Here is a 72,089-nt window from a genome sequence, read left to right as displayed (position 1 = left end):
AGGAAAGTCGAGAGGAGCTTCCGGAATTTGGGGAGGAAAGGGGAGGCTGTTCCATAAGACCATAAGATGGTGCCTGCTAAAGACAGAGATCGCCCACTGGCCCTCTGTTTAGCGAAACGCTGGACACACAGAGAGTTGGTACCACAGGAACATAGAGGTCTCAGCGAGAGTATTTAATAAGAGCAAGCTTCAGACAGCATGATCCCGGCCACAGACAGCCTTATAGATGATGCAGAGGGATTTGAACTTGATCCTTACAGCAACCGGGAGCCAGTGTAGAGTGTTTAGGGCAGGAGAGATGCGGTCCCTGGGTTTGAGGCCAAGGAAAAGTCTTGCTACCCTATTCTGGATTAGCTGGAGGGATCGTAGAGAGCAAGAGGGTAGATTCAAGAGAAGGCTTTTGCGGTAGTCTAGCCTAGAGAGAGAAACAGAGCTTTAGTAACATTGAACTGAAAAGGGAGAATTCCTTTGAAAAGGAAGAGTTGAAAGTTGGACTTCTTGACAATGTCCTGAATGTGAGGGTGGAAGGAAAGAGAGGGGCCAAAGATGACTCCAAGGTTTCTGGCTTCAGATAGAGAAGGGGGAGAGCCCATAGAGGATGGCCAGAGTGAGGGGAAGAAAGAATGGGCAGGGGTCCATATAGGAAGGATCTCATTCTTGCTGGCATTGAGGCGGAGATCGTTGGAGGTGCACCTGGGCAGACAGACAGTCACGGATGATGGAAGAAGCAAGTGGGTCAGCAGGAAGTTTGAAGAAGAGTTGTATCATCTGCTTAGCACTGGAAGTTGGTGGAGAAGGAGGAAATTATGAGAACCAGTGGAGCAAGGTAATTGTTAAATAGCCAGTGGAGAGGTTGGAGCTCTGGGGGGCACCACAGGTGGAGAACGAAGTATGTGAGGAGAAGGTACCCAGAATAACCTGTGACAGACTGTCACTTAGGAAGGAGGTCAGCCAGTCCAGTGCCTGCTCCGAGATACCCAGGGTATCATGGAGCCGTTTTATGAGGATGAAGTGGTTGACCGTGTAGAGTCCAGAGATGCAAGCAGTTCTACACAGGTGTTTGTTCAGAAGAGCAGTGCAGTTTCCCTGCCTCTGGATGCTCGGAATACAGATTGATGGTTGTGACGACCGCCAACAAGTTAGGTTTGTGAGGTAACCTGGGGGAAGGCCAGCTTCTCCAGAATTATTTTTCAGAGGAAGGGGCTGATAGAAATAGGGTGGTAGTTGGCTGGACAGGTAGGGTCTGTATAAGTTGTTTTCAGGAAGGAGCGCATAAGGAAGTGCTTGATAGAGGAGGGGAAAGATCCAGTAGTAAGAGAGTGGTCGCAAAAATCGGCAAGTGCAGGGGCAAGAGAGCCAATGGTGTCCTTGATGGTTCTGGAGGAGCAAGGGGATACCTGTTTGGAGGAAACCTTCATGGAGTGGACAACTCTAGTGACCTCGTCCGGTGTGATAGGAGAAAAGGAGGAAAAAGTGGATGGAGGAGGAGCGGCCAAAGGCGGCAGGTGATGGAGGACGGGATTGGGAAGGGGAAGATGAGAGAGAACTCTGGATGTCCTGAATTTTAGCAGTGAAGTAGGTGGCCAGTGAGTGCAGAGGGCCTGGGAAGGAAGATGCGAGGTAGAGACTGCAGATGGGTTGGCTAGTTCCTTGCATATTTTAAAGAGTTCAGCCATGTTGTTAGAAGCTCCAGAGACGTGGGCCTGGATGTGAGCCCTCTTCTTGCAGCGAATGGCAGACAAACAATCAATGTGCACTGCCACCACCCACATGTAGAAGCACCATCAGAGCAAACCGACCAACCAAACAGCATGACATTAGCAGGACACACACAATGTAGCATCAGTGTAATGCAAGACGACAGATGTGACTCGCTGAAGACTAACTGCATTCTCATCTCACCCCAACAGGCACATCCTCCGACAGCGGGAAGGCCACACCACCACCTACAGCCCAGTAAACACCTGTGGCCCAGCCAACAACTGCAGCCCAACCAACACCTGCAGCCCAGTCAACACCTGCGGCCCAGTCAACACCAGCAGCCCAATCAACACCTCTGGCCCAGCAAACACCTGTGACCCAACCACTTCCACTTGTGTTGACGGCTGCACAACCGCAACCATCACGGCCAGACATGTGACACACATCTCCAGTGGCCCCACCATCCCGCCCAATGCGCTTCCACCAGCCACTGCCCTATCCTGGCAGGTACGGTGAGGAGGAGGCGGCTTAGGAGTATCAGGATGATTTGGAGGAGCGCACCACCTACTCAACACCATCATCCAGCCTGGCCACCCTGCACAGCTCCCTTCTGGCACCCATGCCCAACATCTGGAACATGGATGTACCAATCTGTGGAATGGAGGAACGGCATGAGGCAATTGCCGAGATGGTTCAGCAGCAGCTGAACAAGTCTTGCATCATGGGTGAGTGCATGCAAGCCAGCAGCTGCAGGTGTGCACAGGCCCTGGGACGCATCACTGCTGCCTCGCCAACCTTGCCCAAAGAGTCTGGGAGGGGAATGAGTGGGTGTCAGCAATGGCATAGTCCCTCTCCCACACCCTGCAGGTCACCCTGGAGCACTTGGGGGCCCAGGGTTCTGTCCCACCCTCACCTGTGACCACCTCAGTGAGTTTGCAGCATGGCAGCCCAGCCTAGGGCCCCGTTGCCAAGAAGCCTAAAAAGTGACACCATTGGTTTTGACATTGTGAACTTTGGGTGTTTGGGGTGTGAGTTGACAGGGTGTGTGGGGAGTGGGAGGGTGTGTGTGCACAGGACATGGGAAGAGGGAGGGATGTGTGGAAAGAGAGGGGACATGGGGTTTTGTAGTTTGAATTTTTTGATCAATACGTTCTAGTTTTCATTTGAAGCAATGAGTGGATATTCCTTCTTTTGGTGAAAGTATTTATTGTGTGTGCTCATCATATGCAATAAGGTGCAAGGGAAGTACAGCGTGAAAGGGGTACTCAGAAGAAGTGCTCAATAAGTTCTTGACGGGCCATGTGCCCATCCCTGGTCTCCATGTGCACGTGCCTGGGCTTGGCTGGCGCTGCATCATCATCCTCTGGCGTAGGAATGTCCAGGTTTAGGGACAGGGGTATTTTGCATCTGACACAGATGTTATGCAACATTGCACAGGCCAGGACTATCTGCACCACCTTCTGTGGCCTGCATATGAGTGCACCCCAGACCGGTGTAGGCATCTGAAACGTGTCCTCAATAGGCCAAAGGGCTGCTCGACGGTCCCCCTGATTCTCACATGCGCCCTATTGTATGCCATTCCCTTCTGCATCTGGGGATCCCTCAGAGGGATCATCAGCCACTGAAGCAGCAGGTATCCAGAATCACCTGCAAGGGGTAAGGACACAAGGTTAGCCTTATCTTGTATGTGGCAGAACTGTTAATTTGCCATGTCTTACACTTAGCCTGTCTGTGTCGGTAAGCCACATCATACATCTGGTCTAATGGTATGGATGTGCCTTAAGCTCCTTGCTGCCCCCCCGAGACAGGAACTGTGTGTCATTTGTATCGTGCTGGGTTCTGCTCCCTGGGAGGGTTTGCTGGGGGTAGGAAATGTATTGCCACTAACTGACGATAGTGAGGACTCACAAGTCTGCATACAGACCTTCATAGTCTGAACTGAACATGAACATGCCTCTATCACACCACCGACTGCACGCACTTCATGACACCCACAATGAGGACAAAGCATACACATTCATGCATCAACACCATATGACGGCTACCAAGCACAGGAAGGCCCCAACGCTCAGTGACCGGTTCAGCGTCATTGAAGCTGCCAATAGCACATTAAAGCCCTCCACTCTTCTCCCTCTCAATCCCACTAACAGTCCCAACACTACTTCCATTGTAGAACCACCAGAGAGCAAAGAGTCTACACAAGTGGCAACAGTGCTCGGTACAAGACATATTGATATTCACATTGACATTTACACATGTGAGTAATGATGCTCGGCAGTGGTGTTGCCTGTGACAGCAGAATCTCAACGGTCAGTCTGTGCATGCATGCCCCAGGTCTCACCAGGACATACGTCTCATGGCCCTAGGTGGCACAGTCTACTGATACACTTGCTTTGGAGGGGTGGCAGTGTTGTATTCTGGTACCTGTAGTGCATTGCATGTGGATGTCCTTTGGGGTTTGAAATGGCCTGGTCAGTGACTGGTACTTCTCCAATCATGGTCTACTCCTATGTGTTGTGGCCTGTCCATTGAAGCATGCGCTGGTTGGACCTGCATGTGCAAGGGCGATTGATAGCCATGCATTTGTGGCATAGCCTGCAACCCCCCTCTCTTTGCCTGTCACCCATGCTGCAGTGTGGGTGTATATGTACATGTACTCACCCAACATCCAGGTCCTTTGTCCTCTGTGACATGCCATGTATGCCGTCAGGGTGCTGTTTCACATCACCATGGAGTTGTGGGTTTATCCTGGGAACCGGGCATAGCAGTGCGTGATGGTCAGGTCGGCGTCACATGTCACCTGGACATTGAGGGAGTGGTACTGCTTCTGGTTCCTGTAGACCTCCTATGAGGCATGGGGGCCACCAGCTCTACGTGTGTGCAATACAATGCTGGCCAACACATTGGGCATGCCCATAGTCGCAAAGAAGCGGGCCTTGGTGGTGTTTACTTGTGCCTAGGTGGTTGGGAGGGTGATGTGCTGGTCCCCATGGCATAGGAGGGTCTCCAGTACCTGCACCAGCACTCTGGAGAAAGCAGGCTGTGGTATGCCATGCAGCTGATCACAGAGTACTGGAACATGCCAGTGGCCTGGAAGTGCAGGACCGACACCAGCTTCAACAGCGATGGTATGGCTGTCCTAATACCGATCCTGCTCCCAATGTCATCTTGGATATGGGGCAGGAAATCAAGAATCATATCCCTGTTTAGGTGGTACAGGGTGTGTATCTGGCTCTATGAGCACCCAGGATGTGGCCATTGTGTGGGAAATCACAGCACGCCTCTGCCTCACCACATGCATCCCCATCATCATCCTCCTCCTCCTGTCCCTGGCCTCCTGTCGCCACTGCTGCTGCTCCGGCTCCATCAGCTGCCCATCAGTATGCAGCGCCTCCAAGTCCATGGCAGCAACAATGGGTGGCAGCATGGTTGTGTTGGAAAGTGTCCTTGGGGTAGGTGTCGCCCTTTAGTACTGTTCCTGTGTGTATTGGGTGCACCTGTGCGGATTGGGTGACCTGTGGCCTTATTTCCCCCATCTGGGTCGATTTACCGGCAGCTCCGAGGTGGTGGTGTCTCCAACATGAATTTGCTAGAAATACTTGTATATTTCTGCCTGTATTACCGGCAATTCCATGCTCATAATATGCCGGTCATACAATTGGGCCAGTAGTACCGGCTAATTTTTCTGGCATTGCCGGTATTACCAGCGCCATAATTCCGTGAGAGGTGTTACCAGCATCAGTGATTCCAGTGCGTGGGTTCTGTGTCACTCATGATTTGCCAGACTGATAATAGTGCCAGCATATGTCATTACTGGCACTTTATTACTGGACCTGCAAACTTAATCCAGCCAAATCGAAGCAAGCCACGCAGAGCAGACTTTGCCGTTACAGTTGAGAGCCAACGCAGCCTGGAGGCAGGACCACAACAACTGCATAGTGAGCTTAGACCCCACACAACTCTACCGAGCCCAGGTGGGTCAGGGAACTGCAGTTCTAAGGTCTCTGCCAGCAAGAGACCAAACCACCACCAATGCCAGAGAACAGCGTGCTGGAGAGAAGGCAGTCGCAGAGAAGGCAGCTGCAATGAAGATTCCGGAACCAGCATCCCCCTCAGGATGGGTCCACTGCAGATGGAGCGACCGTCTCCCCGTAGAAGGAGACCACAGAACTGCATGTACACAGTGTACAATAAAAGTAGGGAGGAGGGCTGTTGAGCTTTGCAGCACTAAGTGAGAGAATGAGTAACAAAGCCTTTCAAGTAACTCAAGGGCCCTGGGGGCCTAACGAAGAAGAGAACATAAACTCCAATGAAGAGGTTCAAGAATCACAATCCAAAAAGGAGATTAGAAACCACGATATAAATAAATCTCCAAAAGGGGTGAACAAGAAACCTATGCCTTAGAAAGGGAAAGCGTGAAGATGTAAAAGAGTCCTGATATGGGTTTGTGTGAAAGACATAGTTTTCCTGAAGAAGACACATGCCCGAGAGGCAAAGGCCTAGATTGGCCAGAGGGTGAAAGCCACAGACGGTTACTAGAGAACTAGAATCTTGTTACCTGAAGTTGAATCCACAGGTCTACTTGGGATCGCCAGAGGTTATACCGTTCAGGGAACAGAACAGACCCAAAGTGGTGAGCCAAAACAGGTCTTTGAACAAATAAAGTATACTTCAAACCAAGTTCTACACACAGGGAGGAAACGTGTAAAATGTGCACACGCTTGTGTGGAGGGGCAACAGAGTTTTCCCTTTTTGCTAAAGGCAATCTTGAGGAACATTATGGTTTATTAAGACTGTAACAGGAAGTGAGGTCTGAGAAAGACAAGATGAACATTTCTATTATTGTTTGCATAGGAGCAGTTGTGACACATTGGAACTGTGAAAGCAACAGAAAAACCTGAGAAACCTAGAGGGGCATTTCCAGATATATTGTTTTTGAGGAGGTCAGGCACCAGCCAACACTAAGCAGAAAACTTGGTTGATATTCTTTTTTCTTTGATAGTGGTAGGGTCCGGTAGACAGCTTGGGTTTGGACAAAATTGATTTATGTATGGTGTCCTGATGAGCACCTTTATTTTGATGTATTAGATAGGGAAGCTCTCTGTTAGGAAGAAGGCTAGGTGAGGGATTTTCTCAACCATTGGTACTCTGTGGAGAAGGATGGTATGGTGTTACGCTCACCTGGTCTCTGCGGAGGCGTCGGGGCACGGTTGCGGCCCACGGTTGCGGCCCTCCCGGGGGTGAGGTCGCTCAGGTCTGACTTCGCACTCTGCACTTATGTGGTGACTGGTGGTAATAGGTGATGGTTCTTGGGACTGATCCTGCGTGGAGAATAGGGGCATGAGTATGCCAGCTTGTGCGCCTGATCCCCTTCCAGACCCCTTCTCCCAAACCGTGGTACCTGTGGGATGCGCTGTCCCTGGAAAGCTCACCTATTGATTAGTTCTGGCAAGCACTCCGTCCTGCTGCTTCTGGCAGGGGGGCTTGTATGATCTGGACCGAGTTCCTTCACTGGTCCCTTGCACGTGGTAGTCCAGTCCTACTGCGACTAAGCCACTATACCTCAGGTAAGTGTTCCTGTTTGCCTTTGGCTTTCCTCGTCTGTTTTTGTTGTATTGTAAGGTTTGTTGTCTTGTATTGCTGTCCGTTCCACTTTTGATGTTTGCTCTTTTGCTTTCTTCCCTTGCAGGTGATGTTGCTTGCCGGGCAGAAGCTGCGGAGCTTGTGGCGACAGCTGGAGGGAATGAGGAACGAAGCTGCAGCGGTACAGTAGCTGGTAAATTGTGATCTAGGGGGCGCGCAGTGTTCAAATGCGGTACGGCCCTCGGACAGATGTTCTAACCTTGTCTTCCTTCTTCACAGGGTCCGAGTTCGTGGATGCGGAGTGCGGTGCTGCGGCGTCGGGATCAGGATCACTGGATGTCAGGAGATGAGTCTGCAGATGAAGCGATGAAGCACCGGTTTCCTGGAGGTGAGTATGCAGGAGAACGCCTGGTTTCAAAGGTAAGTAATCTGGTCCAAGCGGCGTGAGCATCACGTTGCACGCGAGTGCACAGTAATGCAAAGCACCAGCCTTAAGGATGGAGCAGCTTATATAGCTGAGCTTCTAAAGCCACGCCCACCAGGTTCAGCCTGCCTTCCACACCCTGTCAGCACATGAAGACCAGGCCTAGGGAGCCACACCCGATGAGTCAGCACATGAGGATGTTCTCTGGAATAAAGGCTTTCAGCTCCTGGAAAGTTCTTATAAAATAAAAGCACTCCTGCACTGAAATAAAGTAAAAGCACTCTTGCACTGAAATAAACTGTTCCTGCTCACATCTCCATATGAGCCTGGCGCCAAAGGCACCAGGCTGAGTCCAGTCAGGGCCCCTGTGTTTATAGGTCCCAAAGGGACATAATTGAGTCAAGTGACCCATTGCCCCATCACTAGATGGTGCGGTATTTGTATTCTGGGGCCAGTGGCCATGACAGCACTCCCCCTCATGGTCCCTCTCATGGGTGGTTCCCCCCCTGGCCCTGGTTTAGTGGGGTTATTGCGGTGGAACTGCCTGATTAATCGTGGAGCATGGACATGCTCACTGGGTTCCCAGGTCCGATCTTGGGATCTATAACCTTTCCAGTCTATAAGGTAGTATAACTTGGACCGAACCATTTTAGAGTCTAGGATCCTTTTAACTTCGTATTCTAGTTCTCCTTCAACTATTTCGGGATCCGTTGGAGTATCGATCCGCGTACCTGGTCTCAATGGTTTTAGGAGGGAGACATGAAAAACCGGGTGGATCCGCATGTGGGCCGGTAATTCTAATTTCATGGCCACAGGATTTCATGGCCGCAGGGTTGATCACAGCCATGATAGTGTTGGGTCCCAGATATCTGGGACGGAACGCCAGTGGACCTTTCAGGGGGATGTTTTTGGATGCCAACCAAACCTTGGGCCTCATTCCAAGTTGGGTGGTAAGGGATACCAGGCACCGGTAAGGAGACTGGTGCCGGTAATCCCTTACCGGCCAATTCCAAGGTCCCTTAGCGGGAACCGTAAGGAACGTGTGGTCTGACCAAACGCCCCTTACGGGTCCCTATAAGGGACCAAGGCGCTAATAACGGGCTTGCTAGTCGCGAGCCCATTATTAGTGCCATTCCCATTGAGCCCTATGGGGGCTCAAATGGGAATTGGGAATGGTTTGTTCAATGGGGACTTACCAGTCCCTCCAGGGTCGGAATGCACCAGTAAGTCCCCATTGAACAAGACCGGACTCGGACACGGTATGGGAGGCAGCCATGGTGCTTATAGCACCATGGCTACCGCCCATCTCGTAATGACCCACCTTGTCTCCGACTTGGTAGTTGGAAGCTTTGTTTCGGTGTCGATCCGCAAACTGCTTCTGTTTCTCTTTGGCTCTGGCAAGATGTTCTGCTGCTTCCTTAAAAACCTGGGTGATGGTTTTGTATAAGGTCGTTACAGCGGGCATTTCTAATTCGAGTGGGTCAAAAATGGATGTCCGTGGATGTCGACCGTACACTATGTAGAATGGGCTTAGTCCCATACTGGTGTGAATGGAGTTGTTATATGCATATTCTGCTAACCAAAGTATGTCCTTCCAGGTATCCTTGGATTGTTGCAGCATACTCCTTATGTATTGATCGAGGGTCTGGTTATTCCGTTCGATCTGACCGTCGGTTTGGGGTGATGGCTTGTAGATAACCGGAGGTCGATTTTGGCAATTTTACAACACCTTTTCCACAATGCAGATACAACCTGAGTTCCTCGGTCTGATATCAATATTGATGGGAACCCGTGCAGCCAGACAATCTGTTCCAAAAACACAGTAGCCAGAGTAGAAGCAGTTGGGAGACCTTTCAGGGGAATAAAGTGGGCTATTTTGGAAAGCAGATCTACGACGACTAAGATGGTACTGTATCCGTTACAGAAGGGAAGGTCTGTAATAAAATCCATTGATAGCGTATGCCAAGGTGCTGAGGGTACTTCTAAAGGACGTAGCAGACCTGCAGGACTTTGTTTTTAGGACTTGTGTTGTGCACAGGTGCCACAGGTTGCAATGAACTGGACAATGTCCTTTTGTCAAGTTGGCCACCAGTAATTTTTCTTTATTTTAGCTTGGGTTTTGGCAATTCCCGGATGCCCTTCTACTAATGAATCGTGATAGTTTGTGATGATTTGATTCTGTAATTTCTTATCCGGGATGTACACTCGTCCTTGGTAGTTTGGTAGGTCGTCCGGTTGTATACGAATTGTTCGTATTACAACTGTTCGAATGACGATTGACCTTTTCACAATTGACCGAATTGTGAAGGTCAATTGTAACATATATGCGGGGGGAAACTCCCCGCCCAACCCAAACACGTCCAAAACCCCATATATATATATATATATATATATATATATATAAACAAAGCGACCCCCTAGGGATATGATCATCTAAGCGATCATTACTGCAAAGAGTGATTATGACAACCTGACAGAGTAACTTATTATAAAAATACAGAATCTAATTGTAGCATTATATGTTATAGGTGATTGAGGAAAAAGATAAAGAAAGTGTGAAAGTGGGTGAACAACCCCTGAAGAAGGGGATCATCCTAAACCCCGAAACGTGTCGAGTAAATGCTATGAACATTGTTTACCCATGAGGACCGAGAGGTTCAAGAACGGAAATTGTATAAAATTTCACAAACTGCATTTGTTCTAGTATGCCTTTAATACGGAAGTAAATGTTTTGAAGAATTGATGTGAATTAAACATTTGGTGGATTACAACAACAATCAATTAGAAATACACAATATTTACTAAAAACTGATTTTCTAAATGTTTTTGTTTCTAATAATCATGATAAATGTTAAAAATATTGATTGTATTTACAATTGAAGGGGTGTGCAGGGGACGGGGGTGTTCCATAAGTGTATGGACACCTGTTGGTCGGTCTCCCTTCCCTAGCCATTCCTGTTGCCCTGGTGGACTCATCAAGTGTTGCAGGTCAGATTTTAAGTTATCTATTGTGGTGGTTGCGGCAATCAGCCCTGAGACATACTTGTTCGGGTTATTTTTTGTCCTGGAACACAACGTACCAATTGGGACCATGACCACTTTAATATTTTTCATGTGTTTATCACATATTGTAGTATTTTTGAAACTTCCTTGTTTACTTCCATGTAGCACCCACAATCTAGATTTATGCAGCATGCAGCACCTACAATTTAGATGTGCTCATTGACTGATACAGACATCAGTTCATCATATCCCCAACCCGTTGTATCTAGGACCAACAGGAGCCATCCGCATCATTTACCCAATCACGCGTTTGTATTGCACCTTAGTATCATGAGCCTATATGCGTGCACGTGACTTTGTCACGTGACGCGTTACTAGGTGCTTTTCTTCAAATATGCGGAAGAGGCGAGTTGCGTTTGCCCAAGCAGCCAACGCCGGGACACAGCATTTCACAGGGGATCTAACCCCAGTATCTGTAAGTACGGGTTTAATTGATACTTGTGCACGGAGCGTCATGTATTCTATCTGGTTGAGATACACATTTGTTCGCCCTAAGCGTTATTTCAGTCCATCTTTGTGCTAATCCGCAGGGTTCGCTCTGAGACTGCGCCAGGGATCGACCCATGTTTCTTATTTACAGCATCCAGATTCGAGCAGGTCAATTGTCCTGATACAGTATCCCACCTACTACTGTTCACCCGCTCCAGTGCACACTTGCCGTGATATAATTGAATTGTTTTTTGTTCACAGATTGTGTTTTGGAACAACAGTATCATGTTGTTATTGCCGATAAGGCCACCTATTAAGTTGCGTACAACTGCATTGCCATACAGGCAGCGCTATTTGTTCTTCCTACAATTTGCTCCGTTGCAACATTACGGTAATTCCCTAACCATTTAACTTTTAAGTGTAACTTGAGTCATATGATACCTAACCACTTTGAGACCGTTGCATGAGACCACTAGGGCAAATAAGGGATGGACAATTAGAATTTTGACACTGCACATGGGTTTTAGTCCTATCCTGGCACTTACTCTCTGTCAACGCCTAAATTAGCATGTCATTGTAGTTGACATATTATATTTGGGGAATAACATTTTCTGGTGTTGGCATTAGTAATCTTAAAAGGACAGCACATGTATTAGGGACTTATGCCAGGTGATAAGTTTTCACAAAGAATGATATCAGGATGCATATGTTCATTGTTTGTTCTATATCTTTTGTTCCTTCTTTATGTATGCACTATTGGATGCCCTATCTCTGGACCTTGGCCGTTGAATGCCTGTTTTTTCAAGGGTAATATCTCATTTTGATAACATGGAATCACATCATGTGTTTTTAATGCTTATGATCCATATATATATCATGGTGTTTTTCCAGATGGGTTATGGCCCCTATCAACTTTTTCAATCATGCTTTGGGCAAATTATTCTCTTTTGATTTCCACTTTTTTGGTTTGCTTGAATGTTGTGATATTACACCATTTGATTTGTGTTTCATATCACTTACAGTTTTGCCTTGAAAAGGACCCGTTGCTCAGGGTCGAAACACGTGTCGGCAGTTCTGATTTTATATGCGATCATAAACCTTTGCACAAAGTACCCACGCTGATGACTTTATTGTTCAGTTTGATTTGATCTATTGCTCTATAGTACCAACATTGATTTGGTATATTTCTCTATACATTAATTTGTGTTTGGGTTGCGCAACTAAACAGAGGTGACACTTTCTCTTTTGTTACTGTTGCAGCAATCATGCCTTGAATTCGTCCTTGAGGATGATGGCCACGGGGTCTGGTGTAGTGAATGCCTCTTCTCCCTCATCCGCTTTTCCATTGCATACTCCGGGTCTATAGGTGATGACAAAGTCGTATTCCGCAAAGAAGAGAGCCCAGCAGAGTTGGCGTGATGATTGCGCTTTAGCGGTCTTCAGATATTGTAGATTGCGATGATCCGTGACGACGGTGACTGTATGTCTAACTCCAAGAAGATAATGTCTCCAGGCTTTGAACGCTACCTTAATTGCTAGCAGTTCTTTATCAATGATTGCATAATTCAATTTAGGGGCTAAAAACACGCGAGACCAGAATGCCACGAGATGCAACTGACCTGTTTCAGGGTCTGTGTGACAGGACTGCTCCCATTGCTATGTTGGACGCATTAGTTTCGACCACGTATGGTAGTTCTGGTCGAGAATGCCGTAGAATTGGTGCTGTGGTAAATGCGTGTTTTAGTTCCTGGTAGGCTTTCTCTGCCTTTGCGGACCAATTAAATTGTTTATTTTTCCGTAGTAAAGAGGTGATTGGGTGGACGATCTGGGAGAACACTGGAATTAACCAGCGATAAAAGTTGGCGAACCCGAGTACACTCTGTACTCCCTTTATGGATGTCGGTGAGGGCCAGTTAAGGATAGCTTCTACCTTAAGCGTGTCCATGCGTACGCCCCGTGGTGTGAGAATAAAGCCAAGGAAATTCTATCTCTGTCACATGAAAGAAGCATTTCTCCAATTTGGCATATAGCCGGTGTTGCCGCAGTTTCTCCAAAACTGCCCGGACATGGTTGATATGGTCCTCCTTGGTGGTCCAATAGATAAGAATGTCATCAATATAGACAAGAGTGCAGATGTCCAACAGTTGGCGGAGCACGTCATTCATGAAAAATTGGAACGCCGCCGGGGCATTACATAGTCCAAAGGGCATAACCTGATATTCATAAAGGCCATATTTCGTGCGAAAGGCCTTCTTCCACTCATCTCCTTTTTTGACTCTTACTAGATGGTAGACCCCTCGTAAGTCTGGTTTTGTATATATCTGAGTGTTTTTGACTTGATCCAAGAGCTTGGGGATAAGCGGTAACGGGTACTGTTTTTTTACCGTCATCTGGTTAAGTGCTCTGTAGTCAATGCAAGTTCTCAGGTCTCCCTCCTTTTTAGGCACAAAAAAGAGGGGCGAGGATGCAGAGGACTTGGACGGACTAATGAAGCCATTTGCCAGATACTGATTGAGGTAGGTTTTTAGATGCTGGTTTTCCTGTTCTGTTCGGCATAAATCCAGCTGCAGGGAACTTGAGCTCCAGGTGCCAGATCAATTTGGCAGTCATACAGTCTGTGCGGAGGTAGGGTGTTAGCTTACTCTTTTTGAAAGACATCTTGGTAATCCAGGTATTCAGGTGGTAGTGAATGGGTGAGGCCCAGTATGGTTTCTTTCTTCGACGAACATGGGTTGGTAAGACAGGTGTCGGCACAGTCTTGGGGAAAGGTCAGAACTCGTTTACGCCAGTCAATCCTGGAATTGTGGGTCTCCAGCCAGATCATTCCCAATATCATCTGGAACTGAGGAGCACCGATGAGATCGAAGGTGATGTCCTCTTGGTGACCGTCCTGACACAGAAGCGTGACCTTCTCGATGTAATGCGTCACTAGGCTGGATGATAGCTGAGATCCATCAACTGCTGTGACGTTTTCCGAAACATGCTTCTGTCAGAGAGGAAGGCCTATCCGGGTAGCCAGATCTTGGTCCATGCAATTTCCCACAGCCCCACTGTCAATGTATGCCTCTAAGGCATGTATTTTTCGACGGTTGCTTGTGGTTTACCAGGAGCACAGGGATGACTAGATGTGAGGTCTGTATAGGTTCCTTTTCACCGCTCGACAAGTGGCCCCTTACGCTTGCCGGGCGTTCGAGTTTCCCGAGTCCTGTCCTTCTTCACCCTTGTCAGTTGCTCCAACTGCTTTCCTGTGTTGTTTCACCGGGCATTCTCGAAGATAGTGACCTGCCTTACCACAGTACAAACAAAGCTGCAGCTGTCTCCTTTTCTCCCTTTCTGCATTGGTGAGTAGGCTCCACAAGCCTCTGATTTGCATTGTCTCAGACTGATCGTGTGATTTTGTTTGATTCTCACGGGGTTGCACGTAGACCGACCGCCCCACGGCCTTGACCCGATCCATCTTCCGATCCTGCAATCTGTGATCGAGCTGCACTGTCAGGCCGATGTATTCAGCACATCTTTCCGGGGGATTTACTACTTGGGCTAATACGTCCTTAAGTTCCCCTCGCAAGCCTTGGTACAAGAGCGTAGTTCTTTTCTCCTCTGGCCAGTTAGTTTGTTCCATCAGACGATTGAAGGAAGCGATATATGTTAGTAGGTCTTGATTACCCTGCCGTAGTGATAACAGTTAATTGTCCAGAGCCCGCCCTTGAGTATGCTGTGCAAATAGTTTCTCCATTTCACACTGGAAACCTCCAAAGTCTTGAAGCAAAGGATCATCCTGGTTTACCAAAAGTATTGACCAGACTGCTGCACTACCTCCAAAATATCAGAGTACAAATGCCACTCTCGCTTGATCGTTGGGGAATGCCCCAGGTCTGCACAAGAAATGTAGGCAACATTGATTCATAAAGATAGCGTACTTATTCGGATCACCTGTGAAGCGTCTGGTGGGGCCAGGGGAACCACCTGTAGTGGCGTGGGCTGTGGAGGAGCGGCAGGGGGGCATACCCTGGCAGTGGGACCTGGCCTGCCTGTGCCTGGAGCATTTGCTTTGCTAGTTCATCTGTCCGCTCCAGGTTCACAATTAGATCCCTCCTTAGGGCATTGGTTTCCTGTCTTGAGGCATGAACTTCAGCCTGTAACTCTCCCAGTAATCGGGCTAACTGGTCCGTTTCATAAGTTTCCATAATGCCCAGGCAGAGATTCAAAGAAGCTTCGCGTTCTGTTACGCTCACCTGGTCTCTGTGGAGGCGTTGGGGCACTGTTGCAGTCCTCCCGGGGTTGAGGTCGCTCGGGTCTGACTTCACCCTCTGCGCTTATGTTGTGACTGGTGGTAATAGGTGATGCTTCTCACGACTGCTCCTGCGTGGAGAATAGGGGGCATGAGTATGCCAGCTTGTGCGCCTGATCCCCTTCCAGACCCCTTCTCCGAAACCGTGGTACCTGTGGGATGCACTGTCCCTGGAAAGCTCACCTGTTGATGAGCACTCCATCCTGCTGCTTCTGGCAGGGGCGCTTGTATGATCTGGACCGAGTTCCTTCACTGGTCCCTTGCACGTGGTAGTCCAGTCCTGCTGCGACTAAGCCACTATACCTCAGGTAAGTGTTCCTGTTTGCCTTTGTCTTTCCTCATCTGTTTTTGTTGTATTGTAAAGTTTGTTGCCTTGTATTGCTGTCCGTTCCACTTTCAATGTTTTCTCTTTTGCTTTCTACCCTTGCAAGTGATGTTGCCGGCCCGGCAGAAGCTGCAGAGCTCGAGGCGACAGCTGGAGGGAATGAAGAACGAAGCTGCAGCGGTACAGTAGCTGGTAAATTGTTAACTAGGGGTGCGCAGGGTTCAAATGCGGTACGGCCCTATGACGCATGTTCCAACCTTGTCTTTCTTCTTCTTCACAGGGTCCGAGTTCCTGGATACGGAGTGCGGTGCTGCGGCGTCGGGATCAAGATCACTGGATATCAGGAGATGAGTCTGCAGATGAAGCGATGAAGCACCGGTTTCCTGGAGGTGAGTATGCAGGAGAACGCCTGGATTCAAAGGTAAGTAAACTGGTCCAATCGGCGGTGAGCGTCACATTGCACGCGAGTGCACAGTAATGCGAAGCACCGGCCTTAAGGATGGAGCAGCTTATATAGCTGAGCTTCTGAAGCCACGCCCATCAGGTTCAGCCTGCCTGCCACACCCGATGAGTCAGCACATGAAGACCAGGCCTAGGGAGCCAAACCCAATGAGTCAGAACATGAGGATGTTCTCTGGGATAAAGGCTTACAACTCCTGGAAAGTTCTTATAAAATAAAAGCACTCCTGCACTGAAATAAAGTGTTCCTGCTCACACCTCTATATGAGCATGGCGCCAAAGACACCAGGACTGAGTCCAGCCAGGGCCCCTGTGTTTATAGGTCCCAAAGGGACATAAGTGAGTCAGGTGACCCATTGCCCCCATCACAAGGTGTGGTTTTTGTGTTCTGAGGCCTTTGGCCATGATATATGGTATAATCATCGACAGAGCCAACACAGTACTGGAGGTTGGACTAGGGCAAGGAGACTTGGCGACTTTGCCTGCCATTTATGCAGTACCTCATTGACAGATGCATTGCTCATGTGATGTGCCATTTATGATCACTGGTTTTTCAAAGTGGGTCAGATGGTTTTGGGGTGTTTTGAGGATGCATGTGGGCAGAAGGGGTTTCAATGGACTGCATGGCCATGGGCTGCCCTGATAGATACATCTTGAGATGGCATGAGGCAACATGTCCAATGATGCAAAGGTATTATAATATCTTCAAAGTCATGTGGACATGGTGTCACTCTGTGGATGGATGAGCCCCATGATTCATTGCCTACTTAATAGTGCATTCCCTGCACCTCAGGAAGAACTTAATTGTCCCTCTATAGTGGTGAAGCTGTCTCAATGGTGTGCCGCCTATCTAAAAGGGATAGGAAAGGAGATTGCCCTCTGCTCTTATTCCAAAATATACTGATATGGGGTTTGTGAGGTACAGTTTAACTGAATAAAAAAAAGAATTTCCTCCAGAAAGGAAGGAGTTGGTGTATACTCCTCTACGACAGAGTAAAACCCTGCTAGATTAAGATGAAAGGGCAGTGGGTATAGTTAAGAAAACTGTAAGTTAAAATGCTACATTTGAGTATTGATTCAGTGTTTATTCAACCCTTCCAAGATTGTTTAGCTGAATTGCAAAACATCAAAGCATTGGATGATATATATATATATACATATATATATATATATATAGATATAGATATAGATATATATATAGATATATATAGATATAGATATATAGATATATATATAGATATATAGATATATATATAATTACTCTCTTCATTCTTGGGTCTTGCTGCAGCAGTCGAGTGAAGAGGCTCTCAGAAAAGGATTCTTTGGGGATCTGTGATTTTGGTGCCTTTTCGAAAGCACCAGTGAAGAATGGTTACCGCTCTGTCAATTCGTCTCGCTTTCTCGGTCCAGCACTTTTGTGAGGGGCCTTCAAGGAATGAAATCTTACCTCTAGAGGTCCAGAAGGAGTCCATTAACGTTTCAGGAGCATTCCATTTTTGGAAGACAATGCACTAGACAGTGGACACAGGTCCCAGGGTATTGCCGGTTTGCAGCCCATGAAGGCCACAGCTCGCACGAAATGCATGTTGTCTCAAGACTGATTGGTTCCACCAGTCTAAGGGAAAGAGTCGTCCTCTTCAGAGTTCTCCTGACGCTTGGAGGTAGGGGTTGCACTGCAGCAGTTACACAGAAGGCAGCGCCGGTCATCTGGAAGTGGCTGCGGGACTCTCTGCACTTCTTCCTTGTTGTGTCTTATGTTCTAGAAGTCAGCTTGCTTTCAGCCTCAGGATCCACACCTATCATGAAGGAACCCAGCTAAGCAGCACCCATGCACCACTCAATTCAAACTCTGGATATTGGCTGTCCTTTGAGGACAGCTAGCCCCCCCCACCTGTCCCAGTTGGAACTGGTTCCAGGCAGGCATCATAGAAGACAAAGAACAGCAGGGTTTCAGAGTCCTCCCCCATTTCCTGTCTTCACAGACAAGCTGGAGCCTTGTCGGCTTCACAAAGGGATCCCTCCGAAGGCAAAAGTCAAACCATGACCCACCCCCCGGGCCACACCCTGCAGGGCCGAAGAAAGATCAAGAAGAGACAAGCAAACAAGAAATGGCAAAAAAAGCAAACAGTCACCATTTTGGGTCAATGGTGATCCTTCTGTGCACTACCGTGGCTGTAAGTACAACCTGGGAGTAAAAACTGCACAAAATTAGGTAGGATACAACCACTGCCATCAACCATTCAAATTTGCCTGTCACTGTAACAAAAAAGTTACAGGAGCAGTAAAATAAAGGGATACTGTGTAACCCCTTGGCACTCCATATAAGGTGAGGTGTGCTGATCTCACAATGTAAAAGTTAGGAAGTATGCTAAATATCCCTTTGCCCTTGAGAACATAAGTTCTCACAAGGAAAATAATAGAAAATAAAAAGGGAGTCCATAGGGCTCCCAGCAGCACTGCACAGGTCAAAGACAGTTGCCATAAAGTTTGGAGGAAAACATAACTCCAAGAAAAAGGTATAAATGGAAATAGAAAAAGATCCCAAGAAAAGTGTAAAAGAATGAGTGAATGTGGAAAAAGGTTCCCACCCATTCAGCGGAACAGACCAACAATCCTGTAGTCCAGCAAAAAGTGCTGAGGGCTCACATTTGGAGGAGATTACGCATAAAATGAAAATCTACCTAAAACTGACCACCTCGTCCAGAAAGACCTGTAGCTCTGCCTCACTGAAGTTGGGTTTTCAAACCTACATTTCAGGCACCTTCCCTTTACCTTTGTCACCTAGCATGTTTGGCACTGCTTCTAGGAAATGGGTGATTCAGAATGGATTTAGTTTTTAAATTTAAAGACGGATGCCGATGAGTTTCCCTTTTGTGGCATGATTCTCTTCCCGCTTGGTGGAATTACCTACCGATGGTTGATCCCCCGCTCTTTCAGCAGTAATTCTAAGCTTAAAAGTGGGGGATTTACTGAACGGTACTGCTTTTATTGGGGCCTGCAAAGGTGTACTCATATTTTGTTTTTAACTCTGCCAGACTACATTGCGGTTAATGGTGACTCAGTGCAGCCGATTTAGCGCAGTATTTACAGCCTAACTCTTAGTGAGGCCTATTGTTAGCAGAAAATAAAGTAAGTCAGTCACTTCTATGTTTAAATTAAAGGTAACGTTATTTCTCTCTCTGTAAGAATACCATTTACATGAGCATTGGCTAAAAGCAGAAGAGTAAACAGAAACTCTGCCTGGGGAATGAGGAGCTAGTGCATAAAGTGCTAATCTAACTTCCCACATGAGATGCAATCTATACGTTGTTGTGCTTCAGATATGTTCTGCTTTGCTTTAAACATCGTCATCATGTAAAATTAATATGTGCCTTTGAATTAAGATTTTTAACTTCCAGAGTGCTGGTATAAAATGCAAAAATGTATGAAACTATCGTCAAAGGAAAGCACACATTTTAAGGATAGTATCACCCATGTGACCAACAGTGACTAATCAGACTTACCTTCATTCCTGCCTCTCAGGAGACATTTTGCAATAAAGCATGGAGTAATAGACTGTCCTGGCACCAGGGATAATTCAGTTGGAGCCACAATAAAGACTGCTCTGGCTGATCTTATTAGATCTATTAAAGTCAGTGAGAGAGGGATACAGCACAAATGTAACGTCCTTACAAATACTGTGCTCAGTGGTTAAGAGAAGGGATCAGATTTTTACTTAAAGTGACGTTTAACAAGATTGTCTGACAGTGTGTAACAGAAATCGAATGATCTGCCTCCACCTCCTACAAACTGACAAGTAACAAAGGGACTCAACACCAGTTTCAAAGAACCTAGCATTGAAGTTAGCTAAGGCAAAAAAGAATTGCTACTTTATGGGTATCGCACTGTTTTAGGGGGTCAAAGGAACTCGCAGGTGAGGGTGATGCTGGAAATGTGTCTGTGTTGTTTGATATCTAGGAATGTAAAGGATGAAGTGCTGTTTTGTTACACTGTTAGACTGAGTTGTTTTTGTAATGGTTTTATTATGTTGAATTTATACGCCGGTTGGTGGTTGATGGGGGTGTTAATATAGTCCGGGTGCCGTGACATGTGTCATGATACTGGGTCCAGATGAGGTACAAAGGGATCCCCTGGACCATACCACATCTCCACGGGGTCTTAGCATATACAAATCAGATGTGTGCCCCTTTAAGAGGTGCCCATGTCATTGCAGGGAATCAGAGCCCTATTGTTGGTCAACATGCACAATCAAATTAAGGCACCCCGAGCAGATGAAACCAGCATAGTTCTTACCGCACTTCCAACGTGTGCAGGGCTGCTCCACCAGCCTTCCACGTGGTGCCGATTCTGCAGCAGTTCAACAAAGAATGGTTACTCAAGGGGGGTTCACGTGGCAGGTGTTTAGGTCTGAAAACCTAGACAATGAAAAAGCTTAAAGAAGGTACAGTCTGCTAAGGCACACAGGGCTGCATCTCCAAAGTACAAACAGGAGAATTGAAACTCTGATTCCCACTGCACCACTCTTCACCTCTTCACACTGAGTCTATTTTTACAAAGACATGCAAGCACTCATACAAAAGACGGACTTGGGGGCGGGGCAAGGGCACCAATCAAAGCAGCAGATGTTCATGGAGTAGTGTGGGTAAAAGGAATTGGAGATTGAGCGGTGGTGGATATTAGAGGCAAAAATAGATAGAAGCATGGAGGAGAAGTGGAAAGGAGACTGGCGGAGGGGGTGAAGGAAGTGTAAAGGAGAAGAGAGGAGTGTGAGGTGGATCAGAAGGCTGAGAATGGAGCCAGAAGGAAAGAGGAAAGAGAATCCGAATGCAATATGAGTGCAACTACCAGCAGTGGGTATTTCATATCTGGAATGGGACAATTTGCGATTTTTGCTAACTATTGTTTTGCAAAATGTACATAACATTCATTTCCACAGTACATTGTGAACTTTTTTCACATCAAACAGGCATTATTATCAGCTTTAAAAAGTTGATTTAAGAGTAAATACGATTGAGGAGAAAATGAGGGCTTTGAAATGCATATCACTTATCCCTGGGCAAATTAGCTAATTATATACAAATAAGAGGACTAAAGACATATCAGAGGTAACCATCTGCATATGTACACTTTGCAGTGTCTGCTGCAATAAAACAACTGCATTTTAGAAACCTACAAGCAACTTGTCAGAGGAGAACTTGATTACTAATTTATCTAATTGAGTACTTGATATGCTTGCAGAGTTTCTGTAATCCTGGCTATCATTCTCTCCCGCCTGGACTATGCCAACTCCCTCTAGCTGGGCGCCTCCGCCTACCAGCTCAGAAAACACCAGTGGATACAAAACTCAGCAGCCAGACTCCTCCTTGCCCTCTCACCCAGAGAACACATCTCTCCTGCACTTAGAGTGCTACACTGGCTTCCTGTCACTCGAAGGGCAGCTTTTAAAGCTATGTCCATTACACACTGTGTCCTTCATAAGGCAGACCCTTCATTCCTACAAGACAAACCTATTGTTTTTTAACCCTCCAGGAACATTAGATCAGGCATTGCACATCTGCTGCTTATCGATCCTTTCAATTCCACAAGAGTTGGAGGATCCTCTTTTTCTGTCCACGCTCCCAATCTATGGAAGTCCCTTCCTCTAAGCATTCGCTGCAAAGAGAACTATCTCTCCTTCAGAAAGGCACTGAAAACCTGGCTATTCCCGACAACTTGAACGCTCCCTTTCACTGGCTCATACCTTATCACCGGGCACTGACACTGCTCAGGTCCTCCAATTATTGTGCCCGGAACAAGGTAAAGTATAATCCTGAACTGAAGCAGATGATCTATCCATAAGAAATACTCCCAACACAAAGCCCAATTGAATCACACGATTTTTGAAGGCACTTGAAGGAGCTGGGGGAGCGGCAGGGGTGTTACACATGTAGAGGTGCTGGGGACAGGCAATGCATTGCATTCCGATTAGTTTTTGTGGGCGGCCATGTACCGCACCTGTGGGGGAGGAGGAAGTAGTGTGTTGCGCTCAAAGAATTGGGAAGAGGGGGTGCTGTTGAGCAACTTGAGGATGAGGACCTAAACCATCATCGCTGCGCAGTGCCCGTGAATATCCTGACGAAAAAATCCTGAAATCAGTCGATATTCGCTGAAATTCCCATCAAATATATGATCAGAAGATTTCCTCTGTGTAATGTGCCATTTAGCAGGCTGCAGAAGAGTGTAAATCGACTTGAAACGAAATGCACACACCGCTGGGCGCCATCTTGCTAGAACTACCACACAGAAACATACTGCACACCCCAGTACACAGAAAACGTCATATAGGCACACCAGGGATGGCGTTACGAGCAATACAATGAAAGAAAATGTCACACCCTCTTGTTTGAAACCCTGCTACGCTGCCAGAGACTGCTCAATATGACCAGCGGTGAGAGCAAGCATGCGAGGGACGAAACACTGGAAAGGAATCATGTCTTGCCAGCGAGGCCTCCCTGCACAGGGGACAGACCGAGGCAGGACCTAGCAACGAGGAGCCCGCAAAGGAACTACCACAAAGAAAGGAGAGGTGAGAAGTCGGAGGGGACGGGGACTCTCCATTAGAAAGCAAATGCGGCAGCCAGACCAGAGGGGAACCTCGGGCGGAAAACAGGACAAGCTGATACACGGATCGCAAGGAAGATATACCAACTACATGGGGCCCGGTGGTGGAAATGAGCGCAAGAGGGCCTGGACCTAAGGTGTCGGGGAAGTTATCCCCGCCATTAAGCTGTAAGATCTAGGATTGTACATCTAACGGGCCGACATACACGACATGCGAAACAGAGGCCGTGAATCCTGCACACCAGGCCAATCAGAGGCCAAGACTGGAGGGAAGCAGGTACCGCCATACGATAGGACACCCATAAGGTAGGCTGGAACTGGGGGAGTCGTTTGAAGGCACTAATAACGGGAGACTGTGGGACACACAGAGAAAGGCATAATTGTACAATTGGGGAGATCGGGAGAGCCAGGGGACTATCTAACACAGTGGAAGCAGCTAGTGGAGCACTCCCCAGTGCGCCAGGTAGGGGGAGAAGCAACGTAGTAAAACCAGCGGATAGCCCACAACCATTGAGAGAGAACCACGACACACATGCGATCTTCTGCATAAGGTGAAAGGCCAGCAGAGAATGGAAGCATATGTATGCGGTAAACCCAAAACAGCCAGGCAGACCCAAGACCAGCAGGAAGGGGATCCTAACACACAGACAGAGACAGGTGGGGTGACTCTGGAGAATCTCATGACGGCCATACAGGAGACAAGAAAGGCACTTGAAACTAGGATCCAAGAAGTAGGTACAGATGTATCAGTGGTACGGGCGGACCGGGGGAAAGTGAACGATAGAGTGGCATCAGCGGAACAGCGAATAAGTGACCTGGAAGATGTGGTGGAATTCATGCATAACAAAATCCAGGGCCTCGTGGGGGCCACAAAGACCCTCAAAGATAGAGCGGAGGACGCTGAAGGTCATTCCAGAAGATGCAACATCTGGATGGTAGGAATGCCTGAAAGGATGGAAGGGGACAGCACAGAGCTCTTTGTGGAAAACAATCATACTTGACACACAGCGACCCTGCAGCCTTTCCAAGTAGTTTACAGTGGAAAGGGCCCATAGGGTACGCAGTCGTCCACCACCCCCAGCAGCACCACCTCGGGCCATAATAGCTAAGCTACTTAACTTTAGGGACCGGGACGCAATCCTGCAGGAGGCACGGAACCTGGGAAGCATACAGATGGAGAATGCACCGATCCTGATATTCCCGGACTGCACGCACGGAATAGAGAGACAGAGACGGTCCTTCGACTCAGTAAAACGGAAGCTCCGAGAACATGGCCTGAGATACATGATCATGATGTTCTTTCTGGCTAAACTGAAGGTGCTGGCAGATAACCAGCTGCACTTCTTCCTTACATACAACGAAGCCTGGTCCTGGATAGAATCCAAGTATGGACAGACTGATAACACAGGAGCACAGAGCAACAGGGAGAGTCAAAAATGATGACAGACCATGGAGCAGAAATACCACAGAAATAAAGAGGGTAACAACAAAAGAAAAGGAGGAGAAATAAAGAAAAATGAAAAAAGACAGCAGTGGACATTGAGGAACTTTCTGAGAACATGGAACAAGACACCAAATTGCTGAAGGAGCAGCAGAAACGTACCAGAGTCTATAGCCAACGTTAAGGTCAAGCCCCTGACTGAAGCCCCATACGACTCGCAGTCACAAGCGAGACCGAACAGTCGAACAGTCCAAACAGTATCTTTTTTTACATTTTCTTTAGAGGTCACAGTTTATAGCAGGAATCACTACCTGCAGGAAGAATGCGGGAGAATCGGGTGGGAGAGGGAGCAGGGGGAAACAGGGAAATGGGAGGGGGATACAGCGCAAATGTACCTGTGATAACAGACCAGCAGCAGGTCAATGAAATGAAAAGCGATCGGCATGACCAAGGTGTGATCAGGGGTTTGAATCCAAGGGTGGCCAAGTTGTATAGTAGGTGGGCACGGACAAGAACAGAAAGGGCAAATGTTGTTCCCCCAACAGGGACAGGGGATTCTCAGGGGAATGATATACTAAAGTATTTTAGATGTCGATGAAAATAGGAACCCGGAACACACAAGGCCTGGGCAAGAGATTTAAGCGCTTCCGGGATTTGCAATGTTTACACAGACACAGCGTCCAGTGGCATTATTACAGGAGACACATTTAATCAAAGCTGATCTTATAGATCTGCAAAGGAGTTGGGGAGCCTAATTAGTGGGAATGTCATACTCATATTCGAGGGGGGTATTTATCTGGGTGGATGCCAAAATACCATTGCAGCTGGAAGCTAACAAGGGGGACAATTAAGGGCGCACATTTATGATACAGGGTAACTTAGATGGGTAACAACTTATGCATAGTAAATTCATATGTGCCCAATACAGACAATGATGACTACTCCCAAAAGGTGGGAGAATTCATGAGTGGAGATAGAGCGGATATCTTTATCTGGGGAGGGAGAGAGGGGGGGGGTTTAACTGTTACCTAGACCCAAACAAAGACCTGACAGGAACAGGGGCCTACCAACGCCCCAGATCAACACGCTCCCTCAACAGAATGGTGTTGGAACTAGACTTGCAGGAATTATGGAGGGGATCACACAGGGATGATGGGGAATATTCATTCTACTCACAAGTGCACAGGACACAATCTCGCTTGGATTACTTATTTACGGGCACAGAGAGCACACACAGAATTTCCCAGAGGGAATACCTAGGGAAGGTGCACTCTGATCATTCCCCCCTGGTTACGTCATTACAGATAGGGTGCCACCGCCCAGTGATACCAACCTGGAAATTAAGAGTACAGATGCTGAAGGATATGGCATTCAATGCAACACTGAGGGAGGAGATTGTCAAAAGGTTGTGGCGAGGACTTGCCCGGCAGCTTTCCCACTATGGGTATTGCTAAATCTAATCGCCCAACCCTCGATCAATCCTTCCTGGACCCTCTGCCGGCCTTTCAGATGGGGGGAGGTCATGCTCCTTGCCCTGTCCCAGTATTCACTGGGACAGGATGAGGCGGCAGAGGACCTTGTCCCTTCTTCGCAGACTAAGCTAGACCAAATTGGGGGTATGGGTTCGAGTAGAGTCTATTGAACCTTATACTAGCTGAACTTAAAGTTCACACTATTTGTCTGAAAGATATAATAACTTTTTTGGTAAAGTGGTAAAGTTATCAGTGGTAGCAAATTGCTCAGAGAACATGGGAGTGGTGTCTAGTAATTTGCTTTCTGTAGACTCCCCTGATTCGGGTAGTCATAGGGGAGGCTTAAGTATTATAACAGTTTCTAGTCCATCTAGTAAATCCCTCAAACTTGGTGGGCTGCTCTGCGTAGATATGGAGACAGTGAAGCCTGGATCCCTTCCTCATACCCCTATAAACAGAAATAAAGGAACGAAAAGCATTCTCAAAATCAACAATCTTAAAGGTGTGAACAAACTGTCCCGTAATAATTGGCGGACCTTAATAATAGATGAGGTAGCAGACAGTGATGCTCTTGGCCATGGGTTAGATATTGATTTGGAGGAGGAACCACTGATTGATATGCGAGATGGAGTTCTGGCTAAAAATACCCTCTCCGAAGAGATGACCGATAAAGGGACTAAAAACAAAAATAAAAACCATCATAAATCCCAGAATATCAAGAGGGATAATAATCAGCTGACATCTGAGTGGCTGGAAAAGCAACCCGCAGTAAAGGTTGTGTACCAGATTTTCTCTAAGAAACTCATCAATCAACCTGTACTTCTAACGCCCCCAGCTAAAAGAAGTGTGATAATCACTGACTGACATTCAATTAGTGCATCCAAGCTTAGAGGAGGACATCTGTGCCCCTCTAAGGTCTGATAGGGAACACTTGCACGGCCCGGTGACCTGGCCCAGGGAGTTGCAAATCCACCAGGTGCAATTACTGGGATAGCTCAAGGTCGGGCATATTTTTCCCTGGCTTTGCCGATAGTAACGTTATCTAGAGTACCTGGGGCGCCGTTGTGACAGGCGAAGCCCCAAGAACCAATTGACCTAGAAAAAGAGGATAACCCTGCTCTGGAAGCTTTTGTTAGAACCAGAGTGGCTCAGATGCTACATCTGAGCCACGGGAGGTCTCGGGAGGATAGCTCAGGGACAACGTGCTCGCCTTGGAAGCAAGATGACACAGAGCACCACAGGTTCGATCCCCGGGTCAGCGCTTAGAAACCTCTGGGTATTAAGAGCTTTATACATAACCTATCATATCATATCAACGATCAATCCCACTGGAACTTCCGCCACCAACTATCGCAGCTAAGGAGTCTATCCAGCCCAAAGCGGAAGCCAAAAGGGAGGGTTGCACCATGAATTCAAGGGATGCATTCCATTCGATAAAAGCACCTGTAAACTCGGGTCATTACTTTTCCAGGGTAGCACCGGTCGACCACAAGTGCTTCAACAGTGGCAAAAAGGTGTGATTGCCGGAGCAAATAATCCCAATGCATCCTGCCGGACCGGCTCCTAACTCATTATTCCATAGCAACCTAAAATCTATTAATTAGTGCCAACCCTGTTTCCCAGACAACCTTAGTATTATTCTGTATTACCTGTTTGATTATGGGGGTCACCCTTCACTAAATAGAGGGTGAGTTTTAGATTTAATAAACAAGATACCATCATTGAGACTCCTATCCTCAGCAGATCTAAAATTGGTGAACTTAATTTACCCGGAGCGGTACGACCACGTATGTCTGCTATTTCATTCCCGCTCTGTCTATGATGCTATCCTTTTAGATATACTCCTATGTCCCGTCCCCTTTCCTCCATACTTATGGGACATCTCTCTGTCCTGTGGGACGGGACCGGAGCACTTTCTAAAAAACATCCCACATTTTTTTCAAAAATGTGTCCTTCCTCTCTTTCTTGCGCGGAGCACGGCATGCGGCTGTAACCCCGCCCACCTTGGCTCCACCCTGCGCATCGCCCATCAGTCCTTTTCTCTGCTCGTTCGGGACTGGACGCACTTGCATCCTCAGAAGATTTTCTTCCCTTTTTTCCTCTCTGGCTCTCGCTAGCGATTGTGTACTAGTCTCTCTATGTCATTCAAACTAGACTCTCCAGATTGTTCATCGTGTCACTGTCACTTTGCGAGGGCGGATCCCATCCTGTTTGTTTAGAGTGTTTGGGTCTGGATCACCGTTGGGACTCATGGTTTTTCTGCGACTCCCTTTCGGTCTGGGCACTTCAACGTCAGTTGGAGCGGTGGGAGGAGGTGTTCCGACGAACTCCTCCTTCACATTTTCAGGCATTCATCGACGAGAAGAAAAAACGCCCGGTAGGTGCTTTACTTTTCAGAGCACCTCGGCCGGGGGATACCTTTCCAGGTTCCTCTCAGGCTGGGAGGAGCGTTGATTGCTCTGTCACCGGGGTTTGCCCTGAGGTGCCCAATGGGCCTAATAATTGTACCAGAGTTTTCTCAGAGGGTCTCCTTAAGGGGCCTGTGGATACCGCAGCACGCTCCGGGGCCCCTCCTGTGGGGGCTGTTTGTAGACCCAGTTCTACTGATTTGTGGGATACCAGAGCTCGCTCTGAGGCCTCTCTGTCGGCTTCCCTCAAAAATAAGACCGCGGTGCGCCCCAAGGCCTTGCTGGGGCTTGCCGTCACCGAACGGATGTTCGAGGCCCGCGCGGATGAGGCTGTTACCGGACGTGGGTCCGAGGTCCCTCTTTCAGAGGCTGAAGCTACCAACATTTCTGAGACCCCTGACAAGGCCTTACCGGTGAAGGCTGTTTCTCACCGTTCCCGCTCTTGCGGCAACACCAGATCTGTTGAGGGGGCAAAGAAGGAAAGTTCTTCTTTTACCGGCAGTGCCGAGGTCCTTCCTGGGAAGGCTAATTTGGCGGTTGGTATGTCGCAGAAACATTCCAGGCCTCATAGTATCGGCTCTGCCGAGGTTCCTTATGTTAAGGCTAAAGTTAAGACCCCTGATTCATCTACGGGGACCCCAGCCTCACTTCCTCACGTGCCGCAGTTCCCCTCAGGCGATAACAAAATGGCGCCCGTTCCCGCCACGACACGGCAGCCATTTTGGGTGCCACCCCTACAACTACGCCATCGGCCTCAGGTGTAGGGCTTGGTTCCTTGGGTGAACATAGAGTCCCTTGTGCGCATCCTTATCGGCCAGTTTACGATTGGAACGCCTGGATGCCCCTTCCGCACAATGTGTTTCGTTGGCTGTGGGGTCAGCACCTTTGATTTATGTGGATATGTCGGTGGAGGAGCCGGTGTGGCACCCTTCCCCGTTACGTCTCTGGAATTGTTCTCCTCATGAGAGGCCTCCTCAGGTTCCAAAGCAGTCCCCAGAGGATGCCTTTTTCGGTAAATTTCAAACGCTCATGCGTATCGACCCCATGAGGGAGTATTTCAAAGGGCTTTTTAGGGAGATATGTCCGCCTGCGCCTCCGACTCCACCAGTTCCTCCAGTGGTTCCGCAGACGCCTCCCTTGCCTACGGTGCCTTCCCCGACTCTTCTGCCTTTGCCCCATTGTCCCCTGTGGACAAGGCAGCGCCCGACACGGCTCAGCAGGATCCTGACCTGTCGGATGACGCGCAAGGCGATCAGGACAACGAGGACCTGCCCCGCTCTATTAGAGCTTTTCATGACCAGGTACTGGACATGATGGGCTTCTTAGATGTTCCGGTGCCCGAGGCACCCGCTCCGCAGGAGGGCGTGCTTTCTGGGGCGTTCACCCTGTCTCCTTTGGAGCGCAACGGCCTGTTCTTGCAGAAGGACGTTCTGGCCGAGGTCCGCAGGGTCTGGGAAAAGCCACACTCTGGACTTTTCGTCAATAAGAAAATTGATGCGAGATACAGGCTGCATTCTTCGGAGGTGGTGGCCCTGTCGTCTTGTCCGCCCCCCTCCTCCACAGTGGTGGCTGCGGCCACTTTGCAGTCCAGACCTGCAGCATCCTCTTCCACGAAGGCTACACAGGTTCTGGGAAAGGAGGACAAGCTCCTTGACTCCCTTGGGAGAAAAATCTTGGCCAACTCGGCCTTGCAGCTCAGGCAGGCCAATGCCAAACTGGTGTTAGCGGGGGCTAATATGCGGATGTGGAAAGGTGTGTCAGAGTTTGAGCAGTTCATCCTGGTCGAGAAGCTAGAAGACTTTAAGGGGGGATTATCCTACGCCAGGGTCTTGGCCCAAGATCTGGAGGCTGCGGCTCATCACGTAGACACCTCTGCTCGGGGCCTTATGCTGGGGGTTGATACCTCACGGCAGGCGTGGCTGCATACCACTAAATTCTCAAAAGAAGTGCAGGACAAGGTGTTGGACCTTCCGTTCGATGGTAAGGAGCTCTTTCATTCTACAGCAGATGTAGAGCTCACTAAGACGAAGGATAGCACTCAGACAGCTAAGTCCTTGTCGGTCCTTGTTAAGACCCCTTTGAAAACACAGAGACCGTTGTCCCAAAGCAGACCTCCTCTGGCTTTAGAGGCTTCCTCGACTGGAAATCTCGCAGAGTGGATACCCCTTCGGGGAATAACCGCCGTAGGCAACAACGGACTCGTTTTTTCTCCTGCTCCTCAGCCTCCTCCTTAGGTGGCAACACCGCACAAAAACCTGCTAAATGAGGGTTCTCCGCGCTCGCACGAGAACCCGGTGGGAGGACACATTGCGTCTCATTGGGAGGCGTGGCAGACCATCACCGAAGACAGATGGGTCTTGTGAGTCGCTCGGGCTGGCTTCCGCTTACCCCTACCCCCTACCCCACCCTTCAAACCTCCTTTTCAGCTGTCGGGCTCGCCCTCCCTCAAAGCCAAGGCTCAGAAACTTCTGGACCTCAGAGCTGTGGAACGCGTTCCCCCTGCTAAATCTAATAGCCCAACCCTTGATCAATCCTTCCTGGACCCTCTGCCGGCCTTTCAGATGGGGGAGGTCATGCTCCTTGCCCTGCCCGAGTATTCACTGGGACAGGATGAGGCGGCAGAGGACCTTGTCCCTTCTTCGCAGACTAAGCTAGACCAATTTGGGGGTATGGGTTCGAGTAGAGTCTATTGAACCTTATACCAGCTGAACTTAAAGTTCACACTATTTGTCTGAAAGATATAATAACAAAGTGGTAAAGTTATCAGTGGTAGCAAATTGCTCAGAGAACATGGGAGTGGTGTCTAGTAATTTGCTTTCTGTAGACTCCCCTGATTCGGGTAGTCATAGGGGAGGCTTAAGTATTATAACAGCTTCTAGTCCATATAGTAAATCCCTCGAGCTTGGTGGGCTGCTCTGCGTAGATATGGAGCCGGTGAAGCCTGGATCCCTTCCTCATACCCCTATAAACAGAAAAAAAGGAACGAAAAGCATTCTCAAAATCAACAATCTTAAATGTGTGAACAAACTGTTCCGTAATAATTGGCGGACCTTAATAATAGATGAGGTAGCAGACAGTGATGCTCTTGGCCATGGGTTAGATATTGATTTGGAGGAGGAACCACTGATTGATATGCGAGATGGAGTTCTGGCTAAAAATACCCTCTCTGAAGAGATGACTCATAAAGGGACTAAAAACAAAAATAAAAACCATCATAAATCCCAGAATATCAAGAGGGATAATAATCAGCTGACATCTGAGAGGCTGGAAAAGCAACCCGCAGTAAAGGTTGTGTACCAGATTTTCTCTAAGAAACTCATCAATCAACCTGTACTTCTAATGCCCCCAGCTAAAAGAAGTGTGATAATCACTGACTGACATTCAATTAGTGCATCCAAGCTTAGAGGAGGACATCTGTGCCCCTCTAAGGTCTGGTAGGGAACACTTGCACGGCCCGGTCACCTGGCCCAGGGAGTTGCAAATCCACCAGGTGCAATTACTCGGATAGCTCAAGGTCGGGCATATTTTTCCCTGGCTTTGCCGATAGTAACGTTATCTAGAGTACCCGGGGCGCCGCTGTGACAGGCGAAGCCCCAAGAACCAATTGACCTAGAAAAAGAGGATAACCCTGCTCTGGTAGCTTTTATTAGAGCCAGAGTGGCTCAGATGCTACATCTGAGCCACAGGATGTCTCGGGAGGATAGCTCAGGGACAACGTGCTCGCCTTGTAAGCAAGATGACACGGAGCACCACAGGTTCGATCCCCAGGTCCACGCTTAGAAACCTCTGGGTATTAAGAGCTTTATACATAACCTATCATATCATATCAACGATCAATCCCACTGGAACTTCCGCCATCAACTATCGCAGCTAAGGAGTCTATCCAGCCCGAAGAGGAAGCCAAAAGGAAGGGTTGCACCATGAATTCAAGGGCTGCATTCCATTCGATAAAAGCACCTGTAAACTCGGGTCATTACTTTTCCAGGGTAGCACCGGTCGACCACAAGTGCTTCAACAGTGGCAAAAAGGTGTGATTGCCGGAGCAAATAATCCCAATGCATCCTGCCGGACCGGCTCCTAACTCACAATTCCATAGCAACCTAAAATCTATTCATTGGTGCCAACCCTGTTTCCCAGACAACCTTAGTATTATTCTGTATTACCTGTTTGATTATGGGGGTCACCCTTCACTAAATAGAGGGTGAGTTTTAGATTTAATAAACAAGATACCATCATTGAGACTCCTATCCTCAGAAGATCTAAAAAAAAAGTTCTTCTTTTACCGGCAGTGCCGAGGTCCTTCCTGGGAAGGCTAATTTGGTGGTTGGTATGTCACAGAAACATTCCAGGCCTCATAGTAGCGGCTCTGCCGAGGTTCCTTATGTTAAGGCTAAAGTTAAGACCCCTGATCCATCGACGTGGACCCCTGCCTCACTTCCTCACGTGCCGCAGTTCCCCTCAGGCGATGACAAAATGGCGCCCGTTCCCGCCACGACGGCGGTGGCCATTTTGGGTGCTACCCCTGCAAATACGCCAACGGCCTTAGGTGTAGGGCTTGGTTCCTTGGGTGAACATAGAGTCCCTTGTGCGTATCCTTATTGGCCAGTTTACGATTGGAACGCCTGGATGCCCCTTCCGCACAATGTTTCGTTGGCTGTGGGGGCAGCACCTTTGATTTATGTGGATATGTCGGTGGAGGAGCCGGTGTGGCACCCTTCTCCGTTATGTCTCTGGAATTGGCCTCCTCATGAGAAGCCACCTCAGGTTCCAAAGCAGTCCCCAGAGTATGCCTTTTTCTGTAAATTTCAAACGCTCATGCGTACCGACACCATGAGGGAGTATTTCAAAGGGCTTTTTAGGGAGATATGTCCGCCCGCGCCTCCGGCTCCACCAGTTCCTCCGGTGGTTCCGCAGACGCCTCCCTTGCCTACCGTGCCTTCCCCGACTCTTCTGCTTTTGCCCCATTGTCCACTGTGGACAAGGCAGCGCCCGACACGACTCAGCAGGATCCTGACCTGTCGGATGACGAGCAAGGCGATCAGGACAACGAGGACCTGCCCCGCTCTATTATAGCTTTTCATGACCAGGTACTGGACATGATGGGCTTCTTAGATGTTCCGGTGCCCGAGGCACCGCTCCGCAGGAGGGCGTGCTTTCGGGGCGTTCACCCTGTCTCCTTTGGAGCGTAACGGCCTGTTCTTGCAGAAGGACGTTCTGGCCGAGGTCCGCAGGGTCTGGGAAAAGCCACACTCTGGACTTTTCGTCAATAAGAAAATTGATGCGAGATACAGGCTGCATTCTTCGGAAGTGGTGGCCCTGTCGTCTTGTCCGCCCCCCTCCTCCACAGTGGTGGCTGCGGCCACTTTGCAGTCCAGACCTGCAGCATCCTCTTCCACAACGGCTACTCAGGTTCTGGGAAAGGAGGACAAGCTTCTTGACTCCCTTGGGAGAAAAATCTTCGCCAACTCGGCCTTGCAGCTCAGGCAGGCCAATGCCGAACTGGTGTTAGCGGCGGCTAATATGCGGATGTGGAAAGGTGTGTCAGAGTTTGAGGAGTTCATCCTGGTCGAGAAGCTGGAAGACTTTAAGGAGGGATTATCCGACGCCAGGGTCTTGGCCCAAGATCTCCTGGAGGCTGCGGCTCATCACGTAGACACCTCTGCTCGGGGCCTTATGCTGGGGGTTGATACCTCACGCAGGCGTGGCTGCAAACCACTAAATTCTCAAAAGAAGTGCAGGACAGGTGTTGGACCTTCCGTTCGATGGTAAGGAGCTCTTTCATTCTACAGCAGATGTAGAGCTCACCAAGACAAAGTATAGCACTCAGACAGCTAAGTCATTGTCGGTCCTTGTTAAGACCCCTTTCAAAACACAGAGACCGTTGTCCCAAAGCCGACCCTCCTCTGGCTTTAGAGGCTTCCTCGACTGGAAATCTCGCAGAGTGGATACCCCTTCGGGGAATAACCGCCCTAGGCAACAACAGACTCGGTTTTTCTCCTGCTCCTCAGCCTCCTCCTCAGGTGGCAACACTGCACAAAAACCTGCTAAATGAGGGTTCTCCGCGCTCGCACGAGAACCCAGTGGGAGGACGCATTGCATCTCATTGGGAGGCGTGGCAGACCATCACCGAAGACAGATGGGTCTTGTGAGTCGCTCGGGCTGGTTTCCGCTTACCCCTACCCCCTACCCCACCCTTCAAACCTCCTTTTCAGCTGTCGGGCTCGCCCTCCCTCAAAGCCAAGGTTCAGAAACTTCTGGACCTCAGAGCTGTTGAACCCGTTCCCCTCAGGGAACGAGGGGAGGGCTTCTACTCCCGGCTGTTTACGGTGCCCAAACCCAACCAGGCTGGCCTGCGCACCATCCTAGACCTTTCCCAGTTCAATCTTTTCCTACCCCAAGAGAATTTCAAGGTAATCACGCCCAGCCAGATACGGTCCTCCTTGCAGATGGGCGATTGGCTCAGCGTGGTGGATCTTCAGGATGCGTACATGCATATTCTGATTTGGAATCCACAGAGGAGATATCTCCGTGTCTCTTTGGGAGAGGAGCACTTCCAGTTTCGAGTGCTTCCTTTTGGCCTCAGCTCGGCGCCGCGTGTCTTCACGAAGATGATGTCGGTGATTGCGGCCTATCTTCGTCTGCAAGGTATCCATGTGTATCCGTATTTGGACAACTGGCTCTTACTCAGCCATTGTATGTTGAAAGCAGCGGGCAATCTTCAAACTCTCCGTCTGGCCCTGTCCCATCTTGGGCTGTCGGTGAACTGGTGGAAATCTTCAATGACGGTCTCGCAGGACTTGATTTTCCTGGGTTTTAGCGGGAACACGATCGACTGCAGAGTGTACCTGACCTGGGACAGGATGGCGGATCTGTTAGCCAATCACGACGGACTCCTCCCTCCTGGGGTGGGGTGCGACGTTAGATCTTCTTCATGTCTTGGATCTCTGGTCGCCTCCGGACAAGCTCCTCCACATAAATCATTTAGAGCTTCTGGCGATCTTCCTAGCGCTCAGGGCGTTCAGACCGATCATAGCCAACAAGGTGGTCTGCATACATATGGACAATGTGGTGTCTGTATTACGTCAACAAGCAAGGGGGAACCAAGTCTCCCCCCCCCTCGTGGACCTGTCCATCCAGATTTGGGAGTGGGCCATGCTTCATTGTGTTTGGCTGCTTGCAGTGCACATCCCGGGCCAGCTGAATGTCACAGCGGATGCCCTCAGCCGGCGGACAGTGGTCAGCTACGAGTGGGAGTTGAAGGCGGAGGTCCTCTCATGGAGTTGGGGCACACCAGAGGTGGACCTCCTCGCTACGGCGGTAAACAAGAAGCTTCCTCAGTGTGCCTCCAGAGGGGGGCTGGGAGCCTCCTCTCTGGGGGATGCTCTCGAGATTCCATGGCACAGATACGCCTTCCCGCCTCTGCCTCTAGTCCATCGAGCAATTTGGAAGCTGAAGAACGCGGTGAACTGTTCCCTTCTACTCATAGCCCCGTGGTGGCCAGCCAGGTTTTGGTTATCAGAGCACCTGTCGATGTATCCGCCGATCAGGTTATCAGTGACCCCCGATCTTCTTCATCAGGGAGAACAGCAGATGTGGCACCCCTCCCCACAATCGCTCAGCTTGGCGGCATGGTGCCTGAGTTCAAGTCTTTAGAACATCTTAACTTGCCCGCGGATAACTTGCGTATTATCCAGGCGGCCAGGAAACCATTGACTAGATCCCAATACAGAAGTAAATGGCTCAGGTTCTGTCATTGGTGTTTGGAAAAGCAGTTGGACCCAAGGGAGGCTACGATTGACACTGTGCTGTCCTTCGTATCCTTCCTAGCAGAGTCGGGTGTTCACGTTCTGTCATGCAGAACTTACCTTTCAGCGGTCTCCGCTTATCTTTCTACGGACCAATGTTCTTACTCTCTGTGTAATCCATTGGTTAAGAGGCATTTGGCAGGCTTCACACGCCTCTACCCTCCAGTTCGTAGTCCGCACCCGCCGTGGGATCTAAATGTAGTCCTGACGGCGTTGTGCCATAAGCCTTTTGAACCCATGGCCACGGTGGACCTCACGTACCTATCCTGGAAAGTGTCCTTTTTGGTCGCCGTTAGGTCAGCAAGGCGGGTGAGTGAGCTCCAGGACTTGTCGGAGGAGCATCCCTTCTTGGTCTTTCACAAGGATAAGGTAGTCCTACGGACGAATCCTGCGTTCCTGCCAAGGTGCTAACTGAATTCCATCTGAATCAGTCGATCTCCCTGCCGGTCTTTTTTCCGAACCCTACCTCAGAGGCAGAAAGGGTTCTGCATTGTCTCGATGTCAGAAGGGCTCTTAAATTCTATCTGGACAGAACCTCCGAGCTTAGGAGTTCTTCTAAACTATTTGTGACCTTTGGTAACCCTCACAGTAAGCAGGTGTCTGAGGCGACTATTTCTCTGTGGCTCGCCGCCTGCATTACGGAGTCTTTCACCTTCCAAGTGCTGAAACCTCCTAAGGGTATTCATGCACACCTGGTGCGAGGCAAGGCAGCCGCGGTTGCTTTTCAGAAATATGTTCCCTGGGAGTCCATCGCTAGGGCAGCTACTTAGGCCTCCCCAGCTGCTTTTTGTAAGCATTATTGTCTTGACATGAGCTCAAGAGTTGATGCTCAGTTTGGTCAGGCTGTGCTGAAGAATCTTTTTCAGTAAAGGGTATTTCCATCCACCCGTAGTTCCAGTTAGGAGTGCTTGGGAATCTCCCATAAGTATGGAGAAAAGGGGACGGGACGTAGGAGTATAACCTAGTTACTCACCGTAGTGACCACCTTACTCCTAGTCCATAGTCCCCTTTCCTCCATATGCCCGCCCGCCGTCCCCTCTAATAAGGTTCCTCTGTTATTGCTAATAGGTCTCTGAGCTGGCGATAGAAAAGGACTGATGGGCGATGCGCGGGGCGGAGCCAAGGTGGGCGGGGTTACAGCCGCATGCAGGGCCCCGCGCAAGAAAGAGAGGAAGGACACATTTTTGAAAAAAATGTTGGATGCTTTTTACAAAGTGCTCCGGTCCCGTCCCACAGAACGGAGAGATGTCCCATAAGTATGGAGGAAAGGGTACTATGGACTAGGAGTAAGGTGGTCACTATGGTGAGTAACCTGGTTATTTTGATCTTCAGCCATGGGCTGAAGCTGTCCAACCAGGACACTGAAGAATTTGGAACCTTTAGTGAGACACAGTGGTGGAGAGGATCAGTATACGGCCCGGATCAGGATTTAAAGGCAGCAGAGGAGCATAGCTGTAGGTGGCTGGCACTAACACTGCGCGACTCCATCTCCCAGCTAAAATCCCTAAAGCAAAACCTTTAAGTAAAAGAAAGTTCTCTTTTTATTATCCTGGAACTCTCGAGGTTTTGCACATCTTACCTCCTCTTCAGATTTATGTGCTAAATTAATGAAATGTAATATTGTCTGTATTCAGGAGACTTGGATGACTGCTGCGTTTCACTTGGATGGCTTTGATTCATGATATGAGGGTGACAAGGGATGCCCTTTTGGAGGAATCTTGATCGTCATTAAGAGTGGTGAGGGTATCCTAATTTTGGATAGTTTTTCTCTCCATCCGGGCGTCCTTGCAGTTGTTGTGGAGGTAAAGACAGCCCGCTCTTCCCTTTTTATTCTCAGCTACTGAAATCCTGTATTAAATCTTTGGGAGACCATTGATAAGATTAATGGGCTGATTACTGAAGTGATGTTAAAGTATAGAGGGTTAAGAATTGTGGTGGCGGTTGATAAAAATGCAGAGATTCCACCTGCCATCTCCAAGAATTTACAGCATGAACTTGACCTTGGTCTCCTGACTGTATGGCAAGAAGAGGGGCAACATTGGATAGTAGGAAGCGCTTACAGGGTCAGATGTGGAACAGCTTTTTCTCTAACTGGGATTTATCCCATGTAAATCCTATTTTAGAGCAAGATATGGACCCCTACACATGGACGGATGGTTTCGACAATAGATCATATGTTCATGTCTCAACACCTCTTTGATGTGTGTCATTCATTAGCTGTCAAGGGTATTCCTTTGGATGATCATTGAATCCTGGAAGCAGTGTTAAGTGATGATCAGGATAGTAGTCCAAGTTGCTTCTTTCCTTTGAACTTGGAATTTAACCCCTCTAAAACCAGAATCACCTGGCACAATGATAACGTGAACAAGCTTAACTTAGTTTTTGTTTCTGATTTCCATAGTAATTCATTGGATGTAAAGCGCAATATTTGTACACATTCCAAATTACCCTCTTATGTGGACAAGTTGATTACCAAATCTATCAAAGTATGGGATACGAAACCATCTAGAGTCACTCACCCACATGTTTTTGATAGTCTGGTTAATTCTCACAAAAATACATGTAAAAGGGAGGTGAGAAGGCTGCTGAAAAGTGGCCTGTCTTGGGAATCTAAAATGATAGGAATTTGAAAACATAAACAGAAATTAAAAAATTGGCTTAAGGGCTATAGGGCACATTTGCTGCAGGCTGATAATGAATCTATGTTGATGGCCTTGAAAGATGGTACATTACGACAATTTTGGCACCTGATAAGTGCCACTTAGACATCTCAAGTTTCAGCACAATCCAACTGCATCTCTGAGGAAAGATGGCCAGGCCATTTCGGGAAACTCTATGCATTAAGAAATCTAACATCCGACATAACTAATTCATTTAGGATTCACAAATGGAACTGTAATTTTTCGATATCAGATATTACACATCAAATTCAAAAGTCAAGCTTGTCTAGAGCTTCTGGACCAAACAGACTTTCCAATGTCATATTAAAGGTCATTCCTGAAATATAGGCAAAAGCATTAGCTATGTTATTTTCTAACAGTGCATCATCTAGATGCATTCCAGCTACGTGGCACTTGTCATATATCGTGCCAATATATAAAAAAGGGGACAGGAGTCTACCTCTAAACTATCGACCTATCGCAATGCTGGATGCCGACTCGAAAATGTTTGCTGGGTTTGTACTGAAACAATTAGACGAATGGTCCGAATGTAATTCCATCTTGTCTAATAAGGAGTTTGGTTTCTGCAAGGCAGTGGGGGCAGAGGTGGGTGGTATGATTGTTTCTCTACTACAAGAGAAGGCCTGGAAATAAAGATGGTATCCCAATTTACATTGCAGCTATGGACCTGTCCTTAGCCTTTGACCTAGATCGATCTTTGCTACGGTCAAAACTTTCACCCTTAGGGATCCCCACTGGAATCTTAGCTATCTTAATCCATATGCACGAAGGATCCTTGGTGCAGGTCAGACTTAATAGTGAGGGTCTCCTTTCCTTTCCGATTAAAACCATGAATGGATTTTGCCAGGGTTGCATCTTTGCTCTGACTCTTTTTAATCTTTATGTGTCGGGTGTCAGAATAAATTTGGTTACCACTTCCTTTATCTCTCTCAAACTTGAGGGGTTGAAAATATGTTGGTGTGCTTATGCTGATGATTTTTTGCTTGTTGATTGTACACCAATAGGTCTGCAGCATCTAATAACCGCTTTCTCCAACTACACCAGCTCTAATGGCCTTGTCATAAATGCTAAAAAAAACTGTGATTATGCAGTTGAGTAATCGCAAAAAGCCGATTGCATACAGTTGGTTTTTTAATAAACAAAAATTGGTGCTAAGGGTCTCAATGCAGCACTTGTGTTTTCCAGTGTTTGACAATTCAAAGAAACGCCTTTATTGGCAGCACATATTGGAGAAGACTGGATATTTGATTGCTCAAATGAGAAAGGTGAAACGCAAATTTTGTAAATATTCTTTGTCCCATTTGATATGATTTTACAAGTTAAAAGTAATTTCGAAATTATTTTATGGTTTGTAATTGTCTCCTATTTGGATGCAGACAGACTTGTATAAGATTGAGGCGAGAATTTGGAGAGCAGTACTGCTTTGCTTACCAAAGTGTATTCAATTGCCCGCCCTGAAGTACGAATTAGGACTCCAATCAGTTGCCAGCTTAGTGGAATGGAGGCGGCTATCTCTACAGGAAACTTGTTATGGATTCGGGAAAGAGCATATACTTTGATCTAGGTAGTAAACTAAGACTTGGGAACCCGGATTCTCAACGCATGTCTCTTCTGGGTGCTCTTTGTAAAAACTTCTTTAGGAAAAATTGGTTTGAATAGGGAATCCCGTTTGCATAACCCTATGCGTGCGAAGCGCTTATTGCAATACGCTGTTTGGGCTGACACAATGGATAATGTGGTTAAGTCCAAACTTTATTACCAGCTGGTATTGAATTGCAAGCGTTTGTGTAATCCGGAATCGTATTTGGTGCGATTTCTAGATCCGGTGTGGGGAAACGGATACAGGAGATTCAGATTTAGGGGGGTAATTCATGGAATAAATGTGCACCGAAATCAGTGGCGCAAGCAGGCGCAAGCGTGAAAAAGCCAGCGTTCATGGAAGGCTCTGCGCGTGTTTCCCCCGGGAAGTGCGCCCAATCCGTGCGTGGCGCACACGTCATTGCAACATCCAGCGAGAGCACACAACATTAACGCACACACCAAAAAGGGGGCGGAACACGTGGCATTACGCGCAGAATGGGGAACAATGTGTGAAAATAAGGGCGGAACTGGGGATGTACTGCTGGGAAGCACACGGAACGCCCACACGCACGCGAACCACACATATTCATGGAATCGAATAGGGTAAACCCGCGCACGGCCCAAGACACGCACAGGCCTAAACACGTCCGCCACACGAAGGCAGGCGTTAGCGTCCCTGCGCATTATAAAAGTGTGCGCAAACAAAAAACACGTATATACAGCTATGATGAATGTCCCATTCTGTGGCCCCCTAGGAGAAATGTGTCACGCAACGCACATGCATCCCAGAAAAGCAAGAAAAAGAGATAAGTGACCCCTGTTACCCACGTGTGTGTAATAAAACACATGCAGTACGCTGTGGCAGCCAGGAACACAAAAATACGTACGCGATCAACACGCAGGCTAGTATGCCCGTAAAAAAAAGGCCACGAGACAAACATCGACACCTGCAGTGGGAAAAATAGCTTGTGCGACTCACCGTCTGCCTTGCATGTAGAAGAAGAACACATAGCCAACACCCACCCACTGTGAAGTAATCGCATGTGAACCCCAACGCCCGGAATACACATGCACCGCTTCCCACGAAAAGCACGTACAGAGCGATGGAAACCCACGTGGGATCTTCAACCCGTGCAAGGGGAACGCCAGTGCATGTCACGTCACAGACGCGCTACGCGCTCAGGGCCTTTCCTCGAATTACACACTGAAATGCAGTTTTTTCACATGCCTATTCACTCTGTATCAAGCTGGCCAAGCGACAACACACACAGAAGACCACGCTCCTGCCCAGAAGGCCGAATTACTGCCCCCCAGAGCCCCGAGCAGCCTCCCACAAGCCATCTGCTGCTGCCTGCCTGCCGCTGCCACCGTGCCTTGCCATTTGGTGCCTGCACATCTGCCATCTCCAGGGGACCAGTTGCAGTGACCACCCCTGCTGGAACAGAGGACTCCCGACTGGCATTCCATCGCTCCACAGCCCAGCCCCAGGACCCAGTTGCCCACCCACACCTGCCTCGGGGTTGCCATGTCCGACACAACACCATCTGGCACCAGTGGCAACCCCCCAGCTGAGTGGCAGACGGCTACCAGCTTCACTTCCAATGAAGTTGGCGACCTGGTGGAGCAAGTCCTGGGGCAGTATGATGCCCTCTTCACACCGTCGCGCGCCGACAAGGAAGGACGGAGGAGGATCTGGACGGACATAGTGGGTGCCATCAACGCAGAGGGGGTGGCACCCTTTGACATCAAACACGTCCAGAAGCGCTGGGAGGACTACAAGTCCAGGACCCAGCTTACCAACCAGCAGATGAGGGTCCTGGAGCGCATTCGCCCAGTGCTTCACCACCAGATCCTCGGAATGCAGGCCCGTCTGGAGTCGAGTGGTAAGTGGCCATGCATTGCTGTGTGAAACAGGGCATGTTGCAGTGTGCTGGTAGTTAGCTACTTGCCTGTATGTGTGACATGGGCCATGTATGGATGTGTGTGTGCAGGATGCAGAATGCACACATGAATGCATGCCTGTGTCTGTTCTTGGACATGGTTGGGGTGTGAGAGATGGGTGCTGCTGTCATGGACATGTATGGTGTACATGTCTGTGTGTCTGAGTAGCGTGTGTGTGACTTGTGAACGCCATGGATGCATGACACATGTCCGTGACGATGTGTTGATTCACTGATGCAGCCTAGTCATCCTTGTATCCACTGCGTCTTGGGGTGTACGAGGGCAGATGCATGAAACTACGGTGATGTGTGTGCATGTGATCAGTATGACCCATGGTGCATGTGAGTTTCAACCCACCATTGTATGTTTCAACAGTTCCTTGGACATGGATGTAAATGTTCATTGCATGCGCCATGCCTGTTTCTGCATGTGTGTTGCCTGCACTGACCCATGTGTTGTGGAGGGACATGATGGAAGTGACGTTTGACAGTGCCACTCATGTGCTATTGCTTCCTGTCTAGGGGACCTTTGTACAGTACCCTGATGCTTGTGTTCTATATCTCCCTCTACACAGTGGCGAGTGAAGAAGAGGGCGGAGACGGCGCTGTGGAGCAAAGCGGCGGGATGCCTCCACCGGCTGGCAATGCAAGGCCCAGTCACCCTCCCAGGAATTACCATCATCCGGGAGCAAGGGCACTGGTGCCGCGTCTACCACTACAGCTGCAGCGGAAGGGGCGGGTGAGCCCCCACACGGGCTTGCGACGGCGGAAGATGATGTGGAGCTATCCAGGATGGTGGTATGCACAGAGGAGGAGGAGGCTGCTACTGAGCGGCACATGGGGCCTGGTGGGGGTGGTACCACTGGTGCAAGTGGTGCAGTCCAGGGGCAGGGGCAGGAGGCAGCACAGGTCGCCGTGGAGGGGCCTGTGCATGTCACTGTCCCTGACACTGTGACTGCACCACCATGCACCAGCAGGGATGCCCCATCCAGGCCCGTCCGCAGGTAGGGAGGAGGTCCACATCATCTGGCACTCCTCTACCTGCGGACGAGGGGACCCGTGACCGTATGGAGTCCGTCCTGATTGGGGACGCGTGACATTTGTGATGACGTGCATGCTTCCTGGGGGGACCACGAATGTCATCATGAAGAGCTGCGTGCCAGCGTGGTCCAGTTGAGAGGGGCCATGGTCGGGGTTTCCTACATGTGTCGGGCACTCTGGCGGCCCTCTCCTCCTCTGTGCAGACTATGCGCCAGTCGTTCTCCATGCTGTCTTCCGGCCCAGATGCTACCAGGGCCCCCTGTGGACCTGCCCCGACCACCGCAGCCAGCTTGGTGGAGATCCCATCCCTGCCACAGTCGGGAGTTGGAGGTCCAGCAGGGGTGGACACCCCAGCAACTGGACCCCAGCAGATGGAGGAGGTGCCGGCATCATCGGGCAGGGCACGTGCACAACGGCACCGGTGGATTCCATCAGCCCGGATGCCGTTGTGCTGGCAGAGGCAGTTGCGTCGGAGACAGCTGCAGGCTCAGCATGGGAGGCATCATGGCTCGGGGCCATCAACATCAGAGGGGCAGGCATCTGCCAGAGGGCAGGAGGACCCTGGAATGGGAGTGACTTCCGTGTGGCAGCGGTTGGGCCAGCGGATAGATGCGGAGCTGCGGCAGGCAGAGGAGGCACGGCTCACTATGGTCAGGGCGGAGAACTCCATGCGCAAGGCATTGAGGCGGGCTGAGTTCCTCAAGGCAACTCGCAGGGAGTTGGAACAGGCCATGACTGCATCCCTGCAAGTCCTCGAGGACAGGGAAGAGGCCCGCCTCCGGGACACCAACGTGGAGTTCGATGATGCCCTGGCCCGGAACATCACAGAGTGAGCCGTAGGACTTGCCCGCCGCCATTGTATATAGTTCATTAGTCTTAGGTTTCCTTTGTTTTTCTTTTATTTTGGAGTTAATGGACATTGCTCCACTTCGTGTATATAGTTTTTTCTTCATAGGACTTTTTGGTAGGTTTCATTTTGTTTGTGGATCATGGACCATTTGGACTTACATTGTATATAGTTGCAGACTTGTACATACTTCCTTTTCCTATGTTCCCATGGATTAGTGTTTTTTTTATTTGGATTATGTTTTTATTATGGACATTGTTAATGGACCACTTTTTTATTGTACATGATATATTTTTTTTTTTACTTCATTGGATTTAAAACATTTTTTTCGGAATCTTTCATTGTACATTGATTTTCATTTTACTATTCCTCAAAGTCAGTTCATTATGTTTTTAATACATGTTTCCTTACTTCTAAATTGGTGTTGTGTTCGGTCATTGATTTTGTGCATGTCTCATTGAACATTTCCTCAGTCATGTGTTGCCACTGTGTGGCTCCATTGTGCAATCCTGCATGGGCATGGTGGTTCATTTAGTTCTGTGGATGGTTGCATGCTTGGACTGGGGGGCAAGGGGCATTAGGGTTGGCTTTAGGGACATGGGTCTGTTTTGTTAGGACATGTTGTTTGTTGGGACATGTGTTGGGGCCTGCTGGCAGGTGCCTGTCACTGCTGGGTGGGTAGTGGTGCAGGGGGACATGAGTCGGGGCCTGCTGGCAAGTGCCCGTCACTGCTGGGTGGGTGGGGGTGCAGGGGGACATGAGTCGGGGCCTGCTGGCAAGTGGCCATCAATGGTGGCTGGGACATGTGTTGGGGCTCACAAGTGCATGGTGCCATGTGGGCTGCCTGTGGGGCATGCCTAGGGTGGATGGGCTGCCTGCGGGGCATGGACAGGGTGGATGGGCTGCCTGCGGGGCATGCCCAGGGCGGATGGGCTGCCTGCAGGGCATGGCCAGGGGTGTAGGGTAGTCCCCTGTGGTGTGGGCTGCTTGCAGGGCCTGGGGAAGGGGCACACCCGGGAGGTCCCACACTGCCAAATCGCGTGTAATACTCCAAGCGCACCCCTCAGAATACACGTACCCCATTCGCGCTGGCAAAAAATGTGAAATGTGAAAAACTGCCCGCGCACCTCCCAAATACACGTACCGTGCTCGCACAGGGCCTATCGCATGTGAAACTTCCCGCGCACCCCCGGAATTCGCGCAGGCTACCCATCCACCCTCCCCGTGCCCCACAGGCAGCCCATCCACCCTAGCCATGCCCCACAGGTAGCCCACACCACAGGGGGGACTTTTTCCACGCAATTTACCTGGCGTGAGTGGGGTATGTGTATTCCGAGGGGTGCGCAGGGAGTTTTACACCTGATTTCGCTAGCACGAGAGGGGTACGTGTATGTTTTACACGCAATTTCGCTAGCGCAAGAGGGGTACGTGTATTCCGAGGGGTGCATGGGGAGTTTTACACGCGTTTTCATGGTTGGGCGGCTGTATGCAGGTCCACTGGCCTTTGCGCCATGTACTGGATTTGTGCGCTGTTCATGGCGCACAGAGCGGGGTTGGGGGCGTAACTGGAGCTGCTGCAGGGTCGCTGCACCACTCTGCGCCACGGCTGGTTATGGATGTTAAAATCCATGAATACGCTGTGCGCTGAAATTGGTTTTGACGCACGCGGCTGGTGCAGACTGCCGCACGCACACACTGTGCGTCAGCCGCGTGCGCCTCTTCTGCGCTGATTTCTATGAATTACCCTGTTAATGTCTTACTAACTGGTGAAATAATAGAGATCAGAGAGTTCAAGCTGGGAGGTTTGATGCCTTGTAGATTTTGTAAGAGCGATAAAGTTAAAGAAACTCTTAGACAACTGCTCTTGGAATGTGACACAATCAATACTAACCGCATCTCTAGTTTCAGAAAATGTGTTCCAGATACAGAGAGAGCCTACTTAGATTTTATATGGTGGAATATGTTGCATGGAATTTCAGTGGCATTAAATATGGCAGTGTTTTGGTTTTTGGCAGATGTTTGTAGGCTAATTCAGTTGACAATCATAACTCTCCTTAAGTAATTCTAAGTTTTCCTTTTTATCGGATTTCTTAGTTTTTAGTCTTGTTGTCAATTAATCATAGCTTAGATTAAGATATTATATCACACCATTCGGTTAGTACTGAATACTGAGATTCTGGAAGGGGCTATGTCTTGTAGTTTAACAGTTTTCTGAGATATGTAATGTATTGAATGAACAATCGGTTCTTTTCTTTTTGGGTTATTGTGAAATTTTATGTCAAATTGTGTTTACACTTCATGATGGTCTTAAAAAAATCTTTTTGTAAAGATTTATGGAAAAAAATACAAAATAAAAAAAGAATAGGGTACTTCCCCAAGATTGTAAAATTGGTGATGTCATTGCTGCTTTATAAGGGGACGGGCCCAGGACAGGGGTCACACAAAAACCAGACAGACAGAAAAGGAGAAAGACAGGAAGACAGAGGGAAGCGACAAACCATCAGGAATCTGACAGCTGTGGGGGGACACCAGAGGAGATTGCTGAGTGTGCATCTGGGTGGAGCTGTCTGTTTCTAAGAAGGCCTCAACGCTGACTGGGTCCTGTGGTAGAGGGCGGGAGGACATCTTTGAGAGTGGAGTGACCAGTCCCCTGCCCTATCTTTCCAGAGTGTCCTGAGATGCATGGCTTTCCTGAACCTTAAACAGAGGCTTGCTCTTTAATTAGAACTAAGCACTGGAAAACCAAAAGGTGGAGGGAGTCTGCATGCCTTGAATCCTTTCACTTTATAGCGGTGGGCAAGTGGAGGCCCAAAACTGTGTAAATCCTTAGCCTTTGTAACCAAAAATACTAATTTAATGAATTTCCCATTTGGCAGAACACTACAATGTGAATTTCGTTAAAATTTGAAATGAACAAATCTCACTTCCATTTCCATAGCTGAAAGCTATAGCCTATAATTTAATTGGGTAATCCTTGTTGTCCAGCTGACCCCGACTTCTTTAAGGCAGAGGGGTGTCTTTGTTCTTAAATCATTCCAACCTTTCAGTAAGGGGGGGGTCTGAAATCCAAAATTCCCCAAAGTATTCCAATTTTTCTGTCTGACTTCCCAACATAGACCAAAGCAAGGGGGGGTCTGAAAACAAAGCAAGACATCACTCTGTGTTTTTTTTAAAACCATAGGTTTGAGCGGAATTATACTATCGATCAGTGTAATTTTTTTGTGAAGTGAATTGGCAGAAAGTGTACAATTGTGATTGTGTTCTTTTTAACTCTCTTTTGTGATTTACTTATGCTGAGAGAAGTTGATTATGTTGTGCCACGGATAAAGTGATGTTTTTGATATTTTCGTGATCATTTCTATTACTGCTAATTGAATTAAATACCAATATATTTCCTGTACACCTGCCTGGTTCTTTGCTCACTGTTAGCTCCAGGAGAGAGATCCAAGGGGCATGATATGTGTCTGAGATAGTGCTAAATAAGAATCTGTTAGTTGAATACCCACTTGAGTGAGGACGGAAGGGACTCTCCATGTTCAGCATGGCTTCTCAAACCATTACAAAGTGAGGGCTTGGGCCGGGATTTAGCTTCCTATTCCTGACCCATGAAAAGTACATTGTGACAGTCTATTAATTTTGATGCAATTGCATTAAGGTGGAGGGAAAGTCATCTTTGTTTTGTTAAAGTGCCGCTAGGACTTGGTAGAAAATTAAGAGCGTGTACGAATGTATTTGAGTGAGGAAATCAAGCAGGAACAGGGTGAGTTTGCCCCTGCATAAAGAAAGTTTTATTAAAGAACACAAAGCTAATTGTGAAAATGACTACTGTACAAACTTGGGAAGCCAGGGAGCATCTCCTGAATACATTATTTCTGAAAGGAGAATGGGTTGAGGACGATGCAGGAAATTGGCATACCAGAATTGTGTGGGAGGTTACCTCAGTAAGCAATGATATTTGGCTTGATGCCGGGATATTGCACAAAACACTTGAAGCATTTTATATGACCACAAATGCTCATGATGAACAAATACAAATGGCTCAGCTAACTGCTCAGTTGTATTTTAATTTGCTTTTAGTAGAAGAGCGTTGGCAAAATAGTGAGGCTAGTAGGATGGATCAGGCCGGAGACCTGTCACAGGCCCAGGATCTTGTTCCACAACTCAAAGCTGAGTTAAAAACGCTGCAGCAAGCGAGTGCAGAGTGTGAAATCTAGTTTTTTCCACTGAAGAATACACATAAAGACTGTAGAAAATCTGAGTGCACTGCAACACAAGCTAAATGACCAGTCTGCTCATAATAGTCTTTTTGGAGGACATTTTCGCCTTCCATCAGAAATAAAACAATTGAAAACTGAAAATAGTCAATTAATTATCAAAGAGGTTGATTCCCAAAATTACTTTGATCAGGTACATCAGCAGGTAAGTACTTTAAAACAACCGAGGACGCAGCTGGCTCAGGAAAAAGACCTCTTGAATCAGGATTACAGCGTCCTGTTACAGAGGATAAGTCAGTTGGAAATGGAGGAAGAAAGGGAATAGTCACGGGGCCTCATTACAAGGTTGGCGGTCTGGTAATAACGATACCGGTAAGGCATTACCGCCATCGTTTACGGGACTGGCCCATCACGACCTGCAATGCTGGCCCTACTGGCATCGATAGGGACCTGCTGTGGCCGTGCACCACCATACTGGAATGCGCACGGGTGCCATGCCCATAATACCGGCATGCCGCAAGGAAGAGGACATTACAAGTGGCACGGACATGCACAAACCAGCATCCAGATGCCGGTAAGAAGGGCCACCTTGATGGCGGCAATACCGGCATTGTGGATCACCCATTAATAGGAAACTGGTGTGTTCCCAACTGCCACAGGTCCACACAATCAGCACAGGTGGAGGCAATGGAGCCTGACCCTACACAAAAGGAGCACACCCACACACCACACCCCTTCCACAACCAAAATGATACCACTTGCAGTCGCCATACTGGAGCTAGAGGACATGCCTGCACTGCTACTCCTTGAGCAGGCAGTACAACAGGCAACACAGAGGAGACGCAGGAGGAGAATGAAAGCAAGACTGGCCCAGCAAATCCCACCAGTGCAGGCAGTGGTTCCCCAGAGGCAGCCACCAATCCCTCATATAATGCCAATCCATTCAATTTAACCCCAGCACAGATCCACATCCTATACCGCCTGGACAGGGACACCATCACCACCATAGTGGAACTAATACATGAAGACTTGGTCAGCCTGATCAACATCCGCACCGCCATCCCCCCTCTGCTGAAGGTGGCATCTGTGCTCCACTTCCTGGCCACAGGCACCTACCAGCACACAGTGGGCCAGCTGCATGGCATCTCGCAACCATGTTTCTCCGGTGTGCTAAACAAAGTGCTAGATGCACTCCTAAAGCATGCAAGGGCCTACATATCCCTACCATGGACACCAGAGGAGGCGAATGACACCAAAATAGCATTTTATGCACTGGCAGGCATGCCCAGTGTCATTGGTGACCTCGACTGCACCCATGTGGAGTTGGTAGTCCCACATGCCGTGGAGGTGGTGTACCGCAATCGGAAGGTATTCCACTCCATCAATGTGCAGATGGTGTGTGATGCCAGCAAGATGATAGCACATTACTGTGCCAGATACCCAGGATCCGCGCATGATGCAATGGTGCTGCGGTACTCATTGCTACCCCGCTATATGGAAGGAGATGCCGTACGACGTGGCTGGCTGCTGGGTGAGTCTGCTCTCTGTGCCATTGGAGACTGTTTGGGGGGATGTACAAGCAGTTTGCTCTCTGGGCAATGGCAGAGTGTTTGGGGGGTGTACATGCATATGCAAGCAGTCTGTTCTCTGGGCCATGGGAGAGTGTTTGGGGGGGTGTACATGCATACGCAAGCAGTCTGCTCTCTGGGCCATGGGAGTGTCCTCAATAGGGTGTCTGAACACTGTACATGCTGCCAAACACTGTGCCCATAATCAACCAAATAAGATGCATGACACAGACAATGGAGGCAGACACACTCTGGCCGCACACCAATGTGTGAATGTCAGACTCACAATCCCTGCACCATCACCTGATCATACCCTCAGCACCACAATGCACCATCACATGTTCACAAAGATGGATAGACATGACCGCATTGAAGCACCTCGCAGGTCAAGCATCCATGGGTGCGCAGTATGAATTTCACCTCATGCAATTCTGCTGTCACTGCCCCTCCCCGACAGTAACACTGCATAACACCATGGCAACATGTGCAGATGAATACAAATGGGAGGACACATGCGACAAGGATGCTTCAAAGTGAACCTATCAAGTAGTGAGCAACACCTACATGGGTGCAATTGGTGCGGGAATCGCCCACAGCACATGATTACCAGCATGCAAGTCGACACCCTGCTTCATCTAAGGTACTCTTCCCTACACTGGCGGACACTACCAACAATCACTCCCACCAACACCCCAAAACAGCAATGGCACAACAGGTGTCCGGATGCACTGCCAGTCAACATGTGCAGATGCCCCAGCTACTGCGGACCCCCCTTTGGAGGAGGGGGTTGCATCTCAGAGCGCTGGGACCTGCGTACAGGGCTGGTCTGAGTAGAACTGGCAGGCGTGGTAGATGATGTTGATGGTTGTGGCTCGGATGCAGCTGTATGCCGCTGCTCCATAGTGTTGGCTATTCTCGTGAGGATCTGGGCCACAGCTGCAAATCTATCATGGAATCCACTTAGAATTCCTGTTGATGGCCTTGATGACGGCTGCAGTTTTCTCACGCATTGCATGGCGTGTTGCCTCACCATCTGCAACATATTGTTTAACTAATCCGTGCATCTCCTCTTGCTGGCCCTCCATCCTTGACAGACGTCCCTCGACATCCCGTATTACAGTGGTGGAGGTGGATGGTTGGTTTGCTGGTGTGGATGTGGCCAATACGAGGCTGACTTATATTGGAGACCACTCTATATGTCTGCCCTGTCCTTCAGAATTATGATGAGGGGTGCCCTGTGGGGTGACCTGGGGGTTTGGGATTTGTCCAGCATCCTCAGACAAAGTGCCTCCTACATGCTTGTTGTCATCATGGCCCTCTTCCTCATCGCCACTATGAGGTGCGGATGCAGCTGTCTCCCCAACCGAGCTTGTGGCGGCGGACTGTGAGCCATCATGCTCAGTTTCCACAGATGTGGCCTCACCCTGTGTGGATTGTGTCTCCAGGGGCTCAGGGGCAGGTGTCTGCTGGTCCTGTGCTGAAGGCTACAGAGCTGGTTGGCCACTGGTGAGTGCCTTGTGTGGCACTTGTACCATCCTTGTTCCCCTCGACGTGGATGGCCTGGTGCCATCATCCCGGCCCCTGGGCCTTTTGGCAGGTGTCCTGGCCTGTGCACTTTCATTGTGTTCATCGCTGTCTGCATCCGTTCCTGTGGGGGACAGAGAGAGGCAGGGCATCAGTGATGGTAGTACTTGCATCATGCATGCATTGGTCTTTGTGCAGTTAGCACCATGTGTATCGTTGCATGCTTGTTGTGGCGGACAGGGTGCGTGCAAGGGTTGGGGGGGAGTATTGCCATCCTTCAGGTGTTCACATGTTCACCATGGTGTCTGCTGTGGGGCCTACGGGTGTGTTGTGTCTTGCGGGCTTTTTGACACGTGCAGTTCATCTGTGTATCAGGTGTGCTTTTGGGTATGGGAGCGGCATGCAGCATTCATTTTGATGTGGCAGTGGTGGGGTCAGCATCTGAACAGGGATGTGTGAATGTGTGTATGATGGGCCATGTATTGGCTCGCATCACAATCACATTTGTTGGACAACTATGATCATTGGATGTCAGGTGTTTGTGGGGACACTCACCTTCATCTGCCGATGATGGGACTCCGAACTCCGCTCCACCAACTCCTTCAATGGACTCAACATCAATTAATGTGCTGCAGGTCTCTTTCCACCTTGCCAATTTTATGGGTGAGTGGGCACCGCAAGGGTTGGGGGGGAGTATTGCCATCCTTCAGGTGTTCACATGTTCACCATGGTGTCTGCTGTGGGGCCTACGGGTGTGTTGTGTCTTGCGGGCTTTTTGACACGTGCAGTTCATCTGTGTATCAGGTGTGCTTTTGGGTATGGGAGCGGCATGCAGCATTCATTTTGATGTGGCAGTGGTGGGGCCAGCATCTGAACAGGGATGTGTGAATGTGTGTATGATGGGCCATGTATTGGCTCGCATCACAATCACATTTGTTGGACAACTATGATCATTGGATGTCAGGTGTTTGTGGGGACACTCACCTTCATCTGCCGATGATGGGACTCCGAATTCCGCTCCACCAACTCCTTCAATGGACTCAACATCAATTAGTGTGCTGCAGGTCTCTTTCCACCTTGCCAATTTTAAGGGTGAGTGGGCACCGCCGCCTGTTGCCAGCCCCTGGCTGCGATTGGCCAACAGGATGTTCCTTACTCGCAGGCGCAGGTCATCCCACCGCCTTTTGCAGTCCTTCACAGTGTGTGTGGTGTTGCCAACCGCACTCACCTTCCTCGCTACGTCCTCCCAAATATCCTTCTTCCTGAGTTGTGCTGGACGCCTCAGGTCAGAACAGAAGACCACACCTGCATGCTCCACTAGTGTGTCAGCTAACATGTTGAGCTCCTCATCCTTGAATCTGGGTTAGCGCAAGCGGGCAGTGCCTTTCTGGGTTGGTTTTTTTTACATCTTTTCCGAGGTGTGTTAGGGGTTTTGCCTGCACAAGTCCAGTCTGTGGACGATGGCAATGGATTGTGTTTTTGAAGATGGCTGCCGTAGCATTTCGTGTTCCGGCGCGATCACGTTGCTTGTGGTGCCGGTAATAACGGCCCGTTAATACCACTGTGTAAATACCGGTACCGCTATTTGGGGGATGCCGGTGGCAGAGGAGGTATCTGCATGCTGCTATCTGGGGGTTTGAGGGTCGTTACCGGCATGGCGGTACAACCGTTACCGGCATGCAGATATGCGCTTAGTCGCACACTCGTGATCAGCCGCTGTTTGCGGGATCAAGGCTAGACGGACATGTTGTTACTGACATGCCGGTAATGACGGATTTTTAGTGCAAATCTCGTAATGAGGCCCATGGTCTCAGGAACTGACCAGAATTAGAGAAAAAAGGAAAAAAGGAATGAGCTTGTAGAGCGGGTGAGGCAAATAGAAGCTGAACTATTAAGAGGCAGCAAAATGTAGGGATGAACAAGAGAAAGCGATTAGTCTCCTGAAGGAAAAGCACCTTGAATATGCACGCAACTTCCAAGGCTCAGAGAGGGAGAAAGAAACACTTCAGCAGGACGTGCAGCAAACAAAGGATCGGTTGGTAGCTCAGAGATGGATAAATGAGATTAATCAGGCCTTAGTGTCAGAATTAAAAAGCAAGCTCTCTGACTACCAACAGCAATAAAATAAGGAGAGACACAGGTGTTAAAGCCTCACCAAGGAAATTGAAAATTATAAACAGGACCTGGGGTACCCTGACCAATCAGGATATGGGCCAAGGCTCACTGATCAAGGTGTGGTGCCCTTTGCAGCAGGGTCCCATTGCAGTCATTTATATCCTCTTGTGCACAAATGGCCACTGACCTCATGCATGCCATCTATCCATAACAGTGTGACATGAGGCAGTTGGACTTACCCAGGCCTAGTCCAACTGATCAAGAAGGCCAGTCCCTGTCTGATATGGGTGATTATTCATCTCTTCCACATGGAAGGGAAAGTGGCTGGACCAGTGTGTCCTGGGAAGTAAGGAATAATATAGTAAGTACTTCAGACCAAGAAAAATCCTATGAGGAGAAAGTCAGGGAGTTAGATTGGCTGAAGATACGACTACAAAGAGACCACCTTGCCCTCTTCGCTGATGGAGAAAAGCCAGACCCTCAGCCTAGGAAGGGCATTCTAAAAACATCTGTATATTCAGGGGAAGGTGGGGAATTTCCCAGATTCCCTGGTAGGAGGGATGAGGAAACTGGTTTCTACCCTGGGCCTGAAAGGAACTCCAGGGAGAGTGACCGTGAGACTTCACTTTGGTCCAGGCGAAAGGAGTCCATACCCCATGGTTCTGGGAGATATTCTCAGTCTCATAGAGATAGGGAGCACATGGAATACAGGGAAGGGAGTACCGGTAGCAGCTCTGAGTCAAAAGGTGAATGGACATGGATGCAGAGGATGAAAAAGACAGCAAAGCAGAGCAAGTGTTTTGTTAAAGACCCAATTAGACACATCAAAGCCATAAAGAGCTTCCTGACCCCATATCACAAGAATTCGGAATGGGAACACCTGGAACTTTATGAGCAGATGATGGCATCATTTCAGATTAGGAATGATGTGAATTGTATAGAATTTACCAAATGGACATTCTCACATTAGTACACCAGTTTCTTTGAAGGACTGGAGGATCAGGATCATCATAAATGGTCCACTTATAAGGTGGACATACTGAAACATTTTTCCACCCGTAGGAACCCACAAGAGGCCTGTAAGGCTGCATATAACATACAGTGTGGGGAAGATCAAGCGCCTAGGGAGTTTGTGCAGGAGTTAAAGCGTGCATTTGCTCAGACTTCCCGGGAAGTGAACACAAATAGTGGGGGGAGTTCATAACTACATATTTCCATGCTCTCCCTAAATACATAATGACTTGGTTGGTGCGTGACTTTCACGAGCATAGGACCCTGGATTGGGTGATTAAACAGGGCACCAGGATTTATGAGGATCAAAAATACTGCTGAGAGTAAACATACCACCAAAACCCCCAAACCATCTAACACCCATGCTTCTGCAAAGGTGGCAGAGGTAAAATCTACCCATCCATTGGATCTGGAGACGGGGGGCCTAAAAGTAACCCTCCTGCCAACAAGCAAAATGGAAAGCAGACGGGCCCCCCTCCCAACCCGGCCCAATCGAATGTAAGTCAGGCGGGGGCCCAGAACAATGATCCCTCTGACCCTGCCTCCTATATATGTCCTAGGTATAAGGGGACTAAACCAATCCTGGGGTATGTATACTCTCCCATGGCCCCAAGTGGGGGCAACTAATCAAGTAAGTACTTCCCTGGTAAACTTGCCTCCAAACGTCCCTCGGAAGAGAAGTGTTACTCCACCTCCCAATCTGAACTGTTTTCCCATTTATCCCTCAAACCAGAACTTCCAAAACAATCCTCCAATCCTCCTCTCTCTCCCCGGTTCCAGGACACTAAATCCCTGAACGCGGGAGAACAGAGATTCAAGAGGGAGAATTATGGAGGGAATTTCCAGTACCTGAGCTACTCTGGGAGAAGGGACATTTACCCCTTTCAGGAGCATCAGAGTTATGACTTGAGACCACCCTACCACGCAGACAAGGTCTTGCACCTGAAGAGACATGTCCAGCAACTGACCAATGATTTGGGGCGCATGGTCAGGGCTCAGTCCGACTCTCAACCTAACCCTGGTTCCCAGAATTCCCTAAAACCCAGGTCTGATGCCCCACAGGGGAAATGGCAGCAGGAAACCTCCGACAAACCACAGGTTCCGGAACAGGGGGCCTGGGTGGAGGGGAGATGCCAAGCCCTTGAGGAAGTTTCTTTCTCACCCAAACAAAACCGCTAAAAACCTCACAGCCTGAAAGAGTCTCTGCTACCCCCAAAATGTTAGAATCCAAAGAGCAAAGGGTAAGTAGGAGAGGCCAAAGAAGAACCCCCACTTTGTGGAGGAACTCCGGATTATCCCTTTTGAAAGAGAAGAATCCCTGGAAGATTCAGCTAAGCAGACCGTCTTTCAAAAAAGGACCCTGAGTGGGACTGGGTAAGTATGGAAACTATTCATCCCCCAACATGTGAGCCACACAGAAGTGAAACAGAAGGGGTGTCCTTTCTCCAAACAGGTTCTGAGAACTGTTGCCAGGTAAAAAGGACATTTCGACGGGAATGATATTTCCGTAGAAGGGACTGTGGATCTGGACATAAAAATTGCCCGACACCGGCTGAAATATCCGGTGATCATTGTGACTCCAGAGGACACACCTGGTTTATTGGGGAATGATCTCCTGAGAAGGTTATCACCTCTGATCGACTGTGTAAACAAGGTTCTCTGGACTCCGAGTAACCGCGCCATCAAATAAAAAATGTGTACTGATTATGTAAGCCTGAATGGTACCTGTCACGTAATTGATCAACGCTCTGAGAATGTAGAGTTCCATTTAAAGTATAACCAAGTCCCAGACATCAGTCATCTCTGTAGGAGAACCAACTGGTGATGGGACCACTTCTCCATTCTTGAAAATTAACCTTCCTCCCAGTTTTAAGTGACAATCCACACTGGAAGGGAACACCCTAAAATGTTAAACCAGTCCAAAATCAGAAGAATCCTTGAGACCCATGGAACCAGGCAACGGAAAATCTGCTCAAAGTCTGACGGACATTCAGAAAAAGGGCGAGCAGTTGTTTTTCCCCTTTCTGTTAAATGAGGGGGAGGAACCATGCTTGCAAGAGTATGCCTGAATAATGGAAGGAGCTTCATTAGCGATGAATGATTCAGGAAACTCCCAAAAGAGCAGACCATTCCCACATTTAAATTGAATGACAAATAGGAAGTAGGTCTGGAAACCCCAAATTCCAAACATCTCCTGCCTAGCAGGTGTATGCTAAAGGTTTCCATTGGCAACAAAAGTATAGACCATAATTGTTGGGTCGTGAGAGATGTCCCTTCCGCCTTTTATCTGGGAAGTGACATTCTCAACCTATTTGTAATCAATTTGTATCTAATTAATAAGAAAGCCTGGTCCTGACTGGCGAGTAACCCCATGGGCTTTGACAACATTGAAAAAGTATTCCGGTCAGCTCAATTGCTGCCTTATGCGGTTGAAGTTAAAGTTTGAAAAGAAGTTACCATCCCAGGACAGGTGCGACAATTTACTCTTCCCCTCAAAATTAAGCGAGGATAGATCCTCAAACATCAGTTTGCATATATATATGTAAATGCCCATCTCCAGCAACAAGGTTTATATTCAAATCCGACACCACTAGTAGACCTAGAACACAACACCATACAAATATTGGTGGATAAAAGCGATCCTCAAAGTATCACCAGACACCTTTATTGAAATGGTGGTTGATGCCCAACATTATTCTATTGATTTAGGTAATGAAATCATGGGACCAATCCCAAACGACTGTTTCGACATCAGCGACGGGATTCCTCCAGAAAAGATTTTTACTAGGCATGGGAGGAATTTCCTGGTGTACTCTTCCTGCCCATATTGTGTGGAAGAGGTGACCTGTGACATTAGGATGGAGGAGGTAGTGTTCAGAATCAAGGACCACTACCTCGAATCCCCTGTCCAGGTCAACCCCATCAAAAGAGATCTCTCCACCCAACTGAAGGATACCTCTGAAATTGCCAAGCCGAGGTCTTTCCAGGTTTCAAGCAGATGGTCAAGGAAAGGATCAATCTGGCTGCGGCCTGTGTGTCAGGTAAGTCAACTTCAGTCTCTGAATAATTTATCTCACTCTCTTCCTCACCTGAAGATAAAGTGGGAGATGCTTTCTTCTTCTTCTTTTCTCTCACTGATGATTTCTTTATATGCAGGTATGGCCGACTGGGGAACGACGCCAGAATGGTTACCGGAAAAATATCCGTAAACCAGAGGCCCTGGATCTGCAGCCGCCAGAAGAGGAAAAAGCAGCGAAAGCAAAAAACCCCAAAGTACACTTGGTGTATCATTGATGGTCTTCCGGATACACAGGTAAGCTGTCAATACACGAACAGAACGTCTCCACTCCTTAATCTTGAAGCAGGAGACGAGAGAGGAGGAATGAGCAGAAATCCAGGTAAGTTAGAAGAGGCCAGGGAAGAGCCGGGCCGGGAAGCCAGAGATCGCGGACAAGGCAGGATGAAGCCAAGAGGTAACGGGAAACCCCGAAAGGAGGGAGTAGCATAGGAGAGGCAGAAAAGGGAAAAAAGGCAAGGCAAAGGGCGCCAGAGAGAAGGGCTCATCAGAACCAAGAGGAAAACTCACACGAGCCTTGCAACGAAGGAGGAAGTCACACAGTTGCAACGCGTCTGCTGCCGGCAAAGAACTGCTGAAAAGCCGGCGGCGGCGGCCATGACAGAAGGAAAGACTAGACCGCTGTAAACGATGCAGCACAACTTAGTGGAACAATTCTATGGCGGCTGCATCGCCATCGGTCCCATACCCTCACATAGAAGGGGCGCATGACAGTATGGCCCTCCCAGTGCGGGGGAACCCCGGTTTACCTGGATGGTCTCTGTAAAACTTTCTCAATAAACGTGGAGCTCGGACGTGTGAACTGGGTTCCCAGGAGTCTTCAGAAGAGGGATAACCTTTCCAGGAAATAAGAAATTTCAATCTCCCCCTGCGGTAACATGAGTCATTGATCTCCGCCACTGCATACTCATCTTCGGTTGCAGTGTTATCTTCTTTGCGCCGCGTAACAGGAGCAGTGGGGATGTCTTCAGAGGCTGGACGCAATAAGGAGGAATGGAAAACAGGATGTATCTTGCTCATGTTCCTAGGCAGGCGGAAGCGAAAGGCCACCGGATTAATGCGTGATTCCACTGTGAAAGGACCTATAAACCTAGGAGACAAGTTGGAATGACGTATCCATCTAGGTAGGTATTTGGTGGATAACCAAACTCTGGAACCAGGCCCAAAAGACGGAACCTCAGTTTTTTTCCGATCTGTCAATCTCTTGTAGCCTGAACGGACCTCTACCAAGGCTTGTTCAGCGATTTTGTGAGCTTCCTGGATTTGCAATAAACGGACATCAATGGAGGGGCACACAGAATTGGAGGAAGACACTCGTAGTATGCCCTTTGGGTGTTGTCCATACGTGCAGGAAAAGCGACTGAGATAAGGAGCCAAGTGTTTAGAATTATTATAGGCAAATTCGGCAGTTGGCAGTAATTTTTACCAGTTATTTTGGGCATTGCTGACGTAGCATCGTAAATATTGCTCCAGGTTGCCATTGAGCCTCTCGGTCTGACCATTCGTTTGTGGGTGGAAGCCTGAGGAGAGAACCCGTGCTATCCTTAACTGATGACATAAGGCTTTCCAGAATTTGGAGGTGAATTGACTCCCCCTATCCGAAATGATTTTAGTAGGCAGTCCGTGTAGGCGAAAAATATCTCGGATAAATACTTCTGCCATTTCAGATGCGGAGGGTAATCCCGGAAGTGGGGAGAAATGAGCTAACTTAGTAAGGGAATCCACCGTAACCATTATGTAGGTGTGTCCTCCAGATGCTGGTAGTTCTACAATGAAATCTGTGGATATCTGCTCCCATGGTCTTGTAGGTAACAGGATTTGCTCTAGAAGACCTATGGACACAGGACTGTACATGTCTCCTGACATCTGCAGATATTTCTGGCCAAAATAATGATCACCTGACAAGATCTTCAGAGTTCTTTATGCGTCGATGCCCCGCCGTCTTATGGTCATGACACCACGACAACATTTTGAGACGCAGGTCCGGCAACGGTATTTATAACTTCTTGTTAACAAAGAACAGCCCATCCTTCTTCACGACCTTAAACTTGGGGGTCTTAAACTCGGGGAGGGGTAATCGTTCGTTGGCTGACCTTATTTGGGAGAGAAAGGCCACTGTGGCTCCAATAAACACCTGATCCGGGAAGAGCTTCTCCTTGATCTGAGACGAGGGGCCTTCGATGTTCCATCGACGGGAAAGTGAGTCTGCTACCACATTCTGAACGCCCGGGAAATAGGTGATTTCAAAGTCGTACTGAGCAAAAAAGTGAGCCCACTTGCCTGTTGGGCATTGGTACACTCCATGTTCTTTAAAGATTTCAGATTCTTATGGTCTGTCCGTAGGGTGAAAGGTCCTACTCCTCCTTGAAGGAGATGCCTCCAGGCCTCGCACGCAAGTTTGATGGCCAGAAGTTCTCGCTCAATTACAGAATAATTCTTTTGACTGGGGTTTAGGGTTTTGGAGAGATATCTCACAGGGTGTTCGACTCTGTCATGCTTTTGTAGTAGGACTGCTTCCACTGCATCAGCTGATGCATCGGCTTCCACTATAAACCTCTTGGATTGACCTGGTTGCTTCAGTATGAGGGCTGAACTAAATTTCCCCTTCATCTCCTGAATGCCTCTTCAGCTTCCAAAGACCACTGAAAGGGTAGTTGGTCTTTCTTGAGAAGAGAAGTGATGGGAACCAGTGCAGAAGAAAAGTCCTTGATGAATTTGCGATAAAAATTGGCGAGTCCCAGAAATCTCTGAACCTCCTTCGCAGAGGAAGGAGAAGGCCTCAGAGATTGCAGAAATCTTCTTAGGATCCATCTGAACACCATCACTGGAAAGTATAAATCCCAAATAAGGAACTGAGGATACCTGAAAAAGACATTTACTAGGTTTAACCAATAGATGATTATTTTGAAGATGTCTGAGTACCTCATGTAGGTGAGTGGAATGTTCTTGGACGGATTTGGAAAAGACTAGGATATCATCCAAGTAAATGATGACCGAATGGAATAGTAAGTCTGAAAAGGCCCGGTCCATAATCCGTTGAAACACCGCAGGCGCATTGACTAAGCGAAAGGGCATTACCTTATATTCGTAGAGCCCGTACGAGGTTCTAAAGGCAGTCTTCCATTCATCTCCAGCACGGATGCGCAGGAGATGATAAGCGTTCCGGAGATCCAGTTTAAAAATGACTGCCCCTTTGACAGCCTCGAGTATGTCTGAGATTAGGGGCATGGGATACCTGTGTCTGATGGTGACCTTGTTGAGTCCGTGATAATCAATACAGGGTCGGAGCTCCTCAGAATCTTTTTTGAGATAATAAATAGGGAAGCCCCAGCTGGTGATTTGGAATGTTGAATTAAACCGTTCTTGAGATTGGCATTCAGATATTGTCGAAGAACCAATTTCTCTTTGAGGGACAAGGAAAACATCCTACTGAATGGTACTAAGGCCTCCGGGATAAGGTCAATAGCACAGTCCTCAGGACGGTGGGGGGGTAAATCATGTTCCACCTTCTCAATAAATACTTGGGAATATTCCGAAAATTGGGGTGGTACAGAGTGTATGGTTCGAATTTGAGAGTCTATGGTTTGCAAAACAGCAGTCTGATATCGCTGAGAAGCCAAACACGACTGACTGCAGTAGGAAGACAGAAAACTGAGGGTATTGGTGGCCCAGTCGATAGTTGGATTTTGACGTTCGAGCCACGAGATGCCCAAAATTATGGGGAAGTGAGCTTCCCTAATGATATAAAATGACAACTCTTCCTTGTGATCCTGAATGGCAACCTGGATGGCTTCAGTGGAGTGGGTGATGGGACCTAAACAGAGGGGAGTGCCATCCACTCCTTCAACCTTGAAGTCTTCTTTATTCTGAACTCGTTGGATACCCATCTTGTTGGCCCAAACAGTGTCAATAAAGCTTCCTGCTGCACCACAATCTATGAGTGCCAGTGTGTCAACGGAATTCTGACGCCAGGACAGATGCAGGGATACCACCATTAGGCGAGCGTCTTCATTCTGGCGAGAGGGGGCAGTAAATAAAGGCACATAGCGACCCTTATTCACTCCTCGAACCGTGGTCCGATTTAGGTTCGAGGCACCTCGTTTCCCGAACGTCTCGGTGGGACATCGAGACAATCACGGAGTAGATGAGAGGCAGATCCACAATACATGCAGAGACCTGCTTCACGGCATCTTTTTCTTTCTTCAGGAGTGAGAGGCAATCTCATAGTGCCGATCTGCATGGGTTCCTCTTTAGAGAGACCTGGGGAAGCAGGAGTGGTACACGAAGGACTGGGAAGACTGAAGGCCCCTCTGGCCTTCTTCTTTTCTTGCTTCCTTTCGTTGATGCGATGCTCAATTTGTAGTGTAACTGACAACAACTTAGTGAAAGAAGCCGGACGAGGAATTCTCACAAGTTCATCTTTCAATTCCTCCTTAAGTCCTCTCCGGAAGATGGTAAATTGGGCTTGTTCCTGCCAATTAGCTTCTGTGGCAAGTTGTTTGAACTTGGTGATGTACGATAAGAGATCCATCTGCCCTTGATGGACCTTCAACAATTCTTCACAAGCCATATACTTGATTTCTGGCCTTTCAAAAGTCTGCTTAAACTTTTCCAGAAAAGCATTCCAGTCCCTCAAAATAGGGTCATCTGCCGTAACAAAGGGACTCGCCCAGGCCAGTGCCTTCCCCGACAAATTAGAAACCAAAATCCCGACCTTACTTAGATCGGTGGAAAAGGTTGTAGGCGGAAAGGCAAATTGTATGTTACACGCCTCATTGAACTCCTTAAGCCGCTTCGAAGAACCGTCATACTTTCCGGATGACAGTGGCATTGGAGGAAGATCCGTATTACGGGATTCACGAATCGCCACTAACTGTCGGAGTACATTGTTCTCTGCCTTGATATTCTGTAACTCGTGGTTTAAGTTTCGCACCTCCATATTCAAGGACTGAACAGCTGCTACCAACTCTTGGACCTGTTTAGCGGTCACCATTGCGGGAGCTTTCTGGCGTTGCAAGCTGTCAGGTAAGTCAACTTCAGTCTCTGAATAATTTATCTCACTCTCTTCCTCACCTGAAGATAAAGTGGGAGATGCTTTCTTCTTCTTCTTTTCTCTCACTGCTGATTTCTTTTTATGCAGGTATGTCCGACCGCGGAACGCCGCCAGAATGGTTACCGGAAAAATATCCGGAAACCAGAGGCCCCGGATTCGCAGCTGCCAGAAGGGTAAAAAGCCGCGAAGGCAAAAAAAAAACAAGTACACTTGGTGTGTCAGTGATGGTCTTCAGGATGCACAGGTAAGCTGTCAATACACAAACAGAAGGGCTCCACTCCGTAATCTTGAAGCGGGAGATGAGAGAGGAGGAATGAGCAGAAATCCAGGTAAGTTAGAAGAGGCCAGGGAAGAGCCGGGCCATGAAGCAAGAGATCGCGGACAAGGCAGGATGAAGCCAAGAGGTAACGGGAAACCCCGAAAGGAGGGAGTAGCATAGGAGATGCAGAAAAGGGAAAAAAGGCAAGGCGAAGGGCGCCAGAGGGAAGGGCTCATCAGAGCCAAGAGCAAAACTCATGGGAGCGCTGGCAATGAAGGAGGAAGTCACACAGTTGCAACGCATCTGCTGCCGGCAGAGAACTGCTGAAAAGCCGGTAGGCAGCCATGACAGAAGGAAAGACTAGACCGCTGTAAACGCTGCGGCACAACGTAGTGGAGCAATTCTATGGCGGCTGCGTCACCATCGGTCCCATACCCTCACATAGAAGGGGGCTCATGACACTGTGAGACGAGGAGCTAAAACAGGTCTTCCTGGAATTCCAAGATATCATTTCAGTGGCCACATATGACGGTGGACGCACATCCATTCATTCAACCACCGTTCCCGCGGACCCCGAGATGGCTCCCGTATTTGTGAAACAATACCGGTTACCTCTCGCATCCATGGAGTCACACACAGAGATTATTAAGAATTTAGAATCTCGTGGGATTATTGGTCCGATCCACAGTACCTTGAACAACCCGGTATTGGGGAGCCTCAAACCAAACGGCCAATGGAGACTATGTGCCCACCTAAGGGAGTTGAACAAATGGGTACACATGTCAAGATGGCCCCTTCCTTACATCAATCAGGGACTGGCCCAGATCCAAGGGTCAAAGGTGTATACAGCCATTGACCTGACCAACGGTCACTGGACAATACCCATGAGTAGGGAAGACCAGTGCAAGCTTGCCATTACCTTTGGGGGGCAGCAGTACACATGGACCTGAACCCCCTTTGGATACATAAACTCCGGCGATGAGTTCAACATCTTCCTACCTAAGGCCATGCCTGATTTGGGCGAAAGGGCAAACCTGGCCGATGTGGATGATGTTTTGATGAAGAGCTCTGCTATATTCTTACCCGGTTGCATAAGTGCAGAGCAAAACTCTCCTTTCAGAAGGCACAGTGGTATAAGACCCGAATGAACTTCTTAGGGCACAATATCACACCTGAGGGTCTTAATCCCCAGGTGAAAAGGTGGAGGCCTTATAAAAATCAAAAAACCCTAGCACTCTGCAAGAATTAAGTAGCCTACTTGGACTTGCTAATTAAAGTCGAAGGTTCATTGAAGACTATGCAGAGCTCACTCAACGCTTGGTCCATTTACCAAAGGCCAGAGTCAAGTGGGAGTGGGGTCCAGAACAATCCAAGGCAGTTAAACAACTGAAAAGAAGCCTTTCCCAGGCTCCTTGTTTGGCTTACCCCATAAAAAACAAGGAGTTCTTGGAGACGGGTACTCAGATACTTGCCTAACAGCGGTATTGTACCAAAAGCGTGACAAGGTCAACAGTCATCTCATACGTGAGCAAGACTTTGTCCTATGTGGAGGAAAAATTCAATGACTGAGAGAAGGCACTCCTGGCAATGGTGTGGGTGTTGAAAAATTAGCACCCATTCATACAGGAGGAGCACATCATTGTCAAAACTCCTCATCAACCCTTGCAGTATCTACAAAGTGACAGAATCCGTATGGGGAACGTTAGTAATCCAGAATTCTCCAGCATTGGATCTTTCATAGATTCAGATGCTTGAATATTCCCCGTCGTCAGACTGGGAATCCTCGGTGACAAAAATATTTATTAAAATGTTTTAATATGCATCCATTATTCCATAGAGAATGCATGTAAATACCCCGTTGTGGCCTATGAGCCATTCTATTGTGTAGTCCCTCCACCTCACTTTGGTCCTTTATGGTCCCAACCAATGAGGTGGCAGGGCTTAAGCTCCGCCCCAGTCAATCATCTTTAGATTTTTCACTGCAGTCTAACAGACAGAGGGAATCCTCCAGCTCTGAGCTTTCGAATATTTTTCTCCTTTTTGGTGTAGTATATATTCTTAAAATATAGTCTACTGTTTCCCCTGCTTAGGGGCTATCTATTCTGACCTTTTGGGCACCGAGAATCTTTTTTCTTGCCCCAAATTTGTCGAGTGAATTTCTCCTCAGCTTGGCTGAACTTCAGGCTACCAAGAAGCGAAGCCTTCCCTGTTCAGGGACTGCACGAGGTGCAGGAAAAAACTGGTCTACATGAAGGATCCACATGACCACTGCATCTACTGCCTATACCCTCATGACATCAATAAATGTGACATTTGCAGGTCTTTCTCCACCAAAACCCTGCAAGATAGACACAGGAGACTTCTGTTACATCTAGAAACCAAAGGTCTGTCCTCTGACGAGGAGTCTGCCAAAACAGCTCCTGTACTGTCTACTAAACCATCTGAGAGACAAGCTTCTAAGAGAAGGGCCTCTTCAGTGGAAAGGAGTTCCTCTCCCACTCAAAAGAGTAAGGAAAGCTGGAAACCACTTCTTCCATGCCTCCCTTGGGCTCTGGAGGCCACAAGATACGACATCCTGAAGAAAATGTCCACCTCCAAAGGTAAGGAGGTGTTTTAAAAAAACCGGGGGGGTGGAGCAGTCCACGGAGAAGCCGTCTACGAGCATCAGTAAAGGTAGAAACCCACCGACGACCAAGTCGTCGACGAAAACCTCATCGACGACGACACTCCAAGCCTCATCGTCCATGACCAAATCCTTATCATCGAGGGCAACTTCTACAAAACAGTAGTCGACGAAGGAAGCTCATCACTCGTACACAAACCACTCGTCGATGGATAAGGGTCATCAACATATCTTCAAAGTCTTCGTCCACAAAACCACAGTCGACTAAGCTGTCGTCCACAAAGCCACCGTCGACGACACTGCAAACGTCTTTGTCTATGGAAGAAATAGGGCCCAAAATGCCACTTGCGGGCGTCACGGATAAACCATCCAATGTGAGCAGTCTCCCCAAGCCTACGGAGGCAACGCCTCTGGTTTCAGAAGCTCCTGAGCCATTTGGAGCACAATTATCTCCTTTAAAAGAGATGACAGAACTCTCTGACATTCTTCCAGAGGAGTTCTCAGACACAGAATTTCTTGGTGAGCAAACTTTTCTTGCCCCCAAGGAAAAGAGTCCTCCCTGGCAACCGTTTACTGAGGTTGTTGCTGATCCTTATGACTCTGCGCTCATGGAATCGATGCGAAGGATCATCTAGGAATTCAACAGAAGTCAAGAAGAAAAGAATAGGTCATCTTTGCCGAAGGAGTCGAGAAGCCCGAGGGACATCTCACCTCGACATAGTACACCAAGACACTCTCCTTCCAGGAGTAGACCACAGAAAAGAGAATGATCGCCTGAGTCTCCACGTAGATCCAGGAGCAGAACACTCAGTGCTTCACTGGAAAGGGTCCCGTCACCAGCATTGTCACAAAGACCTCGAACTCTGGTTCAAGATCCAACCTTGGTGCCATCGTTTGTGTCAGTCTTGGATTGGCAAGAGGCCCCGTCAGGGATTTCTCAGACCCTGAGGAAAGGAAGGGGAGATCACACAGGAGCTTGGTGCTCCCAGCAAATGGGATGATTATATCGTTGAGAAGCCCAGAAAGAAAGACTCTCCAGGTGATTCTACACCACCGGATGATTTAGTATAGTTTCATACTATTATCGGTAAAGCTGTGGACTTGTTCAAATTACAAGTTACATCGGAAGAAAAGAAGTCAGTGCTTTATGAGCATAGGGACAAGCGCAGAAGAACGGTTACCACCATTCCTCTTCTCAACACCATATGGGAGTCTGGGTTGAAGATACTGGCCACTCCATTATCCACACCTGCGCTGGTTTCAAGACCTGAGAAGAAATACAAGGCACCAGACTCAGCACCGATTCACCAGACTCACTAAGCCAGATTCTGTTATCAGTGTAGCAGCCAGAAAGAAGTTAGCCAACCCTTCATAACCACTGTCAGCACCGCCAGACAAGAAAGGTCGTAAGTTGGAAGCCATGGGTAGAAAAGTGTCTTCCTCCGCATCTCTCACTATTAGAGCGGGCAACGTGCTAGCCATGACATCTAGGTTGGACCGCCAGCTTTGGCTTTGTGTCATGATGCCTACCTCCAAGGAGCCAGGTCCGACCCAGCAACCCCAGAGGCAGGCATCATTTCCCCCCCGGGGCTTCTAAGAAGGTGGTTGGAGCCACTGATAACGATTTATTGACACCTGATTCGGGAAACGACCTAGCCCGACAAGCGTAGGGGTCCGCTTGCCGAGCTTGAAAACAGACTCTCTGACCTTGCATTTTGTCATGCCAATGGTGCTCGTGGACCCAAAACAGCCTCAGGTGTTGCATGCTATAAAAGCATACATCGACAGTGGAGCTATTGGAAATTACATAGACCGTGAATTGGCTTCCAGGATTAAGCTCCCTCTCCGCCCGAAAGTAACCCAAGATGTCATTACAACAGTAGATGGAACCGAAATAGCCTCAGGGCCTGTAACGCATTCCACTGTTGAAATGACACTGGTGGGTCAGGATGGACATCGGGAAACAATCGTGTTTGATGTGATCAAGGCCCCACAATTTCAAGTAATTCTTGGAATTCCTTGGTTAGAAACACATAATCCCAGAATTGACTGGCGAGCAAAGAAGATAAGTTTTCCTGATTGTGAACCAACTTGTTACCCAAGAAATCCAGTTATGGGTCTAGCCTCAGCAACTTCCACCCCTGTACAGCTACTGTCAGAATACCAAGAATTCCAAGACGTTTTTCAGAAGGAACAGGCTAACACGTTACCTCCCCATCGGTCTTATGATTGCCAAATCGATCTGGTACCCAATGCTCAACTACCTTGTAGTAGGATTTATGCTGTTACGGAACCTGAGAACCTACATTTGCGTCAGTATTTAGATCAGTACCTAGCCAATGGTTTTATTCGCCCGTCCAAGTCTCCTGTCTCCTCAGCTCTGTTCTTCGTGCCGAAAAAAGAGGGGGACCTTAGAACATGTATAGACTATCGCGCCCTAAATCAAATAACGATTAAGAATCGTTATCCTCTGCCCCTGATCCCTGAGCTTATCGACCAGGTGAAAGACGCTTGTGTGTACACCAAGTTAGATCTCCGAGGAGCTTATCACCTGGTGCGTATAAAAGAAGGCGACGAATGGAAGACTGCATTCCGCACCAAATTTGGGCTCTTCGAATATCAGGTGATGCTCTTCGGTTTGTGCAATGCACCTGGCTCCTTTCAGTACTTTATGAATGATGTTCTTCGGGAACTTATCGACGTCTGTGTCATTGTTTATATTGACGACATCCTGGTGTACTCCTCTTCAGAATCCGATCACAGAAAACATGTTAGGGCAGTTCTTGAGAAATTGCGCCAGCACAGACTATTTGCAAAGCTCGAAAAATGCATTTTTCATACCACAGAAGTGGAGTTTCTCGGATTCATCCTGACACCTCAAGGAGTCCGAATGGACTCGCGAAAGGTGGACGCCATCCTCAAATGGCCATCTCCTAGCTCGGTGAAGGGAGTTCAGAGCATGCTCGGCTTCGCCAATTTCTATCGAAGATTCATCCCGGAATTTTCCCGAACAGTCCAACCCATCACAGCTCTCCTAAAGAAAAACAAACACTTTGAATGGACACTTGAGGCCGAACAAGCCTTTCAGGACCTGAAAACCAAATTCACCTCTGCACCTATATTGAAGCACCCGCACCCAGATCTCCCTTACATTGTGGAAACCGACGCATCCAGTTCGGCCATGGAAGCTGGCCTGTCGCAAAGAGACCCAGAAACTAACCAACTACACCCTGTGGCCTTTTGGTCCAGGAAATGTTCTCCTCCTGAAATCAACTACGCAATTACCGACAAAGAGTTACTGGCTATTAAATCTGCTTTCAAGGCTTGGCGTCATTACCTTCTCGGGGCAAGACACACCATCACCGTAATTACGGACCACAGAAATTTACAGTATTTAAAGACGGCCAAGGCTCAATCTTCACGACAACTCTGATGGGCTCTAACCTTTGCGGAATTTGATTTTGTAATTACCTATCGCCCTGGCTGCAAGAATGGTAAAGCGGACGCTTTATCCCGGATTGGCATGGAAGAACCCAATTCGAGTTTAGAACCTGTGCTAATCATACCTGAACAAAGAATCTTAGGCCTAACTTCATTGCAAACTATTGAGGACATCCAAACGCAAGTAAAACAACTTCTAGACTCTTCAGCCTTACTGGAATGGAGTCAAAAGGGTCCTCATTACACCGTTAAGGATGACTTACCCTACTTCCAGGAGCGGTTGTTTCTGCCTAGTAAAGAATTGCAAGAACTTGTTTTTGCCCATCATCATGAATCATTAATGGAAGGACACCCTGGTATCGCTAAAACGGAGGAAAAAATCAAACGCCACTTCTGGTGGCCTTCTTGGAGAAAAGACATAAAGTCTTTTGTATTGTCTTGCGGAATTTGCACCCAAAACAAGGGTCAAAAGAAAAGGCCAGCCGGCCTACTTCAACCCTTGGAAATTCCACCGGCACCATGGCACACCTTGTCAATGGACTTTATAACTGACCTGCCTCCTTGTGCTGGTTACAACACTATCCTTGTAATTGTGGATCTATTCTCCAAAATGGCCCACTTTATCCCTTTAAAAGTTTTGCCTTCAGCTTCCACCTTGGCCAAGGAATTTCTGGAGAATATAGTTCGCATACATGGTTTCCCTTCCATATTAGTCTCGGATCGTGGAAGTCAATTTATCTCCCATTTTTGGAAGAAGTGTTGCCAACTACCACAAATAGATGTGCGGCTATCCACCAGCCACCACCCCCCGACCGACGGACAAACCGAGAGAACCAACCAGACTCTCGAGCAATATCTTCGGTGCATGTTACACCAATCCGAGTTAAATTGGAAAGACATCCTTTGGATCGCAGAATATGCATACAACAATTCAGTGCATTCTGGAACCGGACAAACTCCTTTTTATACTTTGTATGGTCACCATCCTCGGACCTCTGATCTAGATCCACCTCTGACCCTGGAAATGCCCGCAGTAAATCATCTGCATTCCACAATAACCCGAGCCTTCAAAGAAGCTGCAACTCATTTACCGCAAGCCAAGAAAAAGTATAAAGAAAACGCTGATTTGCACCGAAGTAAAACTCCTCCTTACCAAGTAGGAGATCAGGTATGGCTAGCAACGAAACATTTACCCCTCAAGGGCCCGCGAACCTTCAATCCCATATTCATAGGACCTTATCCCATCAAGGCTATAATCAATCCCGTGGCCTTTAAACTGGATTTACCGTCTAACATGCGTATTCATCCAGTATTTCATGCATCACTTTTGAAGCTAGTACAACCAGGGACCCGACTGTCCAAGCCTCCAGACCCAGTTCAAATTGAAGGGGAATTAGAATTCGAAGTTAAAGACATTTTAGACTCCAAGGTGTTAAAGTCCAAACTCTTCTATCTTCTTAACTGGAAGGGATATGGACCTCAGGAGAGATCGTGGGAGCCTAGTAACCATGTTCACGCACCTCGATTAATACAAAGGTTCCACCAGAGATTTCCGAACAAGCCAAAACCCCCGGAGGGAACAACCTTGGGAGGGGCCTTGAGGGGGGGTACTGTCATGATGCCTACCTCCAAGGAGCCAGGACCGACCCAGCAACCCCAGAGGCAGGCATCATTTCCCCCAGGGAAGTGCCAGCGGGCCCAAGCTGGGGCCCTTTGGACACAGTCCTGGCGCCTTAGGCGCCAGGCTCATGTTGGACCCCTGTCCTGGCCCCTTAGGCGCCAGGCTCATAAAGCTAGTCATGTGTTCAAGTGTTTTAAGGTGCACTTACCTGATGCAGACCATGCTGCTACATCCAGGCCCTCTTGAGGCCTGAATGGAACTACTTTACCTGTGGAACTACTTTCCCCTGGGTGTGGTCGGGGAAGGATTCATACCTGATCGGTGGAAGGATACATACCTGGAACTTCTTCCAAAGCTATTTAAACCACGCCCGATCAGCAACTCACGATTCGCGTTGTTCTGCTCCTTGCAGCTGGACGCTCACCGTGTCAGCTCCTGCATCTGGACTTCAGCCACGCCTGTCAGCATCCTGGGTCACCTGCTAAGAGAGAATTGGAGAGAAAGAAGACCTTACCTGCTAAAGCTGCATCACAGAGACTTCACACCGACGATCCTGAAAGGGAAGACATCCTTTTAAAAGCATTTCGCTTCGATCGCTGCAGCGCTGCATTTCACTCACCTTTCCTGGGCACCGCCATCTTCAGCAGCGATCATCCGGATCCGCAGCCACTTCCCAGAGCCTAGAGAGAAAAAGACAGGAACACAAGGTGAGAGAAGGAAGGGAATAGGAAAAGCTCAGTTTCCTTCTAAGACTTACCTGTTGGGTCATTCCCATTTCATTTCAGGTCCTGCCGCTTCCTGGCATTCCGGACCCCAGCTCCTATGGGGAAAAAAGACAAAGACTTTGAATGAGCGAATGCAAAGACATTACCCGAACGATCATCCAGAACTTACCTGTCATTTACTGGAACTGCACGTTTCACTTCGGGTCGGCGCCATATCTCCGGCATTCCGAACCCCGGCCCCTAAGGGGAAAAAGACATAAGCGTTAGCGCTTGCTGCAATAAGACAATGAACATTATTATTAAGCTTGAACTTTTGAACTAGCTACAGAACTCTTACAGCGCCTTACCTGAATAGTCAAGCTTATTTGAACTCCCATCAAACCTCAATCCAGTGAATTAACTGGGTTTCAACGCGCCCCTGCATCAGAAGCAGGATGGAGAACTCATCCTTCCAGACCCTAAGGTGAGACTTCACGGGGAATTGAGGAAGGGTATCGTGGAGGGTTGGAAGGGAGTGAGAGGCTTGAGCATTATTCCATCAGTAGGTAATACTTACCTTTTCACGCACAGGGGAATATTCCTGCGAGCCAGTGAGTCCATCTTCAGAGTCCTGCGCTTCACCATAGAAGAAGCATCAGCACTCGAAGCCAGACCTGCGCCTCCGTGGGAATCAGGTGAGCGTGACACTTTGCATGTCCAGGCTGACCAAACATCTACCTGCGGATCTCCAGGAAGAAGCCAGGTCTATCATTGCAGACGTAGAAGCTA

The sequence above is a fragment of the Ambystoma mexicanum genome, chromosome 11 (genome assembly GCF_040938575.1).
Source record: "Ambystoma mexicanum isolate Mex_15411 chromosome 11, UKY_AmexF1_1, whole genome shotgun sequence".
Lineage (NCBI taxonomy): Eukaryota > Metazoa > Chordata > Amphibia > Caudata > Ambystomatidae > Ambystoma > Ambystoma mexicanum.
Note: the sequence above shows the minus strand (reverse complement) of the source record.